The following is a 72,089-nucleotide window of genomic DNA, read 5'->3' on the forward strand; positions in this document are numbered from 1 at the left end:
TAGCTTGTCAAGTTTAAGTCTTTAATGTCTCAAGTTTAATGTCTCAACCAAAACTTGAGACTTTAAGTATTTTTCAACATGACAAATTTATATGAACATATTTGTAATACCTCGTATTTTTCGTAATTTATAAATATTTTTTATTGTATTTATAAAAGTCTTTTTACGAATTTAATTGCATTTAATGTGATTTAAATGTATTTTATTTTTAAATAATTTAATTATTAATTATTTACGAAAACGGGATTTTGTTAAATAAATAAAACGAATTTATTTATTTGGGAATTGTTGGGTCATATTTCGAAAACTATTTTATTTCTAATCCAAGCCCAATCCAATTTCGTTGGCAAATCCAACAAGGCTTGCAAGAAACTAATTTCGATTAAATCCCTTAGCAAGCCCAACTCAATACCCTAAAACCTAGCCCGTTAGGGAAGGAAAAACTATAAATACAATCCTCCCTCTCATTAATCCCCACATTAAAATTCAGAAATTACTCCTCTCTCTCTCCTCTCTTTCGGCACTTCTCTCTCTCCTCTTACCCTTTACCTTCGGCCGCAAGCAAGCAAGCATCGAGCACCTTGCTCGCTGCCCAGCCCGCGCACACCCGCGCATCTTCGTAACCGTACCCGTGCAGCCCCGCACACCCCGTGCGCTGATGCCTGCCTCTCGCCCTCACCTCTCGCATCTCTCGCTCCTGCCCAGCTCGCACACATACGCGCAAGTACCATGTGCTGCTGTTGTGTTGTGCCGAGCAAGCCGAGCAAGCCCAACGTCCAGTGCTCGCCCCTGCTCGCCGCTGCTCGCCAGCGCTGCCCGCGTGCCTTGCGCGCTCTTGCTGCGACGAGGCGGTGTGCTCGTGCGCCCCTGCCGAGTGCCTTGCTGCTTTGTGCTCGCTGCCCACACGCAACACAATTCGTATTGTGTGGGTTGTCGTTGATTGATTTCCATACTCCGTGTACTTTTAACTCTTTTTCTAAATTTCATTTTTAAATTATTAAATTATTAAATTATTATTATTGTTTTAGATTATTTAAACTGTTGGGAACGGTTATAAACACCGTGTTTTAATGTTTTTGTATTTGAATTGATGAGATTGATTTTAATTATACGAACTATTATTTCCAGATTTGGTAATTAATTAAAGTGTCAATTTTTATGGTCAAAACATGGTTTTATTGATGACCTATTGATATGATTTTAATTCCAACTGTTTAAGCGATTGATTCACATAATTTAATGACGATTTAAATTATGGGAATCAAACTTAATTTTCAGATTTAATATAAGGCCGTTAAGTGTTGATTTTTAATGATTTTAAAGCCCAAAAGTCAATGTTTTGCACTAGGACTTTAATTGACCAATTGAGACTATTAAGTTGCTAAAGAACCATTAATTTCTAATTAAAAAAAGGTTTTAGAATCTTAAATAGTTGCTAGAAATTTAGTAAATATGGATAATAATTAAGTTTCTCCATTGTGTTTATAGGAGGTTATTTCTAGCTTTGAGTCGTGATTCGTACAATGGCCCCGTACTTAGGTACTCCAGGTATGTACATGACTAGAGTGACCACCTATCCGAGGACTTTATGATGTGTATCGATTGTGAATCATGTGAACTTAAAGTGTTAAGAATTCATGTTTGATGTGTGAACAAGCATGTTGTGAATTATTATTGAATCTATGAATTCTTTGTGAACAATTATGTTATGGACTTTTATAATCGTTGAATTATGTCAAACATGTTGTTCGAATTGATATGCATGTATGAGTGTTTCGCATGCAAGTTATTATGATTATGCTATTGTACGGGATGTCTAGCAAACTTTGAGCCTATTGGATTTGCCTCAGTGCATCGTTTATTCTACCGCCGACTATAATACATTTAAGAAGTGTATGTGAATTGAATTAAGGACTATTCGTGCTAAGGGTACACCCCGCTTGTTAACAGGCATTGTCGGGTTATCTCAGACACTGTTTTGAAAAGGAACAATGGGAGTAATTTCACTTGAGTCCTATGTTTGATCACAATTCCTAAAGGATTAAAATGAAGTGTCATTGTTTAATTGTTTAATTGTTTAATTGTTTGCATGTTATGTCTTGTGTAGAGTCTTGAGTCGCCTTGAACATAACATACTAATTAACGTAAAGTGTAACCCGAATGAGCTTTAAAACTCTTTGAACGTATATACCTTGAGTATGAACAATGGGGGGGAGTCGCGTCGGAGAAACTCGTACTCCTTGAATGATACAAGACGTTGTTTCATTCTTTTGGTTTTATCGCTTGTAATGCGCAGGAATTCCGTCGGTATGGTGCGAGTGTCGGTAGAAAGCCCGACCTTAATTATTCGGTGCTTGTTTGGCTCCCAACACCCTCAGTTTCCCTTAGTGGTTTTTGTTATAATATTTTTTAACCCGTTCGAAGCTAACTCTCTAATCTGTGAGTTAAGAGTCGTGTCAAGTATCGAATCTGTCTCTATGATTAATTGGTTATTAATTGGCTTTTGCATGTGGATTATTATGTTGTTGAGTGAAGCGTGTTAGACTAGGATTTCATTCTAGCTTATTCGTACTCAGCTTTTGCTGACTTCGTGCTTCATGTCTTTCGGTCATGGCCTTTTCCTTAATGACCCTATGATGATCCATCATTGCACTTGCATTGTCGGGGAGTAGTTTTCAATAAGCAGGTTCGTAGAGATAACTTGCTGGAGAAGTTATCATGGGAATAGTGTTGAGAGACTGTTTCATCTTCCGTATTTATAAACTCTATTTTGATTTTTAGTCATGTCTGCTACTACTATTATTATTTAAACAATATTTAATGGGTTTTAAACTATTTAATGCTTTGGATTTTGGGCCGTAATAGTTCCTGTTTGTTAAGTGACCATTAACTATTTACTGCGTTTGAAAGTTTGTTATTTCCGCTACGTAATTCTGGTAAATAGCCTTAGTCGTTATCACGGTGGCGGTAATATCTTGGTAATTCTTTTATATTAGTAGGAAAAAGGGAATTATAAATATAAGGAATTATCAGGGTGTTACAGTTGTTTCTCCTTACCCTTCACAACCACTGTCTTCACTCTAGGGCTCCTCCTAACAACTCCCTCCCCCTCATCAGAAACTTCAATCCCCTTACCCTTCATGGCAAGTGTCTTATATGTAAGACTCTTACTCACACCTCCCTGTTCAACTCCCTGTTGTTCAACACTTTGTTCAGAAGCAACCATTTTCCTTTCAGCAGCACACTACTCTCTTCTAGTAAGACCAACTATAAAACTGCCTTTAGGAGAAGTGTTTGCCCTAGGACCCCTAGGTTCTAACTTCACTTTTTTGGGTTTTATGTAGTTGGTTGGTCGGTTTTTTTGTTGTTGGGCTAGCTGTAACATCCCACACTTTTGAGCTGCTATTTAGAGTTACTTATTTCTCACTAATTACACTTAGAATTCAATTTACAAAACAAAACCCGAATTAACCCTTATAATCAACTATAAATACATAAGAGATCTTAACCTATTATAATCTTTGATGGCCTCATAACATTTCCGGAAAATTGTTCCTTCCTCAATCACATATGTAATCCACATTCGAGCTTACACAATACCTGCAAAATCACTAAAAAGGATTCTACCCCCACCAGGACAGGTTCAAAGAACAAAGTCAGAGAAATCGAGTACATATTGCCCGACCTGAAACTCATCTTAGTGGCTTAAAACATAATTTTGTGTTTTATTTATTTCAAAGATAAAAGTGTTTCAATACGAATCAAATCATATTCAATTTAAGCTCAGTAATCAAATGGCAATAATTTAAAGCACATGAAATATTGAACACAACTTTGATGTTCATAATTGATAAATAAATCAAGCAAAGGTTTGGACTTAGTCACCTAATGTTTCCCAAAGATCGTAAGGTTTATATTTTCAGAAGTCTTCAAATCCATTTATCAGCATAACTAATCTCATACATTTTGAGACTAAATCCATCACATATTCTCAACTCGTATCTCAGAGTCTACCCGAGCTTAAACAACTAACACAACTCAACTAAGACTAATTCTCCATTCCCCAATATAACATGAACAAAATCTCATGTTGAGGTTCACATCCAAATCACACATATATATATTCCTTTTGGAAACAATGAACTCAAATACGGATTGCTCTCGATAATTTATTTTGGAAATAATATCAAATAATAATATCAAATAATAATATCAAAAATGTATTTCTTAGAAATCATTTATAATTCAAAGCTTGCACAAAATCAATGATTTAAGAGATATTTGCTTTTTCTAGCAAATCATTTACATTTCAAATCACACACATTGACAAGCTTCACAATTTTTGCTGCTTCTAGCAAAACCAGACACATTATATATTGTTTTAAACATATATACTAATCGGGGGAAGAGAACACGAATAGAGACGGGTTCAATAACCACTTTCTCCAAACATTAAGGGGTCGTCACCCACCTTTTCACACATGCTTGCAAGACTTTTAGGATATGTCCCCACACAGATGTACATATGCGCATTTACACAAATACACATATGTGCATTTACACATATCACACACAAATGCACACGTGTTGTTCATGGCCGTTGTTAACGGTTTCTTCCCCACTAAAACACATGTGAAAACTCATTTTATAAATTTAAGAAATACATAAACTTCTTCTTCAAAGGATTGTATCACAAACCAAATCACATCTAAATTAAACACAATTTAACACAGTTGAAAATGTTGTCACAATGATACTTATTCAAATTGGCAAATCCATCAAAAATATTTGCTTAAAAATCATAATAGCTTATCCAAAGCTTTTCACAAACTTTGTATATGTAACTCTTGATAACAAGATACCTCAGCACCTATATGTAATTCAGTTCGCTTGAAAGCACTCGCATAAAGTTAAAATCCACGGTATACCCAAAATTCTTAAGTTTGTCAGGAATTATACTCATAAATTCCAAAGTAGTAAACTCAATATTAATCCATTGATATATTCTTGGTCCCAAAACGCATGTATTTAGTTTATAGCACAAATATCACCCTTTTAAATTACTCAAGCCTTTAGTCATTATAGTATAATAAACTCAAACTCTTATTATACTAGGAAACCTTCATAACTCCAAGTATAATAATCCAAAATCTCCCTTATAAGTAACTCCGGATGCATATAGGTTATACCCAACTTAGCTTAATAGCTCAATTAAAACTAGTCAACTTGATTTTCTCTTGATGGTACGTGGTTACATGCCCAACACTGTAATTTTGATCTTAAAAATAATTCTCGTTAAGAATATAGTATAAATGTGTAAATACACAACCTAATCGTATCAAAATGTATGTCATTTATATTATTTCATCTTAGTCAAAGAATAATCTTGGTCTTTTAAATTCAAACATACTCTTTACAGAAACCGTATAAAGATCTCAAATGAAATTTAATAAACGTTGATCTTCACAACTCGAGAAAGGATAACTTGGTAATATAGGCCATAAATCTTAATTCGGAAAATCAAAATACATTATATATTGAGTAGCTCAAAACTGGATTTTTAGAAGATGAATTAGTTTTTTTTTATGGTTACCCGATTCATACAACTTATTTAAAAAAGCCCTTTACGTTGTACACAATCCTTATCGTCATATCCGAGATAAAATTATACGATAACTAGTATGTTGGTAAAACTACCATTTAGTGATAGCGTTAACTATAACATAAAGAAAGTAATTATCTCATAAAGATAATTTATAGATCTTATTATAAAGTTACATCGCTCAAATAATAGTTCAAGAAAAACAAAAGAATACAGAGGAATATATCTATCGCTTATGATTCAACCGATAGTCCCTGCTAAACCTTATTAATCCCAACATAGGTTAATATTTATGAGTCACACTCATAGTTCTCTAATCATGTACTCCGTACCTTATTTCAAAATTTGTCATGCCTATAGCTTGATTACCCAACTGTATTTTTCGAAATGCACTAAATATAATGAAGCTAACATAAGCTGACTTAGAGTATGAAATTCCGATTACATTACAAACCATATCATTCTTAACAAATATATGTATCTTTATAAATCTCACATGGGTCACATCCCCTAAATATGTAACCAAACCTTAATAAATCTTGCTACCAAATCTTCACAAGTCTCACAGTCGAATTGGCACAAGTCTCATGTTCAAATCTATGAAAATGTCTCTCAATCAGAATTTTAAGTCTCAAAAATCGAGCTTTCACAATCCTCATGTTTAAATCAATTGAGATATATAAAATAAAAGTACAAATATTAAAATCATTGAAATTGTAAAAAAAAATTCATATTCACATCTTATTTGGGCTTTCCAAATCACAATAGTGTAAGTAAAACTTAAATCGAAATTAATATTGTTAAACATAAATCACATTCTTAAAATAAAGATATCACAAACCATAAATTTTCATCAAAGATGATGGACAATGTGTACCTCAACTAAGCATCCCAAGAGTCTGATCTCACTTTTATAATCCAATCACCATTACAGTTTCAACTTTCCTTTGTCTGAACTCTAAGCTATATCTCCAATAATCACCACAACGACATCAAAAGAACAGTCCAGGTGCGATATCATGAAAACAGCAACAACAACCAATTTCAGAAGACCGTATCTCCTAGAATATAGCTCCTAATTGAGTGAATTTTGCACCTACAATCATCTACTCAAATATATCTACAACTTTTGTTTGGAAACCCGAAGAGGAAAATGAGCACAAGATCTTCAAAACATGACAAACAGAAGCTGGTGCTGAAAGCAACAACTGCAGCAGCGGCGAAAAGAAGAGGGCGTATCTCCTACGATACAGCTCCAAATTGAGTGATTCTTGATGCTAAACTGATTAACTTTTCAAGGGCTACAACTTTAATGAAGAAACTATTGCCAAAACGTTACTTGATGTTGAATATATTCGATGAATAAAATCCGTGATAATAATGAGTGACACTTTTGTAGCAAGAAGTTGACGATTATATGTGATATATTTCTCATGGTGGTAAAGGAAGGTGAATGGAGCTTCTCTGATTGTTCAAACAAAATAAAAAATATAAGAAAAGGGAAAATTTGAACTGAAGGTTTTTATTACTAGGGATGATTCGTCCTTAATTTGATTAGGAAAGATGATAATTTGACACATGTCAATTAGGTTCTTAAGTGTTTGCCACGAGTTGAAGTAAATATGGAGAACAAATTATTCCACTTGCCTAATTGCTTTACATCCTCCTAGGTGAAAGAAAATGAGATGAAATTCCCTTTAAGAAAAAAAAAGAAAAAAATAAATAAAAATAAGGTTAATGTTGCCATTTGACACTATGGGTTAAAATTCATATAAAAAAATTGTCACTTAATAATTCATAGTACCAAATCATGGTCAAGTATAAACCATGGTTAACAAAGATAATTCTAAAAAAATAATACATAACTAAATATCATCATTATTTAATTAAGAGTTGCTTTAAAATGGGGCTCTTACATACTACCACCCTTAAAATAAGTTTCAACCTCGACACTTCATAACACACACTTCAGATCATTTGAATAACATATTAGTCTGAAATCACATCTTGAAATCACAGTGTAGGAAGTAAATTAAGATAACTTGATTTCCTTGACATAGATGATTTGAATATGAATATTGAATTTTGAGGAACAATGGATGGGATGGAGATTAACGATACTCAATTCGGTTTAGGAGGAAGAATACTAGATGTATTAATGATGACGACATACTGAAACGCTTGATTCGAGATAGCGAATGAAACAATAGATTTTTGAATGAACCAAATCTTTACATGAGGACTCTAACTACCCAGATTATGCCATCTATTCCAGACTCAAATTCTTGTAATTCAAAACAAGTAATGAAATCTAAAATCCTTAACCCATCATCTCCAAGTGCATAACCACACTAATATCTATAAACCCGATTTCAATCCTCGACACTTCTTCCCATTGGATTAAAATAAAGTTTCACTAACTGCCAGAACATATGTTTTATCTTGCCAAACTTCATATCCCCATGACATTTAACTAATCAAATATCATCACTTCAAATCTTCCAAACATTTCCCGACTCCTCAGTTTAAAGCATAAGACTTTGAGCTGAACATCCCAAATATACTTATTGACTCTTAATCAATCAGATAAACTTATTTCCAACTCATATGCTATGATATGAAGATCATAGAAAACCCAAAATCAACATTGGCTCTGATACCACCTGTAACATCCCACAATTTTGAGCTGCTATTTAGAGTTACTTATTTCTCACTAATTACACTTAGAATTCAATTTACAAAACAAAACCTGAATTAAGCCTTATAATCCACTATAAATACACAAGAGATCTTAACCTATTATAATCTTTGATGGCCTCATAACATTTAAGCAAAATTATTCCTTCCTCAATCACATATGCAAAATCACTAAAAAGGATTATGCCCCCACCAGGACAGGTTCAAAGAACAAAGTTAGGGAAATCGAGTACACATTGCCCAGCCTGAAACTCATTTTAGTGGCTTAAAACATAATTTTGTGTTTTATTTATTTCAAAGATAAAACTGTTTCAATACGAATCAAATCATATTCAATTTAAGCTCAGTAATCAAATGGCAATAATTTAAAGCACATGAAATATTGAACACAACTTTGAAGTTCATAATTGATAAATAAATCAAGCAAAGGTTTGGACTTAGTCACCTAATGTTTCCCAAAGATCGTAAGGTTTATATTTTCAGAAGTCTTCAAATCCATTTATCAGCATAACTAATCTCATACATTTTGAGACTAAATCCATCACATATTCTCAACTCGTATCTCAGAGTCTACCCGAGCTTAAACAACTAACACAACTCAACTAAGACTAATTCTCCATTCCCCAATATAACATGAACAAAATCTCATATTGAGGTTCACATCCAAATCACACATATATATATTCCTTTTGGAAACAATGAACTCAAATACGGATTGCACTCGATAATTTATTTTGGAAATAATATCAAATAATAATATCAAGTAATAATATCAAAAATGTATTTCTTAGAAATCCTTTATAATTCAAAGCTTGCACAAAATCAATGATTTAAGAGATATTTGCTTTTTCTAGCAAATCATTTACATTTCAAATCACACACATTGACAAGCTTCATAATATTTGCTGCTTCTAGCAAAATCAGACACATTATGTATTTTTTAAAACATATATACTAATCGAGGGAAGAGAACACGAATAGAGACGGGTTCAATAACCACTGTCTCCAAATTTTAAGGCGTCGTCACCCACCTTTTCACACATGCTTTCAAGACTTTTAGGACATGTCCCACATAGATGTACATATGTACATTTACACAAATACACATATGTGCATTTACACATATCACACACAAATACACAAGTGTTGTTCATGGCCGTTGTTAACGGTTTCTTCCCCACTAAAACACATGTGAAAACTCATTTTATAAATTTAAGAAATATACATGCTTCTTCAAAGGATTGTATCACAAACCAAATCACATATGAATTAAACACAATTTAACACAGTTGAAAATGTTATCACAATGATACTTATTCAAATTGGCAAATCCATCAAAAATATTTGCTTTAAAATCATAATAGCTTATCCAAAGCTTTTCACAAACTTTGTATACGTAACTCTTGATAACATGATACCTCATCACCTATATATAATTCAGTTCGCTTGAAAGCACTCGCATAAAGTTAAAATCCACGGTATAGCCGAAATTCTTAAGCTTGTCAGGAATTAAACTCATAAATTCCAGAGTAATAACCTCAATATTAATCCATTGATATATTATCGGTCCCAAAACGCACGTATTTAGTTTATAGCACAAATATCACCCTTTTAAATTACTGAAGCCTTTAGTCATTATAGTACTAGTCTTATATGCACGCGATGCGTGTGAGATTATATAAAAACTAAAAATTATAACGAATTTCTATAACCCAAAAGTAAAATAGAGACATTTCTCACGCGATCTTCCAACTAAAACAACCTCTAACCATCTCAAAAACAACCATCTCAAAAACAGTTGTATCAGGACGTTGATGTGGCTCTCTAGTTGTGCAGTCCTTGCAAATTCTTTCAAAAGTGATAATAATAAACAATTAAAATTATATTATCAAAAATTATGATAATAAACCCAACAATACAAATTTTCTCGGTGGAGAAAAGGAGGAAATATGAACCCTTATAAAAAATATCTTTAAAGAAAAAAGGGATATTTAGCTTCATCCTTAGACAAATCTTCAAAAACAAATACAAAACACTAATCAAATTCACCAGCGTACAAAGCTCTGAATATGTAGTCAAATAGGTTGCGAAATCAAAATAAGAGTTAAATTGAGACTTGTAGGCAGAACTTATTCGGAATTCAAATCATATTTCTAAAACGTAATCAAAAGCAAAACCTCGTTATAAATACGCTTTCAATTGGTAATGAAAATTGCAAAAACGAAAAAACATAATACTCCAGCAATTAAAATCCCTAGTTTGTAAAATCGGAGTCGCGAAAACATAACCAAATCCGGGAAAAAAAAAAGAAGTAAGAAAAGGAAGCATCCTCATCAACTTTATCAGCAAGAATTCCTTCAAGAACACACCTCAAGCTGGGCTCTGAGAGCTCTCTCGATCAAACTCCTATATCTGGATCATGAAATAGAAAACAACACTAGCATTAATACAATACCAAAACTAATAGTGTGCCTCATCCAAAAATCCAGCCAACATATTACACTTTCTATAGTAAACATAGCAACGTAGAATTTCTCTTCCATCTTTATATCTTTCCCGTCTACTATTTTTATGGTAAATCACAGAATTTAACCATCTCAAACTTTTTGCAGATGAGTGGTCAAACAATTGTTTGTTTCATTTTAAAGCACATATCTGAGAGCTATCTAGATACACGGTAGACATAGACGCTCAAAACTTACTTTTCAGTTAAGAGAAATAAAAGCAGGTTGCTAAATGATGCAGCCTTATAGAATCCTTCTACATGCTGCAACAAAAGCCATGCCCGTTGTCCCAATGTCCTCTAGAAAGAAAGAATGATTCAAAAGAAAGAAAAATAATCATTTATCCGTAAATCATACAACTAACAAATTGATATGTGGCAGAAAAGAACGAATACCAGAGTCTCCCCATCTACGAAAAGCAGAACACGACTGCAACCGCGTCCAAATATACTGACCCCCTACTATAGCAATGCAGTACCACATCTTTTGAGCAGCAGTCAGTCCAGGACCTTCTAATCCCGTTCTCACTGCAGATAGCACATGTATTAGAGAGAACAAAGAAAAGACCTTGGTAACCTTAGGAGAATGATAGCTATGACTTAGTTGAGCAACAAATAATCAAGTTTGACGATATGCTAATTGCCAGAATGATCAAACAAATACAACTGATAAAGTGAGAATATTGCAAGAACAATTATGTCACTGAGATATGATCATCATTCCAACTCCCTCCAATTTAAATTCCACCCAATAAAGTTTAATTTAATTAACCAGAAAAAAGAGAGGGAAATTGAAGATGAACCCTAATCTATACTGATCGAGTATAAAAAAATTTAATACAAAAACTATAAACATATTTATTTATCTAAACCTAATACCAAGTACGGAGTATTATTCTTTATAAGAGTAAGAATTGAAGATAGAACATAGGATACCCTCCTCGAAATAGGTAAAATCAATATCCAGACATTATATCAACCCAAGTAAACCATTTATCAACATTGGGTCAAGAAACAAGTCCTTAATCACACATATAAGCCAAAACATTAAAACAAAACAACAAAGAAAATCAATAAAACCCACAAACATCATAAGTTCCCCAGTTAACATCGCTTTTTGAATGGGTATGCACAAATTCATCAAAGGGTCGTAGAAATTAATCAAAATGCAATAAATTAATGAATTAGCTATGTACATGAATCTTAGATGCAATATACAAATAGTAGCCAATCAACAGGTCAATTGAATATTATAGTTGTATATTAATTCTAGAATACTCTATTGAATATGCTTTTTACTGGCTGTTTACTCGAATATATGAATTGATAAAAAAATAAATAGTACGCATTTGGGCTGTTAGTATGTTGGCTTAATCAAATACTCTATTGAACTAATTCGCATATACAATATGAATTGATAAAAAAAATAAATAGTATGAATTGATATAATCTATTGTATAATAACAAATTTGCTTTTTACAGTGTGAATTGATATACTAACAGGTCTTTGAGTTGTCTTATATTCAAGGTTGTGTAGATGCAATATACGAATAGTAGCCAAGATGATAAAAACAATGAAGATGATTCAGAAGGAAAGCAGACCTGATGGTTTCAAGAGGTGCCAAAACCGCCTTCGATATAGCCTCAGCCAAAGCACCACTAAGAAACTCCCCTACTTCTCTGGTTCCAATAAAATCCTGAGCCACATTAGAGCAGCATTTCAGTAGAGTACACACATCAATTCAACCAATTACACAATGAACTCGCTATCTAATGCTAATCAATCGAAACAAAACCGCCATCAATTTAACCGCAAAAGAAATAACAAATTCACACAAATTAATCGAAAATGCAACTCTCCATAGTTAACCAGATAGAAGCTAAAATCTTAGTCTGGAAGTCCAATAAAATATATTTATATATAACACACATTTGACAGCTAACCACACCAAACCACTTGAACATACAAATTATACCTGAAATTTAACCGCAAAAGAAACAACAAATTCACACAAATTAATCGAAAACGCAACTCTCCATAGAAAATCACATAGAAGCTAAAACCTTACTCTAGAAGTCCAATAAAATATATTTATATATAACACACATTTGAAAGCTAACCAAACCAAACCACTTGAACATACGAATTATACCTGAAACGCCAACATCAGGAACTTGGAATTTAAGGTCCACAATCTGGGCTTTTTCAAGCTCCGCCTGTTTAGGATGCAAAACAGCTCCATAGACATCCCCAAACACCAACTGATTGTTATTCTGCAAATTCAATTCAACACCCATTTTTTAAATAAATAGAGATTGAATTTCCCTCTTGATAATTAAATTCAATCCAAAATGAAATTAAAAATTCACCAAAACCAATCAAGTATTTCGTTATCATTCTCGATCTGTTTTACAAGTAAAAATTGCAATCAAGGAATTAGAATCTCAAGGCCTTAAACTCGGAGATGTGTTTGCAATTAATCACAGGAGGATCGACCTATAAATACTCAAACTCTTAATACTATTATTCACCTTTGTTGGTGCATGAATTACAAATTAATTCACCATAAAATTGAAATGAATAATAAAATCATTTCAAAACTTTCCAGAACTTCAACAATAATATGAGCAATTAAGCAAATTTGCAGAAATTAAGCAAATAATTAAGAGAGAAATTAAAGACGAAATTAAGCTTCAACATATCGAAAACATAAATTTTCAGAAAAATTAAGCAAATAATTAAGAGAGAAATTTAGGTTAAAAACCTGGTGTGAGGAGGAAGAACATATATGAAATTGATCGAGATCGCAAGCTTTGTTGATCTTTAGCTTCATCTAGTTAAAATTAAATCGACGATTTTGAAATTTGGTTGGGAATGCCGCTACCACCTTCTCCGCCACCACCGGCGAGAACCATAAATGCCGACGGATTGCCGGAGGAGTTTTCGCCGCCAACAACAGTATCATCGGGTTAGAGGGAACCCAGAAAGCTCCGTGAGAGGAACGTCGTATCTCTCTCCTCTATCGAATTCTTTTCTTTGGTGATTTTGGAGAGAGATATTCGAAGGTTTTGGGTTTAGGATCGAAAGAGGAGAGAGAAATAAATGAGAGAGTGATAGGGTCGAGGGAAGGAGATCGGAGATCGAAGGAGAACGAAGGAGATCGAAAGCGGCGGAAGAATGAACTGATGTACGCGAAGTGGTTTGACAGTAAAAGGTAGAGGGGTATTTTCGTCTTTTTCGTGGTGGACACGAAAAGTGTGTTTACTGTAATACCCCTCCCCTCTTGGCTTATATAATAGAGATAATAAACTCAAACTCTTATTATACTAGGAAACCTTCATAACTCCAAGTATAATAACCCAAAATCTCCCTTATAAGTAACTCCAGATGCATATAAGTTATACCCAACTTAGCTTAATAGCTCAATTAAGACTACTCAACTTGATTTTCTCTTGATGGTACGTGGTTACATGCCCAACACTGTAATTTTGATCTTAAAAATAATTCTCATGAAGAATATAGTATAAATGTGTAAATACACAATCTAATCGTATCAATTAAAATATATATCACTACTACAAAAATGGGCAAAGAGACCCTTAAGAAAAGATCAATTGGTTGAGATAACGGGTCTCTTTAATATAAGAAACCCAATATTAAAGATAACGGGTCTCTAATTACAGAAATTACCCACAATTATCTGCGAAAAATAAGATGGAAAAAACGAGAGACCCCTTATTTTAAATAACGGGTCTCTAATTTATCAAAGGGCCCACATTTTCGTACAGAAAATCAAAAGGGAAAATGTGAGACCCGTTAGTTTAGATAACGGGTCTCCTGTGTACCCTGGGCCCACAAAGCCAATTTACGAGAAAAGCAGGAGAGCCCTTATTTGATACCGGGTCTCTTTCGTTTCCTTCTTTCACATCTTCCAACAAACTTGTTCCATTAGAAAAAAAGTGAAACCCAGAGCTTTTCCTTCCATCTCTTCCTCTGCACTTCCCCTCTAGATCTGGAAACCCGATTGAGAAAATAATCTGCGATAATGGCGCCTCATTACTTGAAAGAACCTGGAAGCGAGCATCCAGAGTTCAGCAAGCTACACTCTCGCAGATCCAAAATGGAAGAACCTTTTCCAGGTCTGTAATTTTTTAGTTTCAATATCCGATTTTGTGATGTTTTGTTGATTTCATTTGAATTAAGTTCATGTTGATTTAATTGCAATTGTGTTGCCTTTTTTTCTTATTTGTTCTGGATTTCACGGAATTTAAGGTTTTTTACTTGCACGGTTATGTTTTGTGAGATTAGGGTTTTTAGGGATCGTTCTTCGGGAGGATTTGAGGGGAATTAGGATTTCAGATTGGTTAAAAGTTTCGTGGGTGTAAAGGCAATCTAGGTAATAAATCGGAAAATGAAGAATTGCGGCTAAGTTTGTGTGTTCTGCGAAATTAGTAATTGTTATTTTCATGTGGGATTTTCGATTTGCGATTTTAATTTGTAATTGTTGTTACAAAGTTAGGTTTTTTTCTGAATTTTTCAAATTCAATTTCAACTACAAAGTTAGGTTTTTTCTTTTCTGAGGTTCTGCAAATTTCTAATTGACTGTGTGAAATTGTGGCTTTAGTCGAATTTGAATAATATGAATTAAGCCAAAGATGTTTGGTTATATGCCTCATTATATGTCCTTAAACTGAGTGTAGTAGCTTAGAGTTCCACAATTTTAGCATAGTTAAAAATTTAGCTCTCGACAAATTATATAATTAAGAACTTATTCTATCCTTCCTTTAAGACAATGGATTTGGTTAGCTATGTCTGATTTCCAACAATTTATTTTGGGTTTTAAACATGGCTTCAGAGAAAGATAATGAGATAGGTGGTGCACGAATGAGATTGAGGCCTTACGAGCAACTCAAGTGCTGAAGGAAAAGGCTTTAGACGAGGTATATATTCTGAGATACTTTGTCATATTTTTTATTTAACTTCATTTGTTACTTTTCCATAATCTTCAGCTAAGTCTATATGCATTGTGTATTACTTTCTGTATTCTCCCCCCTTGTACAACTCAAAATGAACTACGAAAAGTCTATATGCATTGTGTATTACTTTCATTTTCCTTAGCTTTTGATATCAATTTTTGCATTACTTGTTTATATTCCGATTTTCTGAAATAATACAGAGAGTATAGACTATAGAGTATGTTTTAAACCGGAGTTCTTTCATTTTCCTTAACTTCTGATATCAATTTTTGCATTAATTGTTTATATTCATATTTCTGAATTGATACAGAATATAGAGATGTGTACCTGTGATCTTTGCAATATTAGTATGCCACAACTTTCTTCTTCTTAGAACTGGTTATGATCCTACTGCATTCTTCTTCCTAGTACTGCATTATCTTCACATGTTCTAAAACTACCAATCGTCTTGTCGTATGATTTTCATATTGGTGATTATGGATAATATGTACGCGTGTAACTGAATTCCTTACAATAATCAGTTTATATGCAATTCCACACTTTAGCTGCACTCTGTAAAAGAAAAATCGGGAGTAGAATTTCTCCCTTTGTTTTAAAAAATATATCACCACATGCAATTCTTTACTAAGCTCATTTGTTCATCCAAAGGACTCTCGATTACTCAAAACTTCCCAGTTGTCAAGTAATGATCCCGGGATTTCTAATTTTGTACACTATATTGAAAGGTTCCCTGGTAAGTGGGTCAGTTTTATCTATAAATTTTCCTTAGTTGGTTCAAGGGCTGGTAAATTGGCACTTACGGCAGCATTTCTACAACTTTTGTAATGGCGGTCCTCTCACATGTGTAGCTTTATTGATTAAAGGTGTGCGGCATAGCACCTTGCTGTCCTGCCGTTAAGGAATTCACTGTTGTAGATGATAAGCAAATGTTCTTAAATTCTTCTAGCATGCTTCTTTTGTCTGTTAATTTGTCCTTATAGTTCTTTCTCCATTGTGTCTTTCAGATAAAATGGTCTATGACAGGAGAGAAACAAACCAAGAGGCTATGATTTAATATAATTTTGCATACAAGGGACATGAAAGGTTTGTTACTAGCTGGTTATTATGTGGAATAAAGTTCCTTTAACTTTTCTTATGTGACTTATATGACTTATGTGACATATCTTTTGTAACTTTTGATGCGTTTAAACAAGTTGATGGAAGTAAATTTGAGGGAACTAAGGAGGGTTCTGATGGATGGTGGAGCGTGGAAGAACTTTTCATAACTAGCGGCCTCAAAGAACAGGTGGTGGACTAGGAATAAATAGAGTTGGAGGATTAATTAATCTGCAAGATCTTTGGGTATTGTTCATGTGTTGCCCTAATTCCTGAGTTTTAGCTGATTTTCTTTTAATAGTTGCTGCATAATTTTGAATCCAAAACTTTTCTGTTTCTAATAAATTCACCGTCCATGTTCATAAAGGTTTGTCTTTTATTACAGAATTGCAAACAAGTACATCTTAAATCTTACATTGTTGTTGTAATTCTACTCCTTATCTGTCATTCTTACTTGGATACAGTAACTGAAGTATAGAACTTTTAATAGTGCAAGCTACTCGGGGTATTGAAAGCTTGTGAAAAGAGAGTGCTTGGTATTATAACTGTCAGATTTCTGCAATATTATCTCCCGAGTCTTGAATCCTGATACGATATTGTGGGAGTAGAAAGATTATGTTATTTGTTGTATACCATTCTATGTGAATTAGTGTCTGGTGAATGAACAAGATATCCATGTTGCTCGTTCAATATGACTTCCTGTGAAATAAATTTGTTCTTTGGAAAGTTAACTTTTATCCACTGATCCTCGATAATTTGTAACAAGCATCAATTGTTTTGACCACCAACAGTCCAATTATGAACCTCAAAACCAGGCTCTGAAAACAGAAAAATTGACATCCAGTTTGTTCTATGAGTTGCGAATGGGGTATGAAGTGATGTTATGTGGGTTTGCTGCTGCATGCAATAGGCCTCTGGTGGTGTTTTTTTTGTTGTGGATCAGTGGGATTGCAGTCCTGTTAGAATTTCAGATGGTTTTTTTTTTTTTTTTTTTTGACAGTAGATTCAAACATATAACCAACAAAAACTAACTACACATTGACCCTAGCACTAATAGCTAGATTATGAGCTCTATGTACCCTATCTCTAGAACACTTAGTAACTAAAACTTGCAGTTTGGGGCTTCTCGTAGGGCTGATATTATTTCTATGTATCCATAGTGCCCATAGAACCACCACAAACTCTATTCCCCTGCTGTTGTTGTTCCCATCCACCACAAACTCTATTCACCACAAATGTATAATAACCAATCTTTAATCCATTGTTGACCGCTGATGTTCGGGGCACTTCTTGCTTTTATTCCCAGATTACTTGCTTGCCGAATTTCAGTTGGTTGGTGTTGTTGGATGTACTGGTAACAAACTGTCAGATTTTTTCTGTAACATCCCTGTTTGCTTCGTTGCATTGTTGGGTTTAGGCGTATTGTTGATGATATATTGTGGTGTCCATGGGTTCTAAATACTAAGTCACTACTCCTGGTGGTGATTACTAAATGATGTCTTCTAGAGTGTTGGTTTTGTATTATCTCCTGCTGTTTTTTTTTTTGGAGTTTTCTTGGTGCTTTAATACTCAGTAATTCAGAAGGAGTGTAGTCTAGGAATGAGATATTAGTTGATTGAGCGACTCCTTGATTAGCTAGCCAATCCGCCGCGCGGTTTCCTTCCCTGTAAACATGAGTGATTTTGATAGTCCAGTGTGTATCATTGATCAAAGCAAAGCACCTGTTAATCAGATGCGTGAACTCCCCTCTGTCATCCATATTTGATTGCAGCGTTTGAACGCAGGACAAGTTATCAACTTGGACTAGTAGCTTAGTGATACCCAACCTGCTTGCTAATTCCAAACCTCAGATTAGAGCCATCCACTCTGCCTTAATAGCATTACAGTGGCCAAGGTTCACACTTAGTGCAGAAACAAAGTCCCCCCCTGCAATTTATGGTTCTTGCATTGCTGTAAATGATGTGTCTCAGCTCTTTAATCATGTATTTTACTTGTATTTTTAGGAGATAATGGTTTACATAATTGTAAACTATGCTTCAACCTTAAGCATAGTCTGCATCATGGTTTCCATTGTATCTTTAGGATATTTTCATCTGGTAAGATACATATTGTCATGGTTTACATAATTCAACCTTAAGCATGACAATAGTCTGCATACAGTGTCTTCAAACCAATTAATTGCCCTTAATATATTGTTGGTTGCCCTTATTTTGTTCATACAGTGTCTTCAAACTTATTGCGCTGTAATGCCGATTTTTTTAAATTATGCTTTGTTTAACTACTAATTAATAATTATGCTACTTATTACAGTTTTCTGAAGAAACTTATTCATCGGAAAATGTGGATGAGGTTAGAGACATGTGGGTCGAGTATTTGCTCAAGCAAAAAGCGGATCAAGAAAACAAAATTGATGGTATGGAAATAACTCCATGAGTTTCGGTTCCAATTGTTGGTAAATTGGTGTGAATGATTATATTTTGGAATTGATTTTTGTTTTACGTTTTTGGAAATTCGATGTAAAGTTTGACGCTTATGCAAATCACAGTTTATGTAAAGCTTGCGTTTTGAGGATCACTTGTTGGAAATATTTTTTTTGGGATGGATTATGGAGTTGTTCTCGAATTATTACAAATTATTTATTATAGCAGGTGTGGTTTTGTGCTTTGATGCCGACTGACCGGTATTTATAGAGGTGAAAACGCAAGTGTAATGTGTATATTAATGCGGTGCCTGTTGGCCGGTATTTTAGAGGTGTAAACGAAAGTTGAATAGGTATATTAATTAGTTCTGAATATATCGCTGATCGACCAGCGGTATTATTCTGCTATTATCGTTTTTTTTTAAAAAAAAAAGGGTTGCAAATAGACCCGTCAGGTGTAATAAAGGCTCTCTAGTTATAATAATAAAAAATTCAAAGAGACCCCATATCTAAGATATTAGGTCTTAGTTTGAAAAAAAAAATAATAAAAATAACAAAGAGACCCCTTATCTATATATGAGGTCTTAACTGCTTTAATAAACAAAAATAAAAATATTCAAAGAGACCTCCTATCCTACTTATGGGGTCTGAACAATTTAAAAAACAGATCTCCCATCTCTAATAAGGGGTCTCTTTCCCTTTTGAATTATTTTCACCCGCTTTTACAAAAGAGACCCTCTTTCTTACGTGGGGGGTCTCTAGATTTTAACAAACAGACCCCCCTCTCGATGAGGGGGTCTCTTTATCAAAGAGACCTGTGAGATAGAGACCCCTTGAAAGGAGATCTCTTAAGCCATTTTGGAAGGGTCTCTTTGCCATTTTTTGTAGTAGTGTATCATTTATATTATTTCATCTTAGTCAAAGAATAATCTTGGTCTTTAAATTCAAACATACTCTTTACAGAAACCGTATAAAGATCTCAAATGAAATTTAATAAACGTTGATCTTCACAACTCGAGAAAGGATAACTTGGTAATATAGGCCATAAATCTTAATTCGGAAAATCAAAATACATTATATATTGAGTAGCTCAAAACTGGATTTTTAGAAGATGAATTAGTTTTTTTTTATGGTTACCCGATTCATAAAACTTATTTCAAAAAGCCCTTTACGTTGTAAGCAATCCTTATCGTCATATCCGAGTTAAAATTATACGATAACTAGTATGCTGGTAAAACTACCATTTAGTGATAGCGTTAACTATAACATAAAGAAAGTAATTATCTCATAAAGATAATTTATAAATCTTATTATAAAGTTACATCGCTCAAATAATAGTTCAAGAAAAACAAAAGAATACAGAGGAATATATCTATCGCTTATGATTCAAACGATAGTCCCTGCTAAACCTTATTAATCCCAACATAGGTTAATATTTATGAGTCACACTCATAGTTCTCTAATCATGCATGTACTCCGTACCTTATTTCAAAATTTGTCATGCCTATAGCTTGATTACCCAAACAGATATTCAACTGTATTTTTCGAAATGCACTAAATATAATGAAGCTAACATAAGCCGACTTAGAGTATGAAATTCCGATTTCATTACAACCCATATCATTCTTAACAAATATATGTATCTTTATAAATCTCACATGGGTCACATCCCCCAAATATGTAACCAAACCTTAATAAATCTCGCTACCAAATCTTCACAAGTCTCACAATCGAATTGGCACAAGTCTCATGTTCAAATCTATCAAAATGTCTCTCAATCAGAATTTCAAGTCTCAAAAATCGAGCTTTCACAATCCTCATGTTTAAATCAATTGAGATATATAAATTAAAAGTACAAATATTAAAATCATTGAAATTCTAAAAATGTTCATATTCACATCTTATTTGGGCTTTCCAAATCACAATAGTGTAACTAAAACTTAAATCGAAATTCATATTGTTAAACATAAATCACATTCTTAAAATAAAGATAACACAAGCCACTAGTACATAATTGAGCTTATGTAACACGCATTGGTAACACTTTTTGAAATAAAAAATTACTAGATTTTTAAGTAACACTTAGGTAACATTTTTTTAAAAATGTAACACTCAAGGTAACACTTTTAACATAGGTAACATTTTATGGTAACACTTTTAAAATATGTAACAGTTTATGGTAACACTTTTAAAATAGGTAACACTTTATGGTAACACTTTTAAAATAGGTAACATTTTATGGTAACACTAAAAATTGTTACCTTATTTCTTTAGAAGGAATTTAAATATTTGCAATAAAAATAAGGGCTAATCCCAAAACTTCCATATTGATAAAAAATTAATACTTGCCGACAAAAGGAAATAGAGCTTGGGTTTCGCTTTTCTGAAATTTCAGAAACCGCCAGACCAAAAAGGAGAAAAAAAATATCGATTTTAGGTTTAATTTTCTGATCGGTAAAACTTTTAAAATAAGCTTTCATTATATAACCTAGTGTTAAATTATACAAATTAAAGTATTCACTTAAGTTGCACTTTGAAATCATTAAACACCTTAAAGTTTCAAATTCGATCAAACTCATGTATTTTTACATGATATATTTATTTAATTTATATCTACAAATATTTTATCTTTATCTAGTTAATTTAATATTTTCAATAAAAAAATATAGTTTGATGATAAATTACAGTTTTGAATATCAGCATATTTTTCTGTTTGCGTTAACTAATAAACACTAACTTTTTAAAGAAATTATTTTACTTTATTTATATAAGGTTTCTAATACTTTTGAGAATTTTACTTTGCTAAATAAAAGGGATGTCTTTAAAATCAAAACAAATACCCATCTTATGGCCGAGAATGCGGAAACCCCAAAACACTCTACCAAAACCCCAAATCATATTTCACACACTCAGCCCCCCCTACGGTCTCTCTTCGATCCTACAGTCTCTAGCTACCATGAGTGGCACCGCAAAGCCACCAGGCCCACCACTTTACCTCCATCATCAACGTCTTCTCTATCTCGCGACCATAAGAATCGACAATCCGATTGCTCGTCTCAGCCTTCCCCTTTTACTTCTTTTCCATAGTGGCTATGGATTCAATAATCTATCCCAATTTGCACCTTATTTTTCAAGGTAAATCATTCGCACTTTCTTGTTCTTTCTATTTGAATAATTGTTATTTCCGATTTACTGGTTCAGAAAATTTAGTGATTTGTTGAGTAAAATTTAAAAATGTCTGTTGTTAGGGTTTCTATTTATAAGATTGAGTAATCAAATACCATTGCTGACGATGCTTTGTAATTTTGCAAATCCATATAAGAATTATGGCCTTTTCCTGACACTTTTGTAAATTTTTACTGCATATGCGGTGCTTTCTAATTAGTGTAACCTTAATCTGTTTTTTTTTTCTTTCATATGACTGATTCTCCTTATAATCTGGTTCTTTAATCTCTAGTCTCTATTTATTTAACATTGACATGTTTCTATAAAATTCCTTCTCCTATATGATAGATTTGTTCAAGTACCTAAATAAATTATGATTAGGATAAACTCGATTTGATGCTAGTTGTAACTGTTTCTGCTTTGCTTTTGAACCCAGTATCTCTATTGCTTGTGGTTTCAAAGATCAACAAACATCTGATTTTATAAGAGAATAGATCCAAGATAAATATCCCCTTGTCCCACTACTTCACTACTCCAATTTCTCCTTATCCCATTACTTAAGCTTAATTATACAGTAAGCTCCATCTTCATTCTTCAATATGGAGTATAGCAACAACTGCTTCACCGGCCCTATAATTGCTTTGCTGATGTTGTCGTTATTATCAAATCTTGCAACTTCGCATCAATGTCGCTAATTCTCTAATACTCTTCAGAAAATCAGGGCTTTGATTTCTCTATTTCCTATACCTAAATAGGTAAGTTCCATTTTTTCATAATTCTTATTTCACTAACTTCAAGCTTTTGGAGGTCTGATTTCTACACAACAATAATTAGCTAATTGTTGCCTGAACTTGTGCAACTATATTCTATTTGGGCAGGATACGTGGGTCTCATACAAACTGACAAAAACTTTGCAGACTAAATAAAAGTAAGCCACGCAAATTATTATTACTTGGGGACCCTTTATTAGGAACCACTGAAGGTTACCATGTGATGCTTCGATACAATTTGACTATAGGGGTTAATGGAAAACTGATTTCCGAACATCAAATATTTTGGCACATTGTGTGTGACAATATAACTTTTTATGCTATACTCATAAAGAGGTGAATCAAAATCATTTTCCGGTCAAGGAATGCAATATTTGAGAATTACCTCCTTCGTAATTAATTTTAGATGGGTCGTTTGAGGGTTCGACACAGTTCATTGCTTAGGACAATACCCGTTGCCGATCACTTGGCACGGTATGACGTAAGGTGCTGCAGAGTGTAGATTCTTGGCTGCTTGGAAAGGTACTAAAGTGGGTTGGTGGGATTGTTGAGTGGGCTAAGGGGTCTGCTACATCTTTAAATTTGTGGCAATCCCTTCTTTTCCAATTTATAGCTACATTCTACTAATTCTGAGAGGAGTACTAATTCTTTTCCAATCTTTAAATTTGTTGCATTATTCTTTTATTTTCCCAATTTTCTTCCCATTTAACTCTTAAAAACTTACTATTTGGTTAGTAATTCCCTGCTATGACTACGTTTATCTACTTTCAGAGAAGGCACATGTCTTATACAATGTAATTATATTTTGGAAACCTTTAAAAAAGATTATTCACAAGTTCTATTAATCGAATTTCACATTCCCTTGTATTATTTATTTTGCGGTCTAGGCTTACAAGTTATGAAATGTATATAGACAAGGAAGATTGTACGTGGCTCATAGAAATATGTCATAAACCAATTGACACTGACCATAGAGGTAATTTTTGGACTCTTAATCGGTAGATTGAATCATCATCATCTCAATATGCTATGTGGATCAGTTAGGTTATTGAATCAATATACGACTTTGTTGTTGTAGTTAAGTTCATTCTACCAACGATTCAGTTAAAGTCAATCGAGGTTTACTGTTATAGTTAAGGTCAACCTACCATTGAGTATTTGTTTTTTTGGGAAGGTGGCCAAGGCCTGGAATAATTTATGGAGTGATATTAATTTTAGAAAAAATCATAGCTTTGGCTTCCCTCTGTGCTGACATATAATGAATACACTTGATCTTAAGTTGCATGCTGGAGTCCGAATTACGAGTACTTTGTTTTCACTTTCATTAATTGTTATTTTGATGTAGCGAATGTACAATTGTAAAGCTTGACAGGGTAACAGTTGTTAGTTTATGCAAGGTTTACCATCTAAAGTTGTAGAAATTTTTGTGTAATCCTTTATCCTAGGGTTTCCTATCCGATTCGAGTTAGATTTTTTGAGGTCATTCAATAGAACGTTGTTCCCACATTCTACATATACTATACAGAGTGGTTGCTTCTAATTTCAGACTTCAAATTCCACTTACCTCTTAGTCTCCAACTCTAAAACCCTCAATGAGCTCATCAATTTTTGCGATTCTCAGGTCTAAACAAATAAATGAGATCCGATACTCAGATCCATCTCTCTCCCTCTCTTCTTATTTTACCCAAAGATGCGGCACAATTGAATTTGGATAGACGGGATGTTATTAATTTGAATTCGTCTTCTTTATGAAAGCTTAAATCAGCAACTAATTGGTATAACTCCTTAATCTCTTCCTCTCTATTTATATTCTGATTTTTTTCCCTTCGAAATTTGATTTTTAAGGGTTGATTTAGCATTTTGGTTCAATTGGTTAATTTAGCATATCCATCCTAAGTAGTTTAGTAATGGTTGTCGTCCTGTCATTATTTAGAGGAGTACCTGTTTGAAGCTACTCCTATTATCAAAAGGTATTAATTTTGTTCTTGTTGTTTTTGTGTGGTTTGTAGTTTTCTTTGGGGATATTCGTCGAACACCTTATGGGCATTATTTTGTTTGCATATTGTATTGTATTGTATTGTATTGTATTGTGTTAGTTGTTGTATTTTGTATTTGTTTTGCGTAAAATTGAGTATTTTTTGTTCTATTAATGGGTTTTGAAGGTAAACGTGATCTGAGTAGTTGAAGTACGGGAGTCCAATTGAACAGTTGCCTGGTTGGCTTCAATCCGCCAAGGTTCTTCAGTATTTAATGATTGCAGATTGTGTCAAGTTAAAACGGTCGAATTTTGTGCAGCACCTTGTATCTCTTGAAGAAATCTTTATCTACAATTGTCCAAAGCTGCGGTCTCTACCTAAAGTGTTTTACACACTGCCTGACTTGCGCCTACTCCACGTAAGAAACTACGTCAACTTAACTTATGCACTCAAGGAATGGTTTTCCAACATTCAGGTACTTACTCTAGTGCACTAGCCTTAGTTTGACTGATCCTATAAATCTGTTTTAGAATGAATTTTGTTTCATGTGACTGCAAATCTGTGATCTCAACTCTTTCTCAAGCAGGAGAAGTTTGGTGCTCATCCTCCATCTCTCTCTTCAGTGGCTGGTTCTGCTAAAACAAACTCATCCTCGCCTCATTTCAGTTCAAAATCTAAAGGTAACAGTCAATAAGTCTGGGAAGAATCCTTGTATTGAATGATTTGAGATTAGTAGAGAACCAATTGAATACTGGAGATATTTTTCCACTGAAATTGTTGTTCTGAATGTACCTGTCACTAGTAACTGCTACTAATACAGAGGATCCCCAAGCCCTTTGCATGATTGCTGGAGCAGTCGCTAATATTTGTGGCAATGGTAAAGCATGGATTTCATAAACTTCTTAGTTCCGAAGTGTCTTAATTGAGATTTATTGTTTTGTCTTCTTGTATGAAGGACATTGGGGTCTTAGATATTGGATCTCAAGCAGTTTCAACTTTAATTTCAACTTTCCTGGGTCTGGTAGTTCATGTTTGCAGGCTGGATTTTGTGTATGTGTTTTGATTGTTGGTCTAAGCTGCACACATTTACTGAGTTCGAAGGAGCTTCATGGGTATTTCAGTCAGATGGAGGAGGTCCAAACACGTGATGTATGATGTTGTGGCTTGTGGATCAGAGCATGCAATTTCTGTTTTATGTGTTTTCAGTTTCGAGGTGACAATTTGGTGTTTTTTTTGAGCGATTTGTTTTACTCGGTTTCTATTTTGGCAGGATTATTGTAGATTGAGGTGCTGCTGTTGCATGAGGGGATGTTATTAGTGAGGTCCTGCTATTGTTTGGAGCTTCTGCTTAGAGCTAGCTATTATTGCTTGGAGTTGTTGCTTTGAGCTGGCTACTGCTGTCTGATGTTTCTGTTTGCTTTTTCTTGGACCTGCTGCACGCTGTTTATTAGGAAATGTAGCCTTATTTTATTTTTTTTTGGAATTTGGTGGTCTTGAGACAAAAGTTGACCTCGGTTGACTTTTTTGTTTTGATTATTAAATTGCTTAGCCAAACAAAAAAAATTGGTGTTTTTGGATGTTTATGTAAACAACTATGAAATTATATCAATTGAAATTATTGTCTATCGTATATGTTAATTTCACATTCGTGGTTGTTATACATGTTAATATTATTTTTATATTTAAAAGAATAAAAATGTTATAATCATAGTAGTAGTAGTAATAATAATAATAGTAATAGTAATAGTAACAACAACAACAATAATAATAATAATAATAATAATAATAATAATAATAATAAATTTTAATAGAAAAATATTACCTATTAATTAACAAGGTGTTACATTAGTTGGCAAAAATTGATACATAATGTAGAATAAAGTGTTACTATATGTCAAAAGATGATTGAAAAATGTTACCTAATAATCAACAAGGTGTTACATTAGTTCACAAAAGTGATACATAATGTCGGTAAAGTGTTACTATATGATTGCAAAATGTTACTAAAGATAAGTAAGTGTTACCTAAGAAATAAAAAGTAACACTTTAAAAATGATACCATTGATATGAAAAAGTGTTACATAAGAGGGTTTATGGTAACACTTTTAAAAGTGTTACCATAAGTTACCCAAAGTGTTACATAAGACCTTAGGGAACATGGGCGGATGTATCACCCACTAAAGTGTTACCTATTGTCTATAGTAACACTTTTACCACTTTATGTATCACTTTTTGGGTGTTACTTAAGGTTAATTATGTACTAGTGAGCCATAAATTTCATCAAAGTGGATGGACAATGTGTACCTCAACTAAGCATCCCAAGAGTCTGATCTCACTTTTATAATCCAATCACCATTACAGTTTCATCTTTCCATTGTCTGAACTCTAAGCTATATCTCCAACAATCACCACAACGACATCAAAAGAGCAGTCCAGGTGCGACGGCATGAAGACAGCAACAATAACCGATTTATGAAGACCGTATCTCTTAGAATATAGCTCCTAATTAAGTGAATTTTGCGCCTACAATCATCTTCACAAAGATATCTACAACTTTTCTTTAGAAACCCGAAGCGAAAAATGAGCACAAGATCTTCTAAACATGACGAACAGAAGCTGGTGCTGAAAGCAACAACTGCAGCAGCAGCGAAAAGAAGAGGGCGTATCTCCTACGATACAGTTCCAAATTGAGTGATTCTTGATGCTAAACTGATTAACTTTTCAAGGGCTACAACTTTAATGAATAAACTATTGGCAAAACGTTATTAGATGTTGAAGATATTCGATGAATAAAATCCGTGATAATAATGAGTGACACTTTTGTAGCAAGAAGTTGACGATTATATGTGATTTCTCATGGTGGTAAAGGAAGGTGAATGGAGCTTCTCTGATTGTTCAAACTAAATAAAAAATATAAGAAAAGGGAAAACTTGAACTGAAGGTTTTTATTACTAGGGATGATTCATCCTTAATATTATTAGGAAAGATGATAATTGAACACATGTCAATTAGGTTCTTAAGTGGTTGCCACGAGTTGAAGTAAATATGGAGACCAAATTATTCCACCTGCCTAATTGCTTTACATCCTCCTAGGTGAAAGAAAATGAGATGAAATTCCCTTTAAGAAAAAAAAGAAAAATAAAATAAAATAAGGTTAATGTAGCCATTTGACACTATGGGTTAAAATTCATATAAAAAAAAATTGTCACTTAATAAATCATAGTACCAAATCATGGTCAAGTATAAACCATGGTTAACAAAGATAACTCTAGAAAAATAATAGATAACTAAATATCATCATTATTTAATTAAGAGTTGCTTAAAAATGGGGCTATTACACTAGCAGCTTGGGTCAGAGGCCCATTGGTAAGTTTTTGTAGTTTGTAAACAGGAGGTTTCCTTGCATTGGGATCAATTGTGCAAAATAATTCCACACGGTTATTTTTGTCAACAGTTTCTAACAAACCACTAGCATTCTCATCACCAATGAACTCCCTCTTCCCAGTAGTGAAAGTTCTACCCTTCTCCCTATACCATAACTTCATTTGATGATATTGAGGAATTGCCCGGTTATTGAACTTATATGCACTAGATACCATGTGCTTAAGTGCAGGAATCTTAAGATCATTTTGTAGGCACTTGTATCCTAGTATACTCCCACCCACCCTCAAATCCAACCACCCTTCTGCCTCTAAATATGTTTTCCTTAAAAAATCCCCCTAATTTAAACCTATGTCCACAAATGTATTGTTAATACCATCCTGCATTCTGTACAAAAATTGAAAAAAAAAATGCATTTCAATCAATAATTCCAATCAACTAGAATTTCCTCAATGAGTAAGGCACATGAATAAACAACTGAATAATAGAAGCCCCAATATGTAAAGCACGTGAATTGACATTAATTGTTATTTAATTATCCTAATTCGTATTAAAAAAAATTGTTCCCCAAATTCTAGGGTTTATCGGTCAACAAACCTCCAAAATTCTCAATTTCCCAACACAATCCACAACATATTTAATTAAGCACCTAATTTAACAAACAAAAACAAATAAAGTACTTACATTTTGATGCTTACGAATTTGCAAAGGTCAAAAGCTTTGGTCCCCTCCAAAGATTGAGATGCGTTGTTGCTTTTCAATTGGACCCAATGTGACAGTAAAATAATGAGAGAGAATGTTTTACTGAGTGAGAGACAGAGATGAAGATTCTCCTTGATGATGAAGTACCAACAAGTGGTTGAGAGGAAGTGAAGAAGAGAGAGAAAATTGTGAGGTTGAAGGAATACAGTGAGCATTGAAGGAGAAGAGAGAGAAATCGGGAAAGGATGTTCAATAGAAGGAGGGAAATTAGAATTAAAGCCGTTAGTGGGCCCCATGTGACGAAATTTTGGATGGAAACTGTTAAGAGGTAGTAAACAAAAAATTATATGAAGTTTAAGGTAGTAAACTAAAAAATAAAATTCATAAGGTAGTAATTACAAAAGTTGGGTATTTAAAAGGTAGTAAATACGAAATTTTCCAGATTCTAAATTGGAACATGATTATGGAACCGAGGAAGTGTATAATACATGTGTATTATTGTTGTGGTAAAATAACATGTAAGTGAAGTTGCAACGCACGATCTAGATTTAACAAGTGGTGCACTTAAAATAAAAAATACAGCGCAAGATAGTAAATTGTAATCGAAGGAATTTACATGTTAAAAGTATAAACACATGATAAAATATCATATTTTATCTACCTTGAAACAAAATTTTATAATTATAAGTGCTTGTAAGTTTTGTAATATCCAACTTTTCTAATCATTCTTCCTCTTAAAAAAAACATCTAACAATTTTTTCGCTCTTTTGGATCTTCAATCCATTATGTAATTCTCTTTTTCTTCCTCTCTTTTTTAATAAAATAATATATTTATGCCAGAAAATGATACTCGTAATAGTATAAGCATGCTAAAGTTAAATTACTTACTTCATGTCGATCTTTTAGTTTTAGTGTTGTCTTAAAGGTTGTTTATCATATTTTGAACTATATTTAACATTTCTTATTCCAATAAGCCAAAAATCACAACTATATCTTATAAAAAAATATATTTGATTTATAAGAACAAATAAATTTTATAATGTACTGGATTTATGTTAAGCACAAGAATGAAAATGTATATGTGATTATCATACCGTTTTAAGAGTATCAATTAGATTAAAGAAATTTATGGAAATGTATTCAAATATTTGTGTTTTATCCTTAGGCCATGCAAGAGAAAAAAAATGGAGGTAGGTATAGATGTTTGAGGGGAAAAAATTAACTAGGTATGTTAAAGCGTTAGAGAATGTCTCGAAGGAGCTTCTTTCATGGGAGTTGAAAAAATTATTGTAGAAGGACATAGTGTGGTGTTTATTAAGTATTTTAAACAAATTATTGAAAGTGATATTGGAAATTAACTAAAAAAAATTGTTATGAGGTAAAGAGCGCCAACAAGGCAAAATCAGCGTAGATGGGATTTAATCTCGATCTTGGTTACCACCCCTATCAAGGTTTTACTAACCAAGCAAGTTGATATCCAAACTAAAATATTTATGATGTAAAGTTGGATTTGAAGACGTTGGAGATGTTCGTATACAACAATGTTTCCGGGAAGCGAACCAGGCGGAGACTTCATGAAAATTAAAGTTCATTAATCATCGACGCTTTTCTTATTGATTTCTTCCTCTAATGTTTATTTTCATTTATATCCATCAAAATATTTAGGTTACCCATTATTCAGTGATAACCTAGTTTTTTATTCGAAAAAATATTAGGGGTATTATATTAGTCAATTCCTAAAAATTACCAAAATTAAAAGGGCTATATTTCAAAGACAAAGGGAATATACCCAGAATACGATACTAATTTCATGGTTGAACTAAACATGAATAAGTTTTTCCTTGTGGGAAATGGGCGTGATATCATGACAATACATATTCGTTGTGAAATGATCTTTTGATCTAAATAATATTTTTTAAATTCTCAGTTTATTTTTAACATTCTTTGTCCTTCTTAAAATAACATAAACTTTAAAACTAGTCATTACTCTCATTATATTGGCCTACTCTAGTAAGATTCAAGGATAAAACATTATGTTAAAAAACTTTATCATGGAGTAATTATTGTTCATGCAACTTATAAATATCACATACTATTCGTGAATTGCTCGCATTCCGTGATGATATACTTTTTATATAAGCATTTTTTCAAGGGTAGTTTCGTTATACTTCTACTTTTTCAAAAGGAAATTTTTGTCTTTATTTGGAAACTATGTTCTAAGAGAGTGACATCATTTAATTCATTTCATTAGTTAAATAATTATTTGATTGTTGATGTATATATATTTGACAATAAAGTAAATATGCAGAGTATCTCATCAAAAGACTATAATTGTTACAGTGATAGGTTCTAGCTACAATCTACTACAAAGATTCGAATCAAAGAAGTCATTCACCTAATGTTAATTGGATCGGTAACAAAATTCTTTGATACAATTTGCAAAATATAGAATAAAGATTTAATTAAATGGTCCTGGTCAGGCTCGAATTCGTGACCTTCGGCTCATAAGAGCATCTCCAATGGTTGTAGCTAGGGACTTGCTTGCAATTTGAAAAAGTTTCAAGTTACTAGCTTAACCATTAGAGTTAAGATGACAAGTTAGCTTGGCCAAGCAAATTAGCTTAAACAAGCTAATTTGCTTGACAAAAAGCTGGGAAAAGGAGGGAAAATGGGTTTGAGCTTGCGTGTGATACAATTAGGAAGGAAAAGAAAGGTGAGTGGTGCGTGATGTACATGCACAATTCAAGAGTGTTGGTGACACTTTTTGTGGTCTCAACAAATCCATTCAAGTTTCCAACGCCTAAAACATTCAATTTAGTTTTCAAACATTATTTTTACATTCTCCACTCTCAAACACCCCTCGCTACTTTGCTACGGAGTAGTTTTTAGTTCTTTACAATTTTCGTGTTTTCTGTCAAGTCTAGTTTGTTGTGTAAGCTTTTAAAAATAAATAAATTATGTGATAATATTTAATTATGTGACCTTTATAACAATTAAATTTCTACATTTTGTTCCCTCAAAAAAATTAAGAATAATCAGCATTTTTTAGAAAAAAACCGTAGAATTTCATCTCATAAAAAGGAAATTATTATAGTATAATATAAATTCCATTTTAAAAACAATAAAAATCATGAATGAACAAATAGAATAATTAGAAAGTTGATTAAATAACAAGTTAATAGCTAACCATTGGGACACAAATTAGCTAGAAAGTAGTTTAGCTTGAAATCTTATGTGGCATGGCAAGCTAATTTGATAATTAGCTTGCCATTGGAGATGCTCTAAGACCAACGATCTGACCAACTGAGCTACATGACCACAGATGACAAGAATAAAAAAGTAATATTTAAATTTTTTATTTTAACTTTTATTGTTAATATAGTATTCCATTATTTATTTATTTTTCAATTAATAAATATTACTACCTCTGTTCCATAATGTTCCTCATGTTTACTATTCATTTGGTCAAAAAAATTCGTAATTAGTAGTACAAATAATAGAAAAAAATATATTAACTTGTGAGATATCATTGGATTCCTTTTAATTTAAATTTTCTAAATATTAATTTTTGTAATTTTACTAATACGAAATTAAAGCTATCAATGGTCAAAGTAGCGCATTGAGACCGCGCATAATGGAAAAATGATGAACGTTATGGAATGGATGGACTACAATTCTAAAACAATTTTCATAAGCTGTAACATTTGGACTTAATTTCACGCTTGTCAATGCACAATTGTGATAGTTAACATGTTTAATTTTTTTTTTTGGCAAGCAAATAAGGATATATTGATTAGCACAAAAATAGTATTACACCCTTAACCTTTGGCAAACCAGCCACAAGGTCAAAGAACAGAAAGGCTAAGAACACCTAGCCTAAAAAACACACAGGATGAGCAACAAGCTCTCCTTTACAAACTGTTGAACCAATTGAGATCACTAGGCCTAGACTTCTTACTAAGCAGGTTATAAACCCTTCCTTTGACTTCTGCCTTGATGTTAGCAACTGTAGAGTGAATAGTAGGCACTTTAGCAGCCCAAACAGCTGCATTTCTGGCTTTCCATACATTGTACACTAAATTGGCTATGGCAGTAAACAGAATTGCCTTTTTGCATTTTCCTCTATTGTATCTTTGAACCCCTTTGAGGAGGCTGATTACAGTGAATCTATTTAGATTGATCCCAAGCCAAACTAGAACCAGCTGCTTGCATTGCTTGCTGAACTCACAGGTAAAGAAAAGGTGGTCAATCTTTTCTGTATGAGTGAAACAGATAGGACACAGGTCATCAGGAACAATCCCCACCTTGTGAAGTCTCTCTTTAGTTTTCAATATGTCAAGCATTGTGAGCCAAAGGATAAATCTGTGCTTTGGAATAGTCAACCTATTCCAGACATATTTCTGCCAATTTACTCTATCACCAGCAATTGCAACTTGATTGTAAATGTCTTTAATGGAGTATTTACTAGTGGAATACCACTGAGGAGACTGCAGCTGGTGAGTAACACAATCCTTCACTTTGCACACAAACTTTACCACCCAACTGGCAGCAGTAGGAGCAGTAAAACTTCCCCAATTATTCTCCTTGATGTAAACTGCATGAATCCATTTCACCCATAAATTATCCTGTTTTTGAGCAATGGCCCAAACTTGCTTTCCCACAGCTGCCTGATTCCATAGCAAAAGGTTTCTAAACCCCAGACCACCATGTGGTTTAGGGAGACACATGTGATCCCAAGAAACAGGCCCAGGTCTTGCATCATCATAAGTTCCATACCAGAGGAAGGCTCTACAAATGGAGTTAATCTTTTTGAGAACATTCTTGGGAATTAAGAACATCTGGCATCAGTAAACACAGATACTCATCAACACTGAATTAACCAACTGAACTCTACCAGCAAAAGACAAGTTTCTAGAACTCCAGTGCCTAACTCTTGCTGTCATCTTATCCACTAATTGCTCACAATCACAGGTTTTCAATTTCCAAGGGCTCACAGGCACACCCAAGTATTTGAAAGGTAAACTCCCCTGAACAAACCCAGTTAAATTTGTGATGGCTTCAACCTGATGATCATTCATGCCACAGCAATAAAGGGAAGATTTAGAAGCATTGACCTCCAGGCCAGTGGTATTAGAGAAGACCTTAAATCCCTCCATCATCATGCTAATGACCCTTTGTTCCCCTTTACAGAACATCAGCAGATCATCTGCAAAGCATAAATGATTCAACCTCAAGTACCTGCATCTAGAATGGAATTTAAAACATGGGCACTCTCCCACAGCTTTCATGGTTCTGGAGAAATACTCCATGCATAGGGTAAAGAGAAGGGGAGAGAAAGGATCCCCTTGTCTCAAACCCCTTCTTGGGTGGATAAGTCTAGATAGAACACCATTAATCATAACTGAGTACTGAGTAGTGGATAAACAAGTCATGATCAAACCAATGAAGAAGGGAGGGAACCCCAAATCCTGCATCACCTCCTTAATAAACTCCCACTCCACTGTATCATATGCTTTCTGCAAATCAAGTTTCAGAAGACAATTGGGTTAAGGCTGGCCTTTTCTATACATTTTGACAATGTCTTGACAGATAAGAACATTATGGAGAATGGACCTCCCAGCAACAAAAGCCCCCTAATTTTGAGAGATGATGTCTGGAAGCACACAGCTTAGCTTTTCACACAACAACTTAGAGATACACTTATAAAGAACAGAACAGCATGCTATGGGTCTAAAATCTCCAACTGTGGCAGGAACGCTTACTTTGGGAACCAAAGTAATGGATGTAACATTGATCTCTTTTAGCATTTTTCCTGTTCTAAAAAATTCAGAAACAGTAGCAAACATATCCCCCTTGACTATCTCCCAGGTGGTTTTGATCAGTCATACTGAAATCACAAGCCAACTTGGATCTGTGGTCATCAGTTAGCCTAGGTCCATGATCCATTAACACAGGATCCACACTAGTCCTATTTTCAGTATGAGAACAAAATAAATTACCATAGAACTCCAAGAAAGCTTCCTGAATCTGATCTGGAGATGTGAACCACTCCCCATTAAGGTTTTGAATAGAGTAAATGGCATTGTGTTTTCTTCTTTGCTTTATACTCTGAAAGAACAGTTTTGAATTCTCACCCCCCTTTTCTAGCCATTTCAGTTTGGCAGTTTAATATAAGAAAGAGTTGAGATTATCTTTGGCTTCCCTGTAAGCTTCAGCAATGGCTTTTTCTTCAGCAGCAAGAGTGGCATTATAGGGATCTTGGTGAAGCTTATCCTGAATTTCAGCAAGCTGTTTTTGCTTAGTGATTTTCACAGTTTCCACATCACTATAGCCTTGGCTGTTTAGGGTTTTAAGCTCACTCTTTATCCACTTGAGCTTCTGAGTGACTCTAAACATATGGCAGCCATAAACATATTTTTGCCATTGTCTAGTAACCAGGGGTAGAAAATCTGAAGAACTGGTCCACATGTTGTAGAACCTAAAAGGTTTCTTCTGACAATGGTGACTGGTGGTATGAAGAATCATAGGACTATGATCATAAGTTCCTTCAGGTAAATACATAGCTTCTGCAGTTTCAAATCTGTCACTCCATAGAGAATTGGAAAGAACCCTATCAATTCTGGTGAACACTCTATCACATCCTTCCTGTTTGTTGTTCCATGTAAAATGCCTGCCAACAGTTTTCACCTCTGTGAGCTTGCAGCTAGCCATGCATTGTCTCATAGGCAACACATCATGCATCCTAACTGGGGAACCAATCATGTCCTCCATATTCATTATTGCATTAAAGTCCCCCATTATCAGCCAAGCTGAGTTATTACAACTGGCTATGTCAGTCAAAGTTGTCCAAAGTTCCTCTCTCTCTGCTGGAGAGTTCATGCCATACACAAAGGTACAATAAAAGCCAACCCCTGACAACCTGGGGGTAACAAAGCAATGAATTACTTGAGAGCTCATATGAACAATGTGCAAAGTAAAAGCAGCAGGGTTCCAAGCAATCACAATCCTCCCATTCTTATGGCAAGCTAGATTAGTGGTGAAGCACCAAGTTGGACACACATTGAGGTAGAGTGTACCCATCTTTGCAGCTTTCACCCTAGTCTCCAGGAGACCAAATAAGCCAGTGTGGTGAGATTGAATCATCTGTCTCACCTCTACTTGTTTTGCATGCTTATTTAGTCCCCTCACATTCCAGCAAAGGATTCTATCCATTAGGCATAGGGGATGTCACCTCCCTGCCTAATACTGCCTCTCCATGCCCCACCTTGCTGACATTACCATTCATCCTAGTACAGTTATCCTCTGTACCCTCAACACCATCATCAGATACAGTTAAAGCTTGGAATGAATTGTTAGTAACCACATGTCTCAATTGTTGCCCCATCTCCCTACTGAATTTAGTGGCTTGAGTGAAGCCAGTTGAGGTGGATGTTGTTCCAACAGATGCAGCTACCACAGGTTTCACAGTGTTGGATTGATGGGTCTTTGCCACCAACATTTTCTTAGTTTTCCCTGCAGCCAATCTGGTGCAGTTAGCCATTTCATGTCCCATTCCCTTGCATCCCTTACAGGTGATAGGAATCCATTCATAGTTGACTTTCTGGTCAACTCTGGCACCTTTTTCATTCATGAAGTGGATCACAGTAGGGAACTGTTGATCAATTTGCACCTCAATCAATATTTTTGCAAAAATCAGTTTATCTCTATTCAATGTGGCCATGTCAACTTTGATCATTTTCCCCACCTGTCCAACAATTTTACTCAAACATTTTTCACCCCAATACTTCACCTCTAATCCTGGTAACTGAACCCAAATAGGTATAGTCTTAACAGGATCCTTGCTAAAGTTCTCATCAGCAGACCAAGGCTTCACAATCAGTGGCTTAGAGTCAAAAAATTGGTGTCCACTACTCAGCACTTTGGAGCAATTCTCCATAGTAGTGAATCGAACCAAGTATATCCCCCTCCCCACTTGAGACACCTTATCTACTCCATATTTCCCCCAAATCCTTCTAACAAACCCTTCCATGACATTTTGGGGAGGGTTTGCCCCCAAAACATAGCACACAACAGCTGACTCCCAATAAGCAACCTCTTCCTTAATGTCTTCAGATTCGATTGTTACTAGAGGGGTCAAAACAGGGTCTAAAACAGGGGATTGGGCAACAACGCTAGAATTATCAGATTGAAGAAAGCAATCATTACTAGGATTCAATCCAAACATATGCATAGGCAAAGCATGAAGCAAATCAACATTATTCGCGCCAGATTTTGAATGAGATTGAAAATGGGTTCGAACATCCTTACCACTTTTGAGGGCGGTCAACGAGGCATTAAATTCACCTCGCACCTGGGATTGGTGTTGTAGATGCTCCAAACTAGCTTTTGGAGTAAGAATTTCATTAGAATCGAAGTCTCGATCATCTGGGTTTCCATCAAAAAGCGACGAAAAATCATCTTCAACCGCCAAAACAGAGGACTTCTCGATGTTAAGTTGTGGCTTGTTCTTATTTGGTACCTTTGTAGACGATTGTGGCATTCTTTTTTTACTCTTGCTGCCTCCATTGGAGGAATTTCGAGCTTTTGAGCGAGTATTAGCCATGGCGACGAAGAAGGAGCGAGAGGTCTCCCCTTCGAACCCACGCAAAAGCTTAGGTTTGGTAATTCTATTCCTAGTAAAACAACATGTTTAATTATTGTTTAGTAAACATTATAAATTTATATATTATGAAAGTGTATATATTGAAACGAACTTACAAAAATCACATGACTAACATATATTTTTCCTTGCATAAAATAAAAAATTTTAAAAAAAGATCAAAGACTATTACATAACGATTGTTTATTTAAATGTTGCAATTATTTAAAATGTTGCAATTACAAAGAAACAGAGGGAATGTTACTACTCCAATTTACCAAGATATATCATAATATATACTTCGTACATGTATTTAATACAAGCTTATTGTTTTTGTGGTAAAATAACTTGTAAGCGCAAGTTGCAATAGACAATCTAGATTTAACAGGTGGTGCACTTTAAATAAAAATTTCAACGCAAGATAGGAAATTGTAACAGGGGGAGTTTACATATTGAAATTATAAAGCATGATAAAATATTATCTACTATCTACCTTGAAATAATCTTTAATTTTCTATTTATAAGAGCTTGTAAGTTTTGTAATATACGAAGATCTTCAACTAGTATAAGTATGTTAACCATTGAATCACTTACTTCATGACGATCTTTTTATTTTGATGTTATATTAAAGGTTGTTTATCATAGTTTTGAACTATCTTTAATATTTTTCATTTTAATGTTATATTAAAGGTTGTTTATCATAGTTCTGAACTATCTTTAATATTTTTCATTTCAATAAACTAAAACCACAACTATATTTTATAAGAAAAATGAATTTGAGTTATAAGAACAAATAAATGTTATGATTGTTGAGTTTATGATAAGCATATGAATGAAAATAGATATGCTATTATCACACTGATTTAAGAGTGTCAATTAGCTAGATTAAAAAAATTATGAAAATTTGTACAAATCTTCATTTTTTTTACTGAGGTCAAGATAAGAAAAAATTGAAGGCAAGTATAGATTCTTTAGAAGAAAAAAATTAGGTAGGTACAAATGGTTGAAGCCTTAAAAAATGTCTCGAAGGACAATACATATTCATTGTGAAATGATCTTTTGATCTAAATAATATTTTTTAAATTCTCAGTTTATTTTTAACATTCTCCGTCCTTCTTTAAATAACATAAACTTTAAAACTAGTCATTACTCTCATAATATTGGCCTAGTCTAGTAAGATTCAAGGATAAAACATTATGTTAAAAAACTTTATTATGGAGTAATTATTGTTCATACAACTTATAAATATCACATACTATTCGTGAATTGCTCGCATTCCGTGATGACATACTTTTTATATAAGCATTTTTTCAAGGTTAGTTTCGTTATACTTCTACTTTTTCAAAAGCATTTTTTTTTGTTTATTTGGAAACTATGTTCTAAGAGAGTGACATCATTTAATTAATTTCATTTAGTTAAATAATTATTTAATTGTTGATGAATATATATTTGACAATAAAGTAAATATGCAGAGTATGTTATCAACAAAGTATAATTGTTACAGTGATAGGTTCTCGCTACAATCTACTACAACGATTAGAATCAAAGAAGTCATTCACCTAATGTAATTGGATCGGTAACAAAATTATTTGATACAATTTGCAAAATTTAGAATAAAGATTTAATTAAATGGTCCTGACGAGGCTCGAACTCGCGACCTTCGGCTCATAAGACCAACGCTCTAACCTACTGAGCTACAGGACCACAGATGACAAGAATAAAAAAAAGGTAATATTTAAATATTTTTATTTTAACTTTTATTGTTAATGTAGTATTCAATAATTTATTTCTTTTTCAATTAATAGATACTACTTCCTTCGTTCCATAATGTTTCTCATGATTACAATTCAGTTGGTTAAAGTTTTTCGTAATTAGTAGTATAAATAATAGAAAACATATTAACTTTTGAGATATCATTGGATTCCTTTTAATGTAAATTTTTTAAATATTAATTTTTTATAACTTTACTAATAAGAAATTAAACTTATTAATGAACGTTATGGAATGGATGGAGTACAATTCTAAAACAATTTTCATAAGCTGTAACATTTGGACTTAATTTCACGTTTGCCAATGCACAATTATGACAGTTGTAGACACCTAATTTGTGTCTCCCCTCTGGGATGATGACGATACCATTATTCTTACTAGGAAGTTGGAGCAACTCTGTGCGGAAATCCCAATTGCTAAGAACATCTCCAAAATGCAAAGTCCAAAATCCAATCCCCGAGACCGTTCCCCGACCGGAACTCGGTACAAAATACAATTTTCAAAAACCAATTTCGAAATCCAAGTACAATCTCATCTAGTAGACTATTCCATTGGTTTTACTAAGCCTTTTCCACTCAAAATCATATAAGGCAAGTCAAATTCGGGCGCCGACCCACAAAACCGAGCAAGCCGGGCCCCGTCCCGTACAACCGGAATTCAAAACCCGGAACGGCTTATTTTTTTACGCAAAATCAAGTCTTAGCCTCCAAGCAAACACTACGTGCCAAGCATCGTACTATTCGTACGAAGGTACATAAATACAAGACAAATCAAGGACGGAGCCCGCGTCCTTGATTTTGGCAGCACTCATGCCACGTCACCAGCGCTGGGCGCTGGTTTGGCGTACTGCGCTGGCATTGGTGTAGACACCTACTTTTGTCCCCATTCCCGAAAGGGAAGGTTCGATGATGAAAACGTAAATCTCCACTTGACAACGCATCTCCTATAAAATAACGAATCTCATTACCCCTTTTCATTTCACACGAAACTTGCTATTTATGGAAACCTGCTAAAAATAGTAATTGCCGTAATAGGTAGTTGTTAAAAGTGGCAAGTCATAAAAGATAGAAACCTGTCAGAATTAGGTGTTGCACTCCAACATAAATCCTAAATGAGATAGAAATTGCGAGAGAATCCTATTCCTAATATGATTCGAAAGTAAGAGTCACGTATTAATTAAAATCCTAACAAGCCTAGAGTTCGTAACGGGCCCAGACGCATCCCGTCACAAGGTTAATACGCACTAAAGGACTCAATTAAATCTCAGATACTCCGGATTCTAGGAATCCGAATCTGACTAAAAAAAACAGCCCAGACCCTATTTTCAACGCCTGGCTTTGGGCGCCGAAATATTCAGCGCCCAGGCCTGGGCGCTGAAAATACCTGGTACGTGTATTTTCCTAATTCCTCGTGGATTAGAGTTCTGGAATTCTATCTTTCCACGAACTCTTTCCTATAAATAGACCCTTAAGTTCGACGTGAAAAAGACAACAACACACAATTATATTCTGAGTATTGACTCTAAACCCCTAAGCCTAAGCCTCACGCTGCAAAACTGATCACGCGTTCTGTCGCAATCGATCCATAAATCGAACAGAACGTATCCCGTCCCATAATTTGAGATTCGTTAAATAAAAGGAGAAATAGCAAAGTCAAAGTGGTTAGTTTTCTGAGAACCGTGACGCACCTCTCAAGGGTGCGTCATAATGTGTCCCTTTTCCATGGTTTAATTGCTTTCCTCGCCCTTTTATGAACTGTTAAACTAACTAAATCTGATTGTTCGATCACGCTTAATAAATATGATATTTTTGGGAAATTGGATTATCATGCTAGGTCCCTTAAAACAATCTAAATCAAATAATCGCGCTCGATCTAGTCTTATATGTTGCATATTGTTAAAATCAACTCAGATTAGTTTAATAGTTAACGCATGTCCCTTCAATTATTTATGCTGAGCTAGTAAGGATATCCTGCCTCTGGAGTTATCGAAGAGCGAGTACTCCTCTCGGTAGTTACAGTCCCCCGAACCCTCAATCTCTACCCTGCGGGTGTACGTTGAGCAATCCCCACCACCAGGGATCACAAGGGAACCTACGGCCGTCGTGGTCAAACATAATTGCACTCCCTTTATGTCACGATAACCGGGTTTTGTCAGTTTTTCTCATTGTCGTTAAAAACTGAATGGCGACTCCTATATTACTAGTCAATTGGGTGTAAACTCACAGGAAATCCAATTACACTTGATTTGACAAAAAGAATCGTCACACCCACGAGGGACGAGGTCACGCATTAGCCTCGTGCTTTTTCGACCCCCTCACAGTGGCGACTCCACTGGGGATAGTGAAGGAAATACCCGTGCTTGTAGGTAATCAAAATAGCCGAAGGGTGAAACGATCCTACCCCGCGTTTATTTCCCAATCAAGTTGAGACGACCTGAAAATCAGCATATTAATGTGAACGGGCAGAACCGCATAACGAATCTTGGCTTCCTTGGTGTTTCATCTCGGGAGTTGGGACTAAGGATACCCATCGCCACTCGGGGGGTGCATACGCTTCGAATGTTGTCCACTCGGCACTTTCGCTAGTAGTACACCCGTCCCAAACCCAATCGCTCGCCCATTAGGTCCCTCTCGCCTGCATGCTCCCTTGGCTTGCACTTGCGGGTTGGCCTCTTGAGCGAAATTCGTCTGCTGAAGACACACCGGGGCATGTGTTGGATCTACGATAAAAGCGGTACCAAGCCAGGCGCAAATAACTACCCATAGAAGCCTATCATAAACTACATGACATATTATTATTGCCTCATGATGAAATGTTAGTTATGTGTAGTGAAATATATGATTGTGTGTGACAAACTATCCTAGAAAAACCAACGACCTTAAAAATTGCCCAAACATTCATAAACCAATTTGCCAAAGAGTTATACCGAAACACGTGTTCCGCAAACCCGAACGGTCGCCACGAAATAAGCGACGCTCGGGATGGCCTGTAACGAATCCCACAAACGCTGCACAACGCGTAAAGGACGTTATTAGGCAAGCACGCAAAATCGAAGTCGCGTAAACAAAAGTAGACGCAAACAGAAAATGAGAACCAGCCAGGGACGCATTTTCAACGCCCCTGGCTGGGCGCCAGAATTTCTCACGCCCTACGCGGGGCGCTGAAGTTGCTACTTGGCCTTCTGGTCAGGCGCAGCAGCCTCGGTGCCTGCGCGTGAAAAAATCACGTAGCAAAAAAAAAAACTTTTCGTAAAAATTGCTGCAAGGGCGTATGAAAAGGCACTCGATTCTAAAAGCGACTAAAAAATAAAAATAAATAACTCTTTGTGTCGTTGTTAGACCTCCTACGACGACAATGCTCGGCACCAAAATCGAGCATGTTAATTAAACGACCTTGAATGTCACATGGGCAAAGTATTCAAAAAATAATGTTCGAATAGAGTCTTCAAAAAAAAAGGTTCAAATAAAAAATAAATAAATCCGAGTCTAGACTAGGTTATGCCGAAGTACAATCTAAATCCTAAGTCTTAGTTGTCTTATCCATAGAATCGGTCCTAATGCTTGGTGTCGTTCTGCAAGTTAAAAGGTTAAACCATATTGAGTCTCCTCTCCTAACATTTAAATCAATAAGCACCCATATGTAATTGTCATCCCTTGCTAAGAATCAACGGCCTTAATGCTCTCTCTCACCAATAAAAAGAATATATTATAGTATTTGCAAAATGGAAACAGTCACATTCTGAAAATCATTCCCCCATAGTCGCACAACCCCAAAGTGAACCTAAGGTGTCAATACCACTAGCACAAAATTAATGGCATCAAGGCTTATGATCACATTTGGTCACGACTATCATAGTCCTCTTGAGCCACTCGCTCCTTGAAGTACCCTTAAGTACGGACTAAAAAGATTTTCCATGAATGCAACATGACAAACCATGAAAATACCCAAATCGGCATGCCATAAGGCTACCATTGGGGTAAAGCAATACATACTAAGAGAGAAGCTGCACTAATGATTCTAGCCTTGTAAAAATGGAAATTCGATCTCCCCAATTAACTACCTTGCCAACATTAAGCAAAATGGCGCATGACAAATGAACACCCAGGGGTTAAAATCTAAAGTGTCAACCAACAAAAGTTATGGTCCAATTAGCCTAAGTCTGAGAGTCGCTTGGTCAAGTATTATAGGCTTACGCCATGTCATTTTTTTGAGTCTAGGCCACCTCCTTGTATTCATACACGGGTTATAATCAGAAAAATTAATGAAAGTTCAAGTCTAAATCACAACTTCCAATTAAATCCCAGAAACTGGAATCTGAAAAGAAGCAAAAAAGTTATTTTCGATGCAATTCTTTCGTTAAATTTCAATAAGGTAAAAACAAGATTTCGAATCTACGCTATTTGCACATTTTAAGAAACGACTAAATACGCTTGCAAAGTAAGGCAATTTAAAGGTCCACCCTAGGACTGCTAAAATTAAAGGTCCACCCTAGGCCTACTAAAATTAAAAGGTCCACTATAGGCCTACCAAACGAGGCTCACTCAGTCTCGCCTCGTGACTCAAAGACCACAACCATCTACCTTTTAGCCCAAATAAAAAATTTTGATTGAAGGATTTATGTTGGGGGGAAATCCCGAGCAAAAAGAAAAAAATAGAAAGAGAAAAGGGAGAGCGAAAAGAGCGAGCCATGAAATACTTAGCCCGTACCTCCCAAAGTGCGAAATTTACCCAAGTAAACGAAGGAAGAGAATTGAGTCAACCAATCCAAATCATAAAGTTCTACGATGTCTACCCTTTCCAATCCTCATGTTCTTAGACGCCTTAGCTCTGGGGCCCCTGTTCAGCTCATCTAACCCATCCATGTTCTCATTGCCATAACCCAAGAAACCATTACTTGACTCTTGTTCTTGAACTTGTTGTCAACCGCAAACCACGCACGGCCATTGACACGTGCGTCATACCCATTATTTCCAAAGCCCAAAACCTGCTCTTACACCACCATTAGCATAATGACCATATAACTTGTTGATATACCCTTGAGCCGTCCCTATGCTACCCATTGGCCTTGGTTGATGTAATCCTCGTGCTTGACTAATACCTATTCAACTTATTCAACCCATCTTTCAAGCTGTCTTGAGTCACGAATAAAAAAGAAGACCAATGAAAAGTACAAAAAAAATAATAAATAATAAAAAAGAAAACTTTGCAAAGCGCTTCTAAAGTTAGTCTAAAAAGGAAAAGAAGCATTTAGCGCACCAAAAAAGATCCTCCCATAAGTCATTTTCAGCGCCCATAGCTGGGCGCCGAAATCTTTAGCACCCCAGCCTAGGCGCTGAATCTCTCTGCTTGCTAAAATTTGTCCAGAAGTGCTCGTCATTTTATCCGCACATGCACGGAAAAATAACGAACACTTGGAGGGGTACAGCACGTATTCAGATATACGTACCACCAAAGAAATACATGTACTCAATTAAAAAAAAATATAAAACAAATTTTTGGCTTACGGCAAAGCAGCAAATTAAAATAATCACAAACTTCATTTATTCTACCGTTTCAAATAATATGTTTTCACCTCAGAACATACTTATCGAATTCGGCATTCTAAGAAACCATTTTCTAGGCTAAGAACTACGCAAGACCTGATTCCAAATTAAATCTATTTAAGGCGGATACGTAGGCAATCCGTGATTCGGTCCAACCAATTTGCAAAAATATTAAAGCCTATAGAAAAACAAGAATAAAAAATAGAAGTCCCTTATTGAAATTTAATTACTTGCAACCCAAGTCGAAAGAAAAATTTAAGTCAAAGGAAGAATCCAAGTCATCAAGATGCCAAAATTAATGAGCACACATCGAATAATAATAAGGGCATGTACCCTTGCTAGAAGGAGCACTCACACTCCTAGGCACTTAGCCAAGACTCAAAAGGCCGCTTTGCCTCAATTGAATGGGGGCTAGCGCAAGCGTCCGTGACCTCTAAAATACTCGACTTGACCCTCCCTAAAGCGAACTAACTCGCTTAAAGACCTTCTTTCACCCCTAGACACAGTCATAGTCGCCGACAAGTAGTAAAGGCAGTAAGCTTGCAATAAAGAGGATTGTTCTACGGCATCACCCCCATCGTTCCTTCGAGCTCAGGGCACCAGTTCATAGTAATTCAAATGCTTGCTAATCCCCTTTGAAAAAAATAAGACATTGTCAATAGGACTTGGCACTTAACCGAGGCTCACCCTACTCAGACATGTGACACGGGCATCTAAAATCGAAATCTGAAAGCATTATTAATGGAAAGACATAACAGCAACTGGGGGCTAAAAATTGAAATGAAAGAGCTAGGGAAAGAACTAAGTATACCTTAACCTTTTGTGCAGACATACACCAAGTAAATCTAAGTCTATTTGAAGAAGGTTTATATTCCCGCAATTTTGGAAAAGATGGCCCTAAAAGCCTAGAGCATATGCCAAACGGGCACAAGTATATCTTGACGCCTGCACCCTGGCTTCCAGCAAATCCTTAGACAGCATTCCAAAAATCGTAACAGTATTTTTGGTTCACTCGTGTAATCCTGTACAAACCCTTCTATAAGTCAACTTACTTAGGACACCTCGGATTGTACACAGTAGGATTCGGATTTTAAATAATTTTCAAATAATTTTCAAAGACTTTTTCGAACATAATAAAGTGTCGTTGGTTTAATCTAAGTATGCGTTTATCCCGATGTTGCAAGTGAGTCAAAAAGATTTCTAAATATGGTTATGGGTAAAGAAAGACACCTAACTTTTGGTCAAGGCACACTTCAACATGTGACTACCTTGACCATGGCAATGTCGCACAATACGACATTTACAAGAGAAGTAGCAGATCACTACTCGAACATACCTCGCACTAAACGAGTCTGGTTCAAACTATTCATGATCCGTGTCACCATGAATGCATAAAAACGTATGCAAAGCATTATAGCACTAAGCCAATCCCGTAGCTACAATTGGGGGCTTGAGAAAAACACTCTAAAAATGCTCGAAATGACGATTTTATCGCAAATTCTCGACGCTAATGCTATACATACATCATAAGGGCACAATCCTAAGCTTTAATCGTGTAAAACGAACCTTAGAATGGCTACAACCCCTCCCAAATTCTAAGCACTACTTAGAATATATAAAGTCACCCCACTAACAAGGGTAACTGAAAATTGCGAGTCACCAAAACTCCGGTCAAACTACTGCACATAACGCTCGCCCTATGAGCGTCCGTTACACAGCCTACATCGTTCCAAAGCAAAAGCGAAAGAAAAAAATAATAAAAAAAAAACTGTCAAAGTTCTGCCCAGAAATCATTTTCAACGCCCAGAGCTGGGCGCAAGATATCTTTAACGCCCCATCCTGGGCGCTGAATCTTTCTGCTTGCCATGTTTTGCCCAAATATAAAAATAAGAAAGAAACACCTATGAATCCTCGCATCGAACGAAGTAATAAGCCATGCAAACCCACGCAGAAGGTGCTACACTTGTTCGAGCACCTGAACGAGGCGTGATGAAGTACTCCAATGCAAAAAAATAATGATGATATCCCAACACCTGGAGAAATGTTCTAATACATGCGGTTAGGCCACACAAGCCTACGTCGCACCGTAAGTTCAACCATCCCACGGTACAAGTCTAAAAAAGAGTAAGGCATATTGCACTAATGCGGGCACGACCAAAGAGCATGTGTAAAAGAGGCAAAGACTACTTATCGCCCAAATTCAAAATGCAAGCCACACGACTCCTACATTAAGGATTAAAGGTAGCAAAATATTACCTACCACGGAAGGGATAGCTCGCACCTACACGAGCGGAACACCAAGGCATCTTCCTCGAAAGAACCTACAAAAATCGTACGCCAAAAGGAAGCATCCCAACATGCATACTTGGGGGCTCCAAGCTACGAAATGACCATAGCAAAATAAAAAACTCGAAGCAAATGTTTGAACGATCAAGAAGGGCACGATGCTTGAGCCCACTTCATGAATGGGCCTGAACCCTATCAAGCTTCTAAGCAAACTATTCCAAAATCAGTCGTTGCTCAAAAAAAAAATGAAACAATTCAAGCAAACTGATTAATGGACCGCACACCACGGCCATTCTATGAACGCTCGTTCGCACACACATATCATCTTTTCTAAGTATCGAACATTTACGAACGCGTTTAAAAGAAAAAAAGGGAAAACGGACGAACAAGAGGCCGACTGTGTCATCAAGAAACCTCGCCAGAAATTATTTTTAGCGCCCAGCGCTGGGCGCCGAAATCATTAACGCCCAGGCATGGGCGCCGAAAATGATTCCAGACCCAAAAAACAGCCCTGACTTCTATAGGGCCCTGCCATATTTATTCGACTTGAAAATTGCCGATTCCTTTACTCAAAGTCGCACCTCACGGCTTTATTAAGAGTACCACACCATTACAAAGATCGCTCGCACTTACGAGCACAATCCCAAACACGATCAAGGACATTACAGAATGTGTATCCCCAAGGAACCTCTTTGACAAGAAATGACCGTCAAGCACGAATGCTTGGGGGCTCGAAAGAAAATATATATTATGCAAAGTAAAAAAAATATTCCCAGACTACACTGTACGAATTCCGTGTTTGGATGTCTCAAAAAATAAAACCGGTTTACGACCTCAAGACAAAGGTCGCCGTTGGTGCTTATACATAGTCCCCTAATCAAGGACCCAGGTAGTGGCAAGATTGAGCCGCAAAGACTAGCTCAAAACCATGAAAGATGATGACCACAAGACAATGGTCCGTCTAAGCACGTTGTCAACCCACATTCAGGTTACAACTAAACCCGAGCATCCCTCGAAAGAATTCGCTCCTGCAAGAATGAATAAGAAAAGAAATTCTCAAAGAAATCACAAGAACAAATGAAATAGGGACTTGCCCACCTCAATCGGGCAAGATCGCGCCACGAACCGCGCGAGTTCCAAATAGAAAACGAATTCAGGGATGTCCACCCTTAGCGGACAGGGCTCGCCCACCTTCAGCGGGCGGGGTCTGCGTCACTAGCCGCGCAGATCCTCAGTTTTCGAAAAATAGAATCTTCAAAAAAAAAATGAAACAGGTTCGCCATCTTTAGCCGGTGGGGTCTACGTCACAAGCCGCGTAGGTCCTTATTTTCAAATTTCAAAAACAAGATTCGTCCACTTTTTCGGACGGGGCGTCCACCCTTAGCGGACAGGCTCGCCATCTTTAGCCGGCGGGGTCTACGTCACAAGCCGCATAGGTCCTTATTTTCAAATTTCAAAAACAAGATTCGTCCACTTTTTCGGACGGGGCGTCCACCCTTAGCGGACAGGCTCGCCATCTTTAGCCGGCGGGGTCTGCGCCACTAACCGCGCAGGTCCTTAGTTGCTGCAGCGATAACTTTTTCCGGTTTTCCCGTTTTCCAAAAATTAAAGGATCGGTTTTCCCTTTTTCCAAAAATTAAAGGATTGGTTTTCCCTTTTTCCAAAAATTAAAGGATCGGTTTTCCCTTTTTCCAAATATTAAAGGATCGGTTTTCCCTTTTTCTAAAAATTAAAGGATCGGTTTTCCCTTTTTCCAGAAATTAAAGGATTGGTTTTCCGTTTTTCCAAAAAAAGAACGATGTGCTGGATTTTCCTTCGTTTTACGTCCCATAAAAACAAGGGGGTTTTTCTCGTTTAGCTAACCCTGAAAATGAGAATCTTTAAAAACATTTTTACCTCGTGGTTGGGCTTGGCCAGGCCCAATTACACTTTATAGCTTTGATTTCAAAAACATCTGTAGCTACTCCCAATGACAAAGTGAGGGAGTTTCTACACTTCTTTAGATCCTTCCAATGACAAAGTGAGGAATTTTCTATACTATCTGTTGACAAATCCCAATGACACGTGAGGGATATGTCGACACTCCAAGTGATGATCCTTAAGTCAAATGTTATCACTCGGGGGCTCGTGAAACCCTCGCCAAAACAGGTCGCTATGGCTTGTGCGACGCACTCCGTCTAATACTTTGACCATCGTCTTATTCTAAGACTCAGTCAAAGTGGGGGCGAACTGTAAACACCTACTTTTGTCCCCATTCCCGAAAGGGAAGGTTCGATGATGAAAACGTAAATCTCCACTTGACAACGCATCTCCTATAAAATAACGAATCTCATTACCCCTTTTCATTTCACACGAAACTTGCTATTTATGGAAACCTGCTATAAATAGTAATTGCCGTAATAGGTAGTTGTTAAAAGTGGCAAGTCATAAAAGATAGAAACCTGTCAGAATTAGGTGTTGCACTCCAACATAAATCCTAAATGAGATAGAAATTGCGAGAGAATCCTATTCCTAATATGATTCGAAAGTAAGAGTCACGTATTAATTAAAATCCTAACAAGCCTAGAGTTCGTAACGGGCCCAGACGCATCCCGTCACAAGGTTAATACGCACTAAAGGACTCAATTAAATCTCAGATACTCCGGATTCTAGGAATCCGAATCTGACTAAAAAAAACAGCCCAGACCCTATTTTCAACGCCTGGCTTTGGGCGCCGAAATCTTCGGCGCCCAGGCCTGGGCGCTGAAAATACCTGGTACGTGTATTTTCCTAATTCCTCATGGATTAGAGTTCTGCAATTCTATCTTTCCACGAACTCTTTCCTATAAATAGACCCTTAAGTTCGACGTGAAAAAGACAACAACACACAATTATATTCTGAGTATTGACTCTAAACCCCTAAGCCTAAGCCTCACGCTGCAAAACTGATCACGCGTTCTGTCGCAATCGATCCATAAATCGAACAGAACGTATCCCGTCCCATAATTTGAGATTCGTTAAATAAAAGGAGAAATAACAAAGTCAAAGTGGTTAGTTTTCTGAGAACCGTGACGCACCTCTCAAGGGTGCGTCGTAATGTGTCCCTTTCCATGGTTTTATTGCTTTCCTCGCCCTTTTATGAACTGTAACTAAATCTGATTGTTCGATCACGCTTAATAAATATGATATTTTTGGGAAATTGGATTATCATGCTAGGTCCCTTAAAACAATCTAAATCAGATAATCGCGCTCGATCTAGTCTTATATGTTGCATATTGTTATAATCAACTCAGATTAGTTTAATAGTTAACGCATGTCCCTTCAATTATTTATGCTGAGCTAGTAAGGATATCCTGCCTCTGGAGTTATCGAAGAGCGAGTACTCCTCTCGGTAGTCACAGTCCCCCGAACCCTCAATCTCTACCCTGCGGGTGTACGTTGAGCGATCCCCACCACCAGGGATCACAAGGGAACCTACGGCCGTCGTGGTCAAACATAATTGCACTCCCTTTATGTCACGATAACCGGGTTTTGTCAGTTTTTCTCATTGTCGTTAAAAACTGAATGGAGACTCCTATATTACTAGTCAATTGGGTTTAAACTCACAGGAAATCCAATTACACTTGATTTGACAAAAAGAAGCGTCACACCCACGAGGGACGAGGTCACGCATTAGCCTCGTGCTTTTTCGACCCCCTCACAATTGGCTGGCGTTTTCCAACCATTTTTCCTATAAATACCCCCTAATTTCAGCATTTGGGGAGGCGGCTTCAATATACAACGTCGTAATACAAAAATTACGCCTCAAATTCAAGTCCAAAAATCCTTCAAAAACACATACAAACTTCAAGTTCTAAGCAATTGGGAGCTCTAAAAGGAATTCTTGCCTAAACCTAAATAGGTAATTCCGAATCCCACAATATTCAATCATGTTTCTTTGATTTTTCTATTTCAAGAATGATTAGCATGTTGGCATTTTTACTACTAAAAATTTCACTTGCAACAATCATACATCTTTTCAAAATCCAAACTTTTCAAAATACAAAAATGCAAACTTTCAAGATTCAAGGATGTTCAAAGTTGTTTGCAATCACTTCTTTGAACTAGAATCACTTTCAAGTATGGAGTAATCAAAGATGACACCTTTTTAGCTTCTAAAGGTTTAATCTTTTGAGATTCAAGACTCCATTTTTCAATATACAAGTTCAAGTTTTCAAATTTCAAGATCCCACAATGTTTAGGGTTGCTCATGACTACTTCCCTAAACTAGAATCCTTTCAAAGTAAGAGCATATCAAAGATCTAACCTTTTCAACATTAAAAGGCCCGATCTTTGAGATTCAAGTCTCTTGAGTTTCAATATTTCAAGTACAAGTTTCAATATTTCAAGTGCAAGTTCAATTATTTCAAGTTCAATATTTCAAGTTTCAAACTTTCAAGTTCAAGTTCTATATGCAAAATCTAGGATACTTTGGGATGAGCAACTTCTCCCAAGTTGAGATTTTTGGCTTTGAATTCGTGTCGGGCACACTTATTTTTAAGGAGCTGCTTGGCGTTCGAATCTCATGTGCCCAAGTACAAATTTCAATATCGCAATTTCAATTATGCACCTTTCAATATTGCCATTTCAATTATGCACCTTTCAACATCGCAATTTCAATATCGCACTTTCAATTCCGCAATTTCAATATCGCACTTTCAATTCCGCATTTCAATTCCGCATCTTTACTTGCCTCGAGGAGTCGCCATCAAACATTGTTTAAAGTCTCGTTTGGAAAGACCGCAAGTGACTCTATTTTGGATAAGGCCTCGAATCCTTGAAACGGATGGGTGAGATCCGGGCACGGGAACAAAAATTCTTATTCCGCGAGCTTTAGAAATATTCAAGTACGTTGGCACAACATTTTTTCGAAAATATACCCTAGATTAGACTATGTGGGTTTGAATTTAGAGCAAATAGAATCTCTAATTGTATGGTGGTCACTTTGCTTTAAAGATTGATTTAAGGAACCTAAGGCCGGTTTGTCCAAAAATATCTTTGTTAAGCATGATGTAACCTTTGTATTTTGTCGTATTTAGCATGTGCGGTGATGAAAGCAATAAAGAAAATAAAGCAACATCACAATACTAAATAAAGTGCGGAATTAGTAAATACAAGACCCCCTAGAAAAGGACTAGGGAGTAGGTCCACATTGCCTAGAAATGGACTAGGCAAGTAAAGGTGCGGAATTGAAATTGCGGAATTGAAATTGCGGTATTGAAATTGCGGTATTGAAATGCGGTATTGAAAGTGCGATATTGAAATTGCGGTATTGAAAGGTGCGATATTGAAATTGCAATATCCAAAGGTGCATAATTTAAATTTGAACTTGGGCACATGAGATTCGAACGCCAAGCGGCTCCTTAAAAATAAGTGCGCCCGACACGAATTCAAAGCCAAAAATCTCAACTTGGGATAGGTTGCTCAACCCAAATATCCTAGATTTTGCATGTTAAACTTGACTTGAAAGCTTGAATATTGAAGTTTTGAACTTGAAATAATTTGAAATTTGAACTTGAAGGGATCCTAGTTTAGGGAAATAACCATGAACAACCCTAAACATGGTGGGATCTTGAAAATTGAAAACTTGAACTTGTATATTGAAAATGGAGTTTTGAATCTCAAAAGACTAAACCTTTAAATGTTAAAAGGTGTCATCTTTGATTACCCCATGTTTGAAGGTGATTCTAATCCAAGAGGTGATTGTAAACAACTTGGACATCCTTGAATCTTGAAAATTTGTATTTTGTATTTTGAAAACGTTTGTATTTTTGGAAAACATGTATGATTGTTGCAAGTGGTGTTTTTTTAATGATTAAAAACACCGAATTGCTAATCATTTAGAAATCAAAGCAACATAGTTGATTAGAATGGGATTCGGATTTACCTAGTTAGGTTTAGGTAAGAGCTCCCAATTGCTTTTGAATTTAGGAATTTTGTATGTGTTTTTGAGGAGTTTTGAGTTGTATTTTGAGGCGTAATGTCAAAATTACGACGTTGTATTGTTGTTCTCCTCCTCATTATGCTGAAAATTAGGGGTATTTATAGGGGGAATGGTTTCAAGGCGCCAGCACACGCCAGCGCAGGGCGCTGGACCAGCGCTGGGCACTGGTGACGTGGCTTGAATGCCGCCAAAGCAAAGACGCGGGCTCCGTCCTTGTTTCGTCTTGTAGTGTTGTACCTGTTGTAAGAATAGTACTAGGTTTGGCATTTTGTATTTGCTTGGAGGTTAAGGCATAATTTAGCGTCTAAAAACAAGCCTTTCTCGGGTTTTGAATTCCGGTTTTATGGGACGGGGCCCGGCATGCTCGGTTTTGTGGGTCGGCGCCCGAATTTGACTTGCCCTATATGATTTTGAGTGGAAAAGGCCTAGTAAAACCAATGGGATGGTCTACTAGATGAGTTTGTACTTGGGTTTTGAAATTGGTTTTGGAAAGTTGTATTTTGTACCGAGAACCGAAAGGGGGACGGTCTCGGGGGTTGGATTTTGGATCTTGAATTTTGGAAGCATTCTTAGCAATTGGGATTTCCGCCTGGAGTTATTCCAATCACCTAATAAGGATAATGGTATCGTCATCATCCCAAAGGGGAGACACAAATTAGGTGTCTACAGAAGCCCCCACTTTGACTGAGCGTTCGGTTAGGAAAGCACAAGTCAAAGTATTTCGAAAGGGACGGAGAATGATCAAGATGTTCTGAAATCGAGACCACTCTTTGTACGCCGGTACCTGCATAAAACAGGCGTTAGAAAAAGGATAGAGTCTACCTCGGTGCATTTGGTGATGACTCCGATTTGTACTTGTATTTTTCCGCCTTCAGTTCAGGACGGAGCTTGGCATCGAAAATTTTGAATCTTGAATTTTTTTGAATCTTGAATTTTTGAATACCCGGAGTTAATCCGTAGGGGATGTGCTTTGCTGGGGATAAGAGCTTTTTGCTGGCCCTTAAAATTTGGAAGTTCGATTGACTTCCCCGGAGCTTGGGTCCGTTGGGAGTTGAACTCCTGAGTCGTTGTATTTTTTGGACTTTGTATTCTTGAAATATTCATCTGTTTGTACTTGGAGATACAGGTGTATACCCGTATTTTCGATGGATGGCTTGATGCGATGTTTGATGCTTGGTGCGGAAGACCGTAGCAGCAAAGGATGTGCAATCAGCACGGGAGACCGCGCGCTAAATATTCGCGCATGCAGGGGGCAGCGCTGGGCGCTGGGGCTGCGTGTGGGGCGGGGTTGAACTATCCTTGCCGTGCAATTTTGAGGAGCAACATCTTGCTTTCTTGCTCTCTTTCTCTCTCAAAGGTCGAATTGTCTTCCCTTGGTCTTGTTCTTGCCTTATCCATGTAAGTATTTCATGTTTTTGCTTATGAAATAACTCTAGGATTGCATGTAGTTTTGATTTTCTCGTACTTTGAAATGATGCTTGTATGGTTAAGCTTTTTGAATCTTGTAGAAGACTGTTTGATAGCCACTTGAACTTGAACTGTTGGAACTTGTAGTTTTGAATTTTTGAAAGTTTTCTTGAATGTATATTTTTTGTATCGGCTTCGGCATGGATAGCCTAGGCGTTGTTGTGGAACTTGTATACCTGCTTTGGCATGGATAGCCTAGGCGTTGGTGTTTGAACTTGTATACCTGCTTTGGCATGGGTAGCCTAGGCGTTGGTGTTGAACTTGTATACCTGCTTTGGCATGGGTACCCTAGGCGCTGGTGTTGAACTTGTACCTTGAACTAGAGGTCCACTGGGGATTCGTCACACCTTTTAATTTTTTGACTTTGTTTAGACTAGTATAGGATAGCCCCCAGTTTAGAATTTTGACACCTTGTACTCCACTTGATTTAGTATGCCTCGTCACACTCGGAGGAAGCTCGCCGAATCGTCGGTAGTTCGAGCTGCTGAGGAGGACGCTTCGGATGATGAAGCGGGTGCAATAAACGCGCAAAACGGGGTATGGTTCCCTGGGATGCACCTACTTTTAGTGGTACTGGTTGGAGCCCTTCCGACCTGGTGTTTCGGCCGAAGTGACGCTTGTCTTAGCGGCCTCGCGCTGGGATGGTGAGTCTTGTATTGTGCTTTGAATTTGTATCTTGTATTTGTATAGGTTTGGAGTTAACTCGTTCACCTGTAGGCCGATGGAAAGACGTTTCGCACTTTCTGGTCCTTGGTGGAGGTTTAGAGGGCTTTTAAAGCTCTTCGTGCTGATGAGGAAGCCATGGAGATTTGGTGGCAGACGGGCCTGGCCGACTTCTGGCGTACCATGGGAGGCACTTCGAGGAGAACGGGGATCAAGCCCCGATTGTGGGCTTTGTTGGAGCGGTGGTGGGATACCACCAACACTTTCCACATGGCATGGGGGGAGATCACCATTACCCCATTTGAGTTTGCTATGATCATGGGTCTTCCTTTTACTGAGAGGAACGTGACCTTTGATCAGGAGCTGACGTGGCGCTCTGCCGCTGCCAGGGACTTGCTTGGCCCTGTTGTTGACTTGTCAGATGACGATACCCATGCTTCTGTGACGGTGATCGTGGAGGCTATCTACGGTGTGGGTGTATCCGCGGAGCAGAGGGTTAGGCTCTTCCTCCTAGCCTTGGTGAGCAGAGTGATGGTCCCGAGTAGGAACAGTCGGGTGCACATCCGATTCCTGTCCGTTCTGGGGGACTTGACAGCTGTTTCGAGCTATAACTGGGGTGGCTTGGCATATAGCCACCTTTTGTATGAGATGAAGCGGGCTTCTCGGACTGCGATGGGGAGTGACCCGAGTATGGCTGCTCTGTGGAGTGTGCTGGAGGTATTTAAGACTCCTTGTACTTTGTACTTGTATGCTTGTATTTGAACTTGACTGATGTTTTGCTTGCTTCTTGAAAGATTTGGATATATGAGCACTTTCCGACTTTGGCGCCGGATCGTACTAGAGATGCGGCTTACCCGTATGCTGCCTCTTGGATAGGAGCGGTGCGCAGGAGTGTGCCTCTGGCGGCCTCTCGCAAAGCTTGGAGAGTCCTACCTGCTGACGAGGTAATATTCTTGTACTGTTGTGCCCTCTTTGTATTTGTATTTGTGTTGTTGCCTGAGTTGTCTGTTTTGCATGTGGTATGGCGTCCTTTTGCCAACGCGCTTATACCTGCCTCGGCTGCACGTGCCCATTTCCTGTCTGGGCGCCGAGTTTTGCTTCCAGGTGTGTACCGCCATATGTGGTACCTAAGGGAGAGAGTGTCCCCTCAGCAAAATTCGGGGGAGAGACTTATCCCCAAGGACCCACCAGGGTCCATGCTGGCGTTGGATGAAGAGTTGGCCCGGCTCTATGTGGAGGCTAGGGGCGATGCTGTTTGCCGCTCTTGGAGGGATTTTGTACACAGGAAGGGGAGCTATGACGACTTCCTGAGGAGGCTGGCTCCACCAGTACGCTTCGTACTGCCGGTGAGCTTTGAACCTTGTATTCTTGTATTCTTGTATTGATTGGATAATTGTATGATTGTATGATTGTATATAGGAGGAGGAGGTTGATCCTGAGGATATTCCCCATGCTGATAGGATCCTCCGCTATGAGAACTCGGACGGGGAAGAGGTGGTGGAGACCATCCCTTTTGCTTCTCCTCTGCACCGGAAATCATATGATGTTGTACCTGAGCATTATGCCGCTGTAAGTATTGTTGCATGTTTTTGAAATTGTTTCTAATCTTGTACTAGGGAATTGATCTTGGATTTTGTATGCAGGCACCTCGGGCGAGAGTGCGTCGCTGGATGCTCTTGCTTGATTCTTGGAAGAGGCATTGTGCCAAGCTAACCCGGAAGCTTTCTGGCCGGGACAGAGAGGTGCCTTTCTTGATCTTGAAATTTGTATTCTGGAAATTTGAACTTGGTAATTCTTGAAATTGTATTTTGTATAGGAGCGCCGTCGAGACCGTAGAGGATCCGTTGAAAGAGAACCCCAGGCGGAGACGTCCTTGAGGCAGGAGGGGCCGAGCTTGGATCTGGGACAGGGGTCCGGTGCTGGTGCTCATTAGAGGCATTCTGATTCTGAGCGGGGAGCATCCCCTTTTGTACATGTTGATCCCACCAGGCATTCGTTTGGAGGTGCAGGCGGTTCACGACCCTTTGTTTCTTCCCCTGGTTACTATTTCGGAGGAAGTGATCCTCAGCCCTGGGGTACAGATTCTTGGGCTTACTATGCAGAGATGGAGAGGATGCGCCAAGCTCAGATGTCTGGGTCGTACCAGTATGTGCCGATGCCGCCGCCGTATCTGTATTCCTCTCCTCAGCAGGGAGTTCATCCTACCACTGGCACACTTCGTATCTCGGAGCAGGATCCTAGTACCCCTGGGACGGAGCTGGATCAGGAGCTGGAGCGCCTCAGGAGGCGGAACAGGGACAAGGCACCTGTGGTTGATATCACTGCTGGTGACGACTCGGACTGGCCCTGCATGGTAGCGAGTTCCAGCTTGCCTGGGTTGATTTTGTATAGGCTATGTTGTATTGTATTTGTATGGATTGAAACTTGAATTTTTGTATGGTTTGTATGGCTTTGAAATTTGAATTGGTTTGCAAAATTTGAAGATTGGTGTTTTGTATGCTTGAATGTTTGGAATTGTATGCGTTGTGTGTGCTTTGAAATTTGTGGCTAGATGCATGCATGAAAAAAAAATTGAAAAAATTTGCCCCATTTTTTCGGGTGTATATACCCACTAATAGCCCCCACTTTGACTGAGGTTTTTTGGTTAGGAAAAGCGCAAGTCAAAGTATATTCAACTCTTGATATGCATATGCAGACTCGACTTAGGACGCCGATCTAGGACTAGAATGCTTGAATTTTGAAATGACCCGAAATCTGCCCGAAGCGTTGATCCGGACTGCTTGAAGTTGCGCGGTTTGCGGCTTTGGAATCTTGAATAACGGAGGTTGTACTCTGCTGTCTGAAACACTAAAGAGTGTGTACTCGGAGTCATAAGAGAGGACGGTGGCCTCGTCCTTAGATGCAGGCCCCTGCACCTGGCGCAGGCTTGGCGCCTGGCGCTCGTGGGCTGTCGAGCAAGCCGACTCTTGTATAAATAGGGAGCTTGTTGGATCATTTCTTGCATCAATCCTTCCCTGCTATCATTGCATACTTCTTCCTCTTCGAAAAGAAAAGAAAATATGAATGTGTCCTTTGAGAGTGCCTTGAACTCGTGGCTTGGTTCGCTAGGCAAATTGGAGAAAAGGGAGCTTGATGGCATGCATCTTGGGGTGCTCGTCTCTTTCCGGTTTGTGAAATTGGATTTGCATTTCATTCTTGCTACTCTGGAGGCTTCGGATCCGAATCATCATGTCTTCCGTTTTGGAAATAATGAGGTATGTCCCCTCCCTGAGGAATTTAGTGCTATATTGGGGTGGCCCATCATGCTGGAGCCATGCATGCCAAGTGTTGAAGAACATTTTTTCTTGAGTTTTGAAAGGTATTTGGGCTTGAAGCCCCACTTTTGAGTGTTGTTTTATATGGCAGAGGGGTGGATTTGTCCCTCTTTGTCACCTACTTTGCTGGGCTTGCTGTTCCCAAAGTATTCCTCCTGAGAGCCTTGAGTTTTTCTATATTCGCTCGCTTTCACTTTTCGAAACAGGGGCTTGGCAATGGTGATGCCTCCCAAATAGAAATTGTAGAACAGTTTGCTAATGGTCGGGACCCAATGCCGCTTGTAATTGGCGAAACATTGACAGGCCTTGATATGCTGAAGTCAGACCCCTCTTCCTTGCCATCGGGAAGTCCGGTATTACTCCAAGTAAGGATCTGGAGCTCTCTTGTATGTTGAATTTGTACTTGTATTTGAATTTTGAATGTTGAATTTTGAAATGCGCTTCTTGTATACTCCCCAAGGTTTGGCTTATGGAGAGGCTCATGTTGGTGGCACCACCAGAGAACATGGCGAGCTATAATAGAAAGGGATTCACGGTTAGGCCCATGCTGCATGGCCGGCTTTCATTGGATGAGTGGCGGTGTGCACTCTCTGGGGTTGAATCTTGTATAAGGTGGGTAGTTCCTTGGTGGGGAACTGCTGCTATGAGACATGCCCCTGGTTCTACTGCTTTGAGGGTGCCAAGCCTCACAATGCTGGTCTTCTACTCGCCCGCTCGAGTGATGAGACAATATGGCTTGAAACAGGAGATCCCTGACTATACTGAAGTGAACCCGAAACCTGTTGTGCTGAATGCGAGTCGACTTGAAGTTTGGAGGCGGTATTGGGTTGCCAAACCATTCTTGAGTATCCAGTTCCCACCTGAGTCAGTTACTCTGTCTGCGGGGTATATTGTATGGATGAGAGGCCTAAGCCAGAGGGACATTTCTTTCTTCGGACCAGCTAGAGTCCAAGGTTCTAGAGCTAGACGTCCTGCATCAACTGACTGTGAGGAAGGTGACGGGAGTGTGGCCCATCCGGTGCTTGACCGTTCGGAATCCAAAGGAGGTTCGTCGTCCTACCATCTTAGAAGGCTTGCAAGTTCCTTCACCCGCCGCTTGGGCAAAAGGAAAATTGATGATTGATTGCGGGAGGAGCCAGGGGATAGTACTCAAGGTGCCAAGATTGGAGAGCATAGTCGCCCGACCCTAGATCTTTGTAGGCTAAATGTGTTTGGAATGTGTTTGGAAGATGTGTTTAGGAAGTGAAAAGGTTTTTGAACTTTGCTTCACTTGATCCTGACTTTGTATTTGAATTAGCCTTGAAGGCCTTAGGGTCAAATAAAGAGTTATTGTGTTAAATTCCGCTTGAACATGCTTTGCTTTGAATTGGCACATTTGGAATAAAAACAACAACAATTTTGAATTTTGATTTGATTTGATTTTTAGGATGCCCTTAATTGAGGAAATTTTGAATTTGTTTTGTATTAAAGTAGTCGGGCCTCGAAATGAGGTTGCCTACGTGTCCCGTTAGGGAATCAGGTGAAGAGCGACATTTATGTCGCTCTTAGCCTATGATTTTATTTCATTTTATTAGGATTTTATTATTATTTTACTTAGTTTTATATGGTTTTTAGTTCGTTTATCGCGTTTTTGCATTAATCGTAACATTATCTCGTTTTGTGTATATTTTAGTTGTTTTTGCTCTAAATGCACCTTTAATGCTCATTTTCATTGCGTAGGGTCATTTGTAGTATTAACGTGTTAAATAATGTGAATTTAGGCTTAGACGATGATTGAAATGATTTACGGTTTGTAAAAATGTGATACGAATTAATAATATGCTTTCCGAATTAATAACGTGCTATCCGAATTGTCGATGTGCTATACGATTTTATATTGTGCCATGCGATTTTCTAATGAGATATGCAATGTTGTTTGCGTGCAGCGACGACTCCACGATTTGCAGCGATGAAGCATCACAGCCCCACTGCACGAGCCATAGCACACAAGCAGCGACCAAGCTCTGCGACCACAAGCACTCGGTGCGCCCACACGCAAGGGCAGGCGCCCGCAGCAGCAGCGCAAGTGATGTGCGCCCACACCTGAACTCGCCGCGCCCGCACACTTACCAATCTTAAGGTTGAAAAGTTTCTGCCATGGACTCAAAATTTGGAGTTCTCGGCCGGTGCGCCCGCACCTCCGACTTCCGCGCCCGCGCCGGCAGTCCTATATAAAGCCTGCTGCAATTTTTCAGTGGTGGGTAATGAGTTTTAGGTTTTAGTTTTTCGATTTAGGTTTTTAGAGTAGAGTAGAGCAGCGATTAGAAAATAGAATAGGGTAGTATTAGTTAGAATTATCTTAAAGATTCAGAACGAATTGGTGGAATTGATTTGAATTTCGTTTCAGTTTTTGATTTTCTTCTTCGCATCTTCTTTTTTTCGTTCTCAATTTTCTGCAGTTCGGTTTCTTCTGGGTTCGAGCAATAGAACAACAGCAGCAATACTAGAGAAATTTGAGCAGCTAAAATTGGATTTGATGGTTTAGATTTTCGATTCTTAGGTATTACAAACACAAATTTCAAATTACTTTCTCTTTGGTTTGGTTTTTGTTCTTCATTTTCAGAATTTTGTTCTTCATTTTTGGGTTTCAATTTCAGTCAACTTATGGTATATTTCTTTCTTCTTTTTCTTACTTTCTATAATTGTTTTTGTTCTCATTGTTTAATTAGTTTATGCTTGGTTTTGGTGATTTGAATTTTGAATATTTATGATTGAATGTTGTTGGATTTTGTCTTTGAATTCTCATGTTTGATTTAGTTAATTGAATTAGTTCGATTTGCTTGTTTAGTTTCATGATTAGGATTCGTTTTAGTTTAATCTTAGTTTTAATCATGCTATTTGAATAGTCATAATTTAGAGAATAGGGGTGAAGCTTGGGATTAATTAGGGATTTTTGAAGGAAATTCATGATGATGTTGTGATTAAACTTTGATTTGATGATTAGGATTTCCATGTCTAGTTAGATTAGTAGTTGCAAATGCTAATCCTAGTTAGTTGATTGGAAATGCTTCATGTTAGTTTGTCAAGAAATTGAGAATTAGTGTGAGCATGTGGAAACTAGTTTTGGTGTTCGTTGTCTAAGTCTAGAGGTCATGCGAGAGCTCTCCTTTGGATTAGGCAAGTCAATGCGTTATATCCGAGAGGTGGTGAAAGCTTTCCCCTAATTATCATTTCCTTGCAATGTTGATTGATTGAACTTCGACATTTCCTAATAAACCCAAGCCAATCCCCAATTCCCTAGATTATTCATTTACATTTTGATTCAATAGACACATAGATGCATACTTACATTTCCGTTTGAACTAGCTTGTGAATGCAATTAGTTCGAAAAATCGAACATCCATTCTCTTGGGACGATCCCGAACTTGCCGCTATAATCAGTATAGTTGGTTAGTTAGGTGTTCTTATAAATTTTGTTTGATTAGGTGGTTTTCGTATAACGACACGAAAATCGCTTGTCATCAGGCCGAACGTAGTTCTGACTACCTTACAGGACTTGAATTTGGATTCTTGAATTTGAACATGGAACTTAGACATAGAACTTCTTGAGTTGATTGAGGTTGGTCAGAGATCTGAATTCTGTTCCGTCGATGTCTGTTAGTTCGACTACTCCCCCGGAGAGGATTTTCTTGACAATGTACGGGCTTGCCCAGTTGGGTTTGAATTTTCCCCTTGGGTCCATGGTGCTTTTGCGAAGGGCATTCAGGACAAGCTCGCCTTCCTTGGTGTTTTGGGTTCTGACCCTTTTGTTGAAATGTCTGGCCACTCAGCGCTGATAGACTTGTACATGGTGAGCGGCTTGAAGCCGTCGCTCATCGAGCATGACTAGTTCGTCATATCTGGCTTGTACCCATGCAGCTTCTGGGATTTTGCTTTCGAGGACTATCCTTAGAGAAGGTATCTCTAGCTCGATAGGTTGTACTGCTTCCATTCCATAGACCAATGAGAACGGAGTTGCACCAGTTGAAATGCGGAAGTTCAATATCCCCACAATGCGAAATTCAGCTTTTGGGGCCAGTCCTTGTAATTGGTAGTCATTTTCATGATGATGGTCTTGACATTCTTGTTGGCTGCTTCGACTGCCCCATTGGTTTGTGGGCGATAAGGTGAAGAGCGATGATGTTGAATCTTGTACTCGGTGAATAGATCTTCACACTCTCCTTGAAAATGGGTTCCCTGGTCACTGATGAACTCGTGAGGAACGCCGTATCTGCATATGATGTTTTCTTGTATGAACTGGGCCACTTGTTTGGAACCCAATACTTTGAATGACCTGGCCTCGACCCATTTGGTGAAATAGTCGATGGCGACCAGTATGAACTCATGACCCCCGGTGCCTGTTGGAATGACTTTGCCGATGACGTCGATACCCCAGGCTGAGAACGGCCACGGTGATGATTGAGAGTATAGTAGTGATGGAGGAATTTGCTTCAGATTCGCACACTTCTGGCATGTAGGACATTTCTTGACAAAGAAGTAGCAGTCCCGTTCGAGGGTAGTCTAATAGTATCGTGCCCTGACGATCTTGAGGGCTAGCATTTTCCCAATCATGTGGGCGCCACAGACTCCTGCATGTATGTCGTCCATGACTCTTTGAGCTTCGTGCTTGTCAACACATCGGAGGTTAGGACCGCCAAAGGACCTTTTGTATAAAATGTCGCCTTCCATGATGAAGTTGGTTGATTGTAGTCGTAGAGCCCTTTGATTTTTTCTTGAAAAGTGCGGGGGATACTCTGAATTTTGTAGATACCTTTGAATGTCTGTAAACCAAGGCTCGTCTTCGTCTTGCTCCACGTTGTCAATAGCATGGACATATGCTGCTTCTTGACGTGTTTCAATTGTAAGTGGCATTTCAGCCATGCTGCTTGGAATGTTGATCATTGAAGCCAGTTTTGCCAGTGCATCGGCGAATTGATTCTCCTCTCTCGGGAGGTATGTATAGCGAAGCCCTTCTATTTGTTCAGACAGCTGTTCGAGATAGGACTGGTATGGAGCTAAGCTCTCGCTTCTTACTTTCTATTTTCCGGAAATTTGATTAATGATTAGGGAGGAATCCCTGTACACTCGAAGTTTCTGGACGCCCAGTGCTAAGGCGGCTTCCAGGCCCATGATGCATGCTTCATATTCTGTCGCAATGTTTGTGACGTTGAATTGTAGTTTTCCTGATATCGGAATGTGTGTGCCGTCTGGAGCTACTAAAATTACTCCAACACCACATCCGTTCTGGTTGGAAGCACCGTCAAAATTCATTGACCAACTGTCATCACTGGTCATTAAGATTTGCTCGTCGGATAAGTCGTAATCTTCCTCTTCTGCCTCGACAGGACAGTCGGCTAGGAAATCTGAGACTGCTGAACCCTTGATAGACTTCTGTGGAATGTATTTGAGGTCGAATTTTGCTAGCATGACCAACCATCTGGACAACCGCCCGTTGAGTGCTGGTTTTTCGAATAGGTACTTGAGAGGATCCGCTTTGCTGATCACATGTATTGGTATGGGAGAGCATGTAGTGCCGTAGTTTCTTTGTGGCCCAAACCAAGGCGATGCTGAGTTTCTCGAGCTGAGTGTATTTGGTCTCATACTCGATCAGCTTTTTGCTTATGTAGTATACGGCGTTCTCCTTGCCTTCAATTTCCTGGGCAAGCATAGCCCCCACTGCTGAATCAGTTGTTGTGAGGTAGAGCCTGAGGGGAATCCCTGGCATGGCTGGCTTTAGTACTGGTGGGTTGGAAAGGTAGCTCTTGATTGTTTCGAATGCATGCTGACAATCGTCATCCCACACCTTGGGCTCGCTTTTTCGGAGCTTTCGAAATACTGGTTCACAGATCATTGTGAGTCTTGAAATGAACCTGCTGATATATTGTAGTCTGCCGAGAACACCCCAAATTTCCTTTTCATTCGTTGGTGGTTGCATCTCGAGAATTGCTTTGATTTTTGAAGGGTCAGCCTCTATGCCTCGAGAGCTGATAACATATCCGCGTAACTTGCCTGACGTTACCCCGAATGCGCACTTTTGAGGATTGAGCCTCATGTTGTATTGTCTGAGCCTGTTGAAAAACTTTCGAAGTACCGAGGTATGCTCGTGCCGTTCTTTGGATTTGACAATCATGTCGTCGACATATACCTCGATTTCCCTGTGAATCATATCGCTCAAGATGGATGTGGCTGTTCTTTAGTCCGAACGGCATAACTGTATAGCAATATGTACCCCACTGAGTGATGAAGATTATCTTCTCCATGTCTTCCTCTGCCATGGGAATCTGATTGTAGCCTGCATACCCGTCCATAAAAGAGAGTAAGGCGTGATTTGCGGTGTTGTCGACCAAGATGTCGATGTGAGGCAATAGAAAACCGTCTTTAGGGCTGGCCCTGTTAAGATCCCTGTAGTCCACACACATTCGTACTTTGCCATCTTTCTTTGGAACTGGGACGACATTTGCGATCCATTCTGGATATTTTACTTCTCGAATGAACCCGGCCTCTAGCTGCTTGGAGACCTCTTCTTGAATTTTGAGGGAGACATCCGGTTTCATGCGACGGAGTTTCTGCTTGATGGGTTATGAACCTGGAATAAGGGGAATTGTATGTTGACCGATGCTTGGATCAACCCCTGGCATATCATGATATGACCATGCGAAGACGTCTATATACTCTGAAGGTAGCTTGATAAGATCGTCCCGCTCTGCTTGAGAAAGAGTTAAACCAATTTGAACTATTTTTGAGTCACCGTTGTTAGAAAGGTTGATTTTTTCTGTTTCCTCAATTATGGGCGTCCTGTTTTCATGATTTTCGATAGCTTTTAGAAATTCAAAGTCAGTTTCTTGTAAAGCAAAGTTGTTTGGATTAGGATTGTGTTTTGAATTAGGACTCGAAGAGTAAGTAGAAATTGAAGTGTTATTGAAATCAGAAATCATTACATCGACTGTTTTGACTTGAAACTCGGCCTTTAGAGGCTCTTGATTGATGCAAGACTCTAGTTCTAGACACTTGATGCGAAGACGTCTACACTTAGCCTTTAGCCTTTTGCTGCTTGTCATCGAACTTAGTCGGCTTGTATCCCAGTCCGCAACAGTTAGTCTGTCCTTGAGCCTTGAAAGGAGATTCGGTGGGCGGTGGCAGAGTAGTGCCCAAGAAGCGCCCACGCTTGATCATCATGCTCTTTGCCATGGGATTCATTCTGGATTCGATGGCTCCAACTTCAGCACTGAATCCCCAAAGGTCTTCGTCGTTGTCATCATGCTCGATTAATATCAGAGCCTTGTCGGCTATTTTGGTCCTTGGATGGGTCGCATGCAGGGTAATGACGTTTCCTTGGACCTCCATTCGAACTTTCTGGTGGAGTGAGGATGGTACTGCTTTGAGGTCATAGATCCAAGGTCTTCCCAATAGGAGATTGAAACTGGCTTTGATGTTGAGCACTTGAAAGCTAACTTTCCGCTCGATTGGCCCCGTGCGGAGTAGTAGAGTGAGAGTTCCCATTGCTTCCCGGCGAGTGTTGTCCTAGGCACGAACCCCTTGAGAGGAACTAGAAAAGTCACTAGGGGTGAAACCCAAATTTTCAGCAGTGCGGAGAGGACACACATTGGTGGCTGATCCATTGTCCACTAGAGTCATGGGGATGATCTTGTCTTTGTATTCGACAGTCAGATAGAGAGCCTTGTGATGGCCTGCCCCCTCAGGTGGGAGGTCTTCATTAGTAAAGGTGATTCCTTCTTCCAGATTTGTAAGCAACCCGATCAATTCGTCAGGAGTGACTTCTGGGGTGACATTCAATTTGACCAAAGCATTGATAAGAGCAGTGCGGTGTTCCACAGAGGAAGCCATGAGTTGCCAAATATTAGCCTCTACCTTAGTGCGCTTCAATTGCTTGATTAGAGGGTTCTCCTCGGTGGGTAGAGGAACATTAGTTGCCGGTGCCGTTCTGTTGGCTGGCTCTTGAATTCGACCAAACCTAGTCATGACTTGAACATTGTTTTCTGCCTTGCGGTCCAAGTACCGGTCGGCGCTCACGATTTCTCGGCATTCATCATCAGAGATGTTTTCGATAGGAGGGTCCTGATATGTGTCTTCATCATCGCTGGCCCAGATCCCGCAAATGTCTCCTTGAGGTAACCCAGATTTCGAGTTTTCACTTGGCTGCACAAGGTGTGGCACAGGCCTTTGGTTGTGAAATATTTCCTCTACCTCGAATGGGCCCACAACATGGAAAAGAGTTTCTTGATTGTCTTCGAGAGCCCTTATGTGAGCCTCCGCTTCCTCAACACGTTCATAGAGCTCTGCTACAGCTGCTGCTAGTGAAGTCATCTTGAATAGGATTTTGAGAGGAGGAGTCTGAGCACCTATTTAGGACATGATTTTTAACTTTAGAACTTGAACTTCCCGACACATGGTATGATATGCATGCAATGAATGAGACCTAGACTTGACCCTAAGTGTCACTCCAAAGATTCGGGATTTTGGATTTTGTACTTATATTCGGGATTTGCAACCCGTTGGAAATGTTTGAGAGGAGCGTTCATTCTTTTGTGAAGGTTGACTCTTTGTACTAGAACTTGGAATGTCGAAAAAGAATATTTCGACCTATTGGAAATTGGACTTATTTGAAGGGAATTTCAACCCGCTCGATAATTTGGAAATTGGACTGTACTAGGAAATTGAATTTTGTATTATTTCAAGGGAATTTCAACCCGTCAATATTTTAGGGGGATTTCAACCCATTGGACTTGGAGTATTTGAAGGGAGTTTCAACCCGATTGAAAAGGGAATTGACTTTGTATTATTTCAAGGGAATTTCAACCCGTCAATATTTTAGGGGAGTTTCAACCCATTGGATCTGGAATATTTGAAGGGAATTAATTTCAACCCGCTCGAGAATTGGAATTTGTATTATTTTAGGGGAGTTTCAACCCGTTGGAAGATTGGACTTGTATTATTTTAGGGGAGTTTCAACCCATGGATAGAATTTGAACTTGTATTATTTCAGGGGATTTTCAACCCGTTGAATGGAATCTCGAACTTGTATTATTTCTGGGGAGTTTCAACCCGTTGGAAATGTTTTGAATTTTGAATTGGAGAGCAATGGAAAGCAAGATTTCTTTGTAGCTTGAAGATGAATTCGGAATTTGAATTTGGCATGAAGTTTGAACTTTGAAATGGAAAGGACGCACTTTTGTATGTGGAACATGAGGCTTTGTATTTGGAAAATCCAGCATTATGCCGCTGTGGATTTAAAACATTAAATTTTGGAACTTGAAAGTCCGGCATTATGCCGCCGTGGACTTGGAACCTTGAAGTATAGGACTTTGAGGTTTGAAATATAGAATAGAAAAGTCGGCATTACGACGGCATGAATTTGGAATTTGACCCTTGAAGCTTGAAATTTGGAAGGTCGAGTTGGAAAGTTGGCATTATGCCGGTATGGGCTCGGATATTTGAACTTGAGACTTTGAGATTGGAATTGGCAACTTGAGTTTGAGGTTTGAAGACTTGAATGTTTGAAATAGGAAATCCGGCATGACGCCGTTGGATTTGAACTTGAAATTTAAAACTCGAAATTTGAACTAGAAAATCCGGCATTATGGCGCCGTTGGATTGAGTCTCGACTTGAAACTTGAAACTCGAAATTTGAATTTAGAAACTCCGGCATTATGGCGCCGTTGGATTTGGATTTGAAAATTGAGGTTCTAGAAAATTCGGATTTGAACTTGAAACTCGAAATTTGGACTAGAAAATCCGGCATTATGACGCCGTTGGATTTGAATTTTGAAAATTGAGGTTTGGATTTGAAATTTTGGATTGAATTTGAAACTCAAATTTGGACTAGAAAATCCGGTATTATGACGCCGTTGGATTTGAACTACGACTTGAAAACTTGAGGTTTGGACTTGACAATCCGGCATTATGACGCCGTTGGGTTGAATTTTGAACTTGGAACTTGGAATTTGGACTTGAAAAATCCGGCATTATGACGCCGTTGGATTGAATTTTGAATTTGGAACTTGGAATTTGGACCTGAAAAATCCGGCATTATGACGTCGTTGGATTGAATTTTGAATTTGGCATTTGTACGTGAGGCGTGTTTAAGGGTTTTGAATCAAATGGAGTGACACTCCTAAAGACCCTAAAATCGGCGATTTAGATGCATGAGGTTTGAATAATGCTCCTAGGGGTTTGGCTTCGTAGTTGGAGGCTAATTGGTTTTGGCAAGCTAGAACTCGAGGTTAGTCATTCACGCGTGCAAAGACGCCCACACAATGCACAAGTTGCACGTTGTCACACTAATCATGAATATGAATGCGACATGCAAAGTTCTCAACCTAAGGTCGGTCTAAGTTTTGTATGATGCAAGTGGTCGGCTTTGGGTGTCAAAAGGTACTCGGCTAAGAGACGGATCCGGCGACAAGCTTTCACATCCGCCTAAGGGAAGTGTGTGTCGGCAGACGGCCTCCATACTTGACATCGGGAATGTCAAGTAAATTCCAAGTTTCGGTAGGCGCGGAAATGGTCACACACTTTGGTCGGGAACTGTATGGAGAGTCACCATTTCGTTGCCCCCGGGGCTAGCCCGAATGTAGAACACATCCGTTTGGGCAAAGGTAGAAATTTATTTTGCACAATATGGTTTTCGAAAAATGCATGAAACGCCTAGAAATTGAAATTGAAATCGTACTTGAATTTGTATTTGTAAAGCTCGTTTTTCGGCACTTGTTCACGAGGTTTGGGAGCGTCCTTCCAGATTCAAAAATAGACTAACTCCCAACACGAAAAGTTGAGCAAAAGTGGGCGACGAGCCACTGTGAGCCACTTTCCTGGAAGCAGGAAGTGGCGTTGGGCACAGGGGCAGCGCCTGGCGCCAGTGCTGGCATCCAGTACTTAAGCAGATCAGTGCCTTGTTGCTCGAAATCTGCCCGCATTTTCGAATTGAAATTAGTAGAGTCCCCAGTGGAGTCGCCAGAATTGTAGGGGGGTTTTTTTGTGCAAAACTTGTTTCCCGTTCTACAAGAGGGGCGGTTCTTTAGAAAACCGTAGAATTTTTGTACCTCGAAGAAGTCGCCACCAAACATTGTTTAAAGTCTCGTTTGGAAAGACCGCAAGTGACTCTAATTTGGATAAGGCCTCGAATCCTTGAAACGGATGGGTGAGATCCGGGCACGGGAACAAAAATGCTTATTCCGCGAGCTTTAGAAATATTCAAGTACGTTGGCACAACATTTTTTCGAAAATATACCCTAGATTAGACTATGTGGGTTTGAATTTAGAGCAAATAGAATCTCTAATTTTATGGTGGTCACTTTGCTTTAAAGATTGATTTAAGGAACCTAAGGCTGGTTTGTCCAAAAATATCTTTGTTAAGCGTGATGTAACCTTTGTATTTTGTCGTATTTAGCATGTGCGGTGATGAAAGTAATAAAGCAAATAAAGCAACATCACAATACTAAATAAAGTGCGGAATTAGTAAATACAAGACCCCCTAGAAAAGGACTAGGGAGTAGGTCCACATTGCCTAGAAATGGACTAGGCAAGTAAAGATGCGGAATTGAAAGTGCGGAATTGAAATTGCGGTATTGAAATTGCGGTATTAAAAATGCGGTATTGAAAGTGCGATATTGAAATTGCGGTATTGAAAGGTGAGATATTGAAATTGCAATATTGAAAGGTGCATAATTGAAATTTGTACTTGGGCACATGAGATTCGAACGCCAAGCGGCTCCTTAAAAATAAGTGCGCCCACACGAATTCAAAGCTAAAAATCTCAACTTGGGAGAGGTTGCTCAACCCAAATATCCTAGATTTTGCATGTTAAACTTGACTTGAAAGCTTGAATATTGAAGTTTTGAACTTGAAATAATTTGAAATTTGAACTTGAAGGGATCCTAGTTTAGGGAAATAACCATGAACAACCCTAAACATGGTGGGATCTTGAAAATTGAAAACTTGAACTTGTATATTGAAAATGGAGTTTTGAATCTCAAAAGACTAAACCTTTAAATGTTAAAAGGTGTCATCTTTGATTACCCCATGTTTGAAGGTGTTTCTAGTCCAAGAGGTGATTGTAAACAACTTGGACATCCTTGAATCTTGAAAATTTGTATTTTGTATTTTGAAAAAGTTTGTATTTTTGAAAAACATGTATGATTGTTGCAAGTTGTGTTTTTTTAATGATTAAAAAAACCAACTTGCTAATCATTTAGAAATCAAATCAACATAGTTGATTAGAATGGGATTCGGATTTACCTAGTTAGGTTTAGGCAAGAGCTCCCAATTGCTTTTGAATTTGGGAATTTTGTATGTGTTTTTGAGGAGTTTTTGAGTTGTATTTTGAGGCGTAATGTCAAAATTACGACGTTGTATTGTTGTTCTCCTCCTCATTATGCTGAAAATGAGGGGTATTTATAGGGGGAATGGGTGCAAGGCGCCAGCGCAGGGCGCTGGACCAGCGCTGGGAGCTGGTGACGTGGCTTGAATGCCGCCAAAGCAAGGACGCGGGCTCCGTCCTTGTTTCGTCTTGTAGTGTTCTACCTGTTGTACGAATAGTACTAGGTTTGGCGTTTTGTATTTGCTTGGAGGTTAAGGCATCATTTAGCGTCTAAAAACAAGCCTTTCTCGGGTTTTGAATTCCGGTTTTACGGGACGGGGCCCGGCATGCTCAGTTTTGTGGGTCGGCGCCCGAATTTGACTTGCCTTATATGATTTTGAGTGGAAAAGGCCTAGTAAAACCAATGGGATGGTCTACTAGATGAGTTTGTACTTGGGTTTTGAAATTGGATTTGGAAAGTTGTATTTTGTACCGAGAACCGAAAGGGGAACGGTCTCGGGGGTTGGATTTTGGATCTTGAATTTTGGAAGCATTCTTAGAAATTGGGATTTCCGCCTGGAGTTATTCCAATCACCTAATAAGGATAATGGTATCGTCATCATCCCAAAGGGGAGACACAAATTAGGTGTCTACAACATGTTAGTGTGACAACGTGCTACTTGTGCATTGTGTGGGCGTCTTTGCACGCGTGAATGGCTAACCTCGAGTTCTAGCTTGCCAAAACCAATTAGCCTCCAACTAGGAAACCAAACCCCTAGGAGCATTATTCAAGCCTCATGCATCTAAAATCGCCGATTTAAGGTC

At 37.7% G+C, this 72,089-nt stretch overlaps 1 long non-coding RNA gene and 1 other non-coding gene across 2 annotated transcripts; both read right to left on the reverse strand.

Moving 5' to 3' along the window:
- Positions 1-10,408: 10,408 nt before the first annotated feature.
- LOC110801095 (uncharacterized) lies at positions 10,409-13,988 on the reverse strand. Its single transcript, XR_002536831.2, has 6 exons — positions 13,568-13,988; positions 12,956-13,076; positions 12,405-12,499; positions 11,199-11,330; positions 11,002-11,102; positions 10,409-10,711 (listed from the first exon to the last, which is right to left on the reverse strand). It is a non-coding gene; the product is annotated as an uncharacterized lncRNA (long non-coding RNA).
- Positions 13,989-39,555: 25,567 nt separating this feature from the next.
- TRNAI-UAU (transfer RNA isoleucine (anticodon UAU)) lies at positions 39,556-39,629 on the reverse strand. Its single transcript has one exon. It is a non-coding gene; the product is annotated as a tRNA-Ile (tRNA).
- Between the last annotated feature and the right edge of the window lie 32,460 nt (positions 39,630-72,089).

This window comes from Spinacia oleracea, chromosome 4, assembly GCF_020520425.1.
Source record: "Spinacia oleracea cultivar Varoflay chromosome 4, BTI_SOV_V1, whole genome shotgun sequence".
NCBI classification, from domain to species: Eukaryota; Viridiplantae; Streptophyta; class Magnoliopsida; order Caryophyllales; family Amaranthaceae; genus Spinacia; species Spinacia oleracea.